The sequence below is a fragment of the Zingiber officinale genome, chromosome 1A (genome assembly GCF_018446385.1).
Source record: "Zingiber officinale cultivar Zhangliang chromosome 1A, Zo_v1.1, whole genome shotgun sequence".
Classification (NCBI taxonomy): Eukaryota; Viridiplantae; Streptophyta; class Magnoliopsida; order Zingiberales; family Zingiberaceae; genus Zingiber; species Zingiber officinale.
The window spans coordinates 183,138,038-183,209,004 of NC_055987.1; the positions used below are offsets into that span (position 1 = coordinate 183,138,038).

Sequence of the window (70,967 nt, forward strand, 5' to 3'; positions counted from 1 at the left end):
TGCTTTGTGCATGCTCTTATCAACATAGTGGTACTGAGGCTCTCCACAAAATTTCTTCGGTGGTTTCTGGGATATAGGGTCGCGAAGCGATGAGCCCAATCACTATAAAAAGTTTACCCTACCTTAGTTTTGTGAAACAGCTCTCAATCATGAGTGTCCGCTTTCTAGAAAGAGAAACTCTAACTTCTCTCTAGGATTTTCGATCATCTTCCACACAATGAGGTGAGTGATTTCTAGACTTTTTCTTTCTCCGACGACTTTGGGAGGACTCTTCTCGGGTTCTACTCTCCCCCTGGTGATGCTCATCCACTTGTGATTGACGTCATCTCTCTAGGGTTTTCAGGTGGAGTTGGAGGGTGCAGAGAGGATATCCTATTGGCTATATTGGAGTTTCTTCTTTGGCATAGAGGTTATCTTCATTAGTGTTACCGTACATTTTTTCAGTAAACCTGCTCCTATCCCCTCCTTCACTACTTTGGTTTTCTTTCGGTTTTCTTTGATTTTCTTCCTCTCCTCTATCCCGGTGCCCGATGGAAGGGTGTGATCAGTCTATTCATATTGCTTTCTACATCGCCGGAGGTTCGTCGGAGTTATCAAACACTCTGCAAATTCCGGACGCTTCATAGAAGGAATCTATTGGAAGAATTATTCAACATTAATGACCATTAATTGGAGTTCTCCCTATTTGGAAATTTCTGGTGGCAGCTGATTTTATTTTGGCATGGACTATTTGGTGTTCCTCTTGATTTGGAAGTCTTGGTTGACATTTGGCGCGAATTAATTGGAGTTTCTCTTGAATTGAAAGTCTTGGTTGGCATTTTGAAATTCCTCTTGATCTTGGCGTGGACAACTTGATGACTTACAACGTGCTTCAATTTAGGTGGTTGCATATTTTGAATTTGAATTGAATTTGACTTTGGCTTTGCTATTCCTATTTTGTAATTCCATGTGGATTTATTAAAATGGTAAAGAAGAAGAAAGGTAATATTCACCTTTGAGTCTAGCAAAGGGTCCACATCTTATGTCATTTGAAGAGGATAGAGTTGCTACTATGGAGGATGCACCACAATTGACAGATCATGTTGGGGTGGTGATTCAAGATGCTGAGGTGGTAATTAAGGTGGCATGTGACCCTCCAAGTCACCTTCCTCCTCTCCCAAAGGATGGAGTGTCTCTCCCTCAACCGGCCCCCTTACCTAATCTTGTCGGAGAAGCTCACTCCATTACTGCTAGAGGTGATGTAGCTGCTGCTGGAGAAGCCGATCAAGTACCACCTACTAATGAGAAGGTTAATCAAGCAACAGTTTCTTAGGGACAAAATAAGTATAGTTCATGGGCCAACCTCTTCAAGGATAATAGACGGACAAAGATGGCGACCCAATTACAACAATCTCAACCAACCGAGCAGCGTTTGAGTTTTGAGTATGAAGACATTGAGATTGTGGAAGATTTGATTGGATTTTATCTTGTTGGTTGTTTCATGGGGAGACATCCAAGAAAGAATGACGTCTCTTTCATTGCATCCAGATGGCGAGTACCATATAAATTTTACATGCACAAAAGTGGTTGGGGTGTATATCATTTTGATACAGTGCAAGATCGTGACAAAATTCTACTTGGGGGGTCGTATTTTGCATATGAGATTCCTTTGTTTCTAAAGATTATGCCGGGTTATTTTTTGTTTGATGAGGATGGAAGGTATATCCCCGCTTGGAATTGATTGCCGCCAGATTGTTGGTCTCCCAAAGTTCTCGGACTCATTGGCTCGGAGATAGGAAGAATGATGTATACTGACAAATTGACCCGTACAAGGGAAAGATTGACATATGCTAGGCTCTTGGTAGAGGTCTCGGTTCATGATGAGAAAATAAGAGAGGTTCCAATTACATTACCTACTGATGCTCAACTTGACCTTCAGATCGTTTATGAAGTCATGCTCGATTTTTACAATGATTGTCGAAGACTTGGACATTGTAAAGAGGATTGCAAGATTTCTGACCACCGCCATCCCAATCACTCACAACCTACAAGAGGAAGGCAACAATTTCAGTATAGAAAAAAAAACAACCAATTCCTCCTTAAGGGCCTTCACAAGTCGTTGATGACACTCCACCACAAATGAATTGTGTTCCGGAACAAGACCTTATATTGGCTGCAACGGTTGTTGAAGAATTGGTTCCAAAGGAGATAGGATCATCACCCCTTCCAAATGTACCCGAACCTCTTTCACAATCGGTTGTGGTATCACCCCTTCCATCCAAGAATAGTGTGACTTCATCATCAAATTCAACCAATACTCAGGCCGATATTAAGGAGGTTGTTGCGTATCAAGAACGAATTAATTCAAGTGAGGCTACTTCTGTCACTTTAGGTACGGAGGACACTATCATTTTGGACAATACCTTCATCCCTCATTTGATTCTGAGACCTATTGTGGATGCGACACTACCACCTTCACCAACTTTGATTTTAGCACATGTGGAGACTCATCAAAATGGGAGGAATTTACAGGTTAGAGTAGCCCGCCCATCGTGTGGACGATGAAGATTGCATCTTGGAACATTATGAGCTTCCATAAACCCCTAAAACATGGGGGGAGAGGGGGGCATTCAACTTCTCAAGCAAAAGTGAATCTAAGTTATATCACTTATTGAAACTAAGCTCAATGAAGACTCCTTAGATGCTATCATGCGAAGAAAATTCTCAGGTATGAGGATGACAAATAATTTCATTTATTCTAATAGAGGTCGTATTTTGCTTCTATGGGATATGCATAGGGTCACTTTGGATGTTCTCAATATACCTGATCAATATATGCATTATCATGTTCGTTGCTCAATTACGGCTCGATTTTCTTTGGTGACATTTATATACGGCTTTCATTCTGTCATGACGAGGAGATCCTTATGGACTTCTCTTACCCTTCTTGGAGAAACGATTGTGGAACCTTGGCTTATTATGGGTGATTATAATTCACCATTGGTAATCTAAGACAAAGAAGGTGGGAAACCGATTTCTAATTATGAGATACATGATTTGAAGTGTTTTATTGACAATTGTGGTTTGGGTGGTTTTCACTCTATTGGGTGCCATTTGACATGGATGAATGGAAGTGTTTCTTACAAACTAGATTGTGCTATGGTGAATTCACAATGACTTGTTGCGGACTATAAAAGTTATGTGGAATTTATGCCCCTCAGTTGTCTATCGGACCACTCTTGTTGTATAGTTTCAACTTTTGCAAGGAAGAGTAGATCCAATAGGCCATTCAAATTTTATAATATGTGAGCATTACATATGGTTTCAAAGACTTGGTAGCAAACACATGGGAGGCACCCGTCTATGACAATGCACAATTTACTCTCAAAACAAAACTTACACGATTGAAAGGTAAACTAAGGGAACTTGATAAGCTTCATTTTCAACATATCAAGGAGCAAACATCAAGAGCAAAATCAGAGTTAGAAGATGTTCAAAGAACTCTTCTTAATGGAGAAAAGCCCCCAAGTGACTATGGCACAATAAGAAAGAAGACAATAATACTAACGGAGGCGAAAAGACTTTTCTACCAATAACGTGCCAAGAGTATCTATCTCAAGAATACTGATAGATGCACCAAATTTTTTCATGACTTGGTGAAGAGAAACAACAAAAGAAATGTTATTATTACACTCATCAAATAATCCGGGGAACAAACAACTAGTTTGGATGAAGTTGCCGAAGAATTTGTGGAATATTTTCAAAGCCTCTTGGGTAAGGCCGGTCAAAGCTCTCCGTTTGATGTTTCTTCCTTGCATGAGACTAAATTATCTCAAGCCCAAGCATCATCCCTAGAAGCCACAATCACGGAGGAAGAAATCAAGAAGGCTCTATTTGATATAGGAGTCGATAAAGCCTCGAGTCCGAATGGTTACAATGCAAAATTCTTCATAGCAGCTTAGGACAACTAGGGACTGATTTAATAAGGTAATAAAGGAATTCTACATTAATGGTCGACTCCTCAAGTAATGGAATCACACCTTGATAGCTCTCATTCCTAAATCTAATCATGCTCCAAGAGTTTTGGATTTTAGGCCTATCTCATAGTGTACGATTTTCTACAAGGTCATCTCCAAAGTATTAGCGGCAAGATTATCAAAAGTTATAGATATATTGTTGGATCCGGCTCAAGTGGTTTTCATCAAAGGTCGATCCATAGGTGATAACATTCATTTAGTCCAAGAATTATTGAGAAAGTATGCTCGTAAGCAGATTTCTCCAAGGTGTATGATCAAAGTTGATTTGCCCAAGGCTTTTGACACAGTTGATTGGAGTTTCCTTATGTCCACACTTGTTGGTTTTAGATTTCCCCAACAATCTTATGGATGGATAAGGGAATGCATAACCACGGTCTTGTACTCCGTTAGTCTAAATGGTTGATTGCATGGTTTCTTTAGTGGAAGAAGATGTCTGAGGTAAGGTGACCCTCTCTCTCCTTTGTTATTTGGACTATGTTTAGAAGTTTTCTCATGTTCTATGAAAGTTATATCAAGGCTAAGTGTTTTTCATTATCATCCAAAATGTCAAGAAGTGGAGCTCACACATATAGCATATGTCGATGACCTCTTGTTATTTGTAAGGGCCGATGTTTCTACTCTTAGCCTCATTATGGATTGCCTATTGATTTTTGGTGATAAAGCGGGCCTTCGAGCAAATCTAATAAAATCCAACTTATATATGACCGGGGTTAATGACCAACTATGAGAGGAGCTATTACACATAACCGGTTTTCAACAAGGCGCATTTCCTTTCAAATATCTTGTTATTCCATTAGCAACGGAGAAATTGAGGATTGCGAATTATGGGGCACTTCTTGATTCCATAAGAAAGAAGGTTGTATCTATTGGTTGCTACTCGGAATATCGTACTGGTTCTCCTGTACAAAAATTTTGTACAAGTCCTGAACCATTTCTAGCAACCTATTGTGTTCTTTAGAAATTAAATTTGGAATCGTAAATAGAACTTAACATTATTGATTCCAAATTCAACTTATCTATTCTTAGAGGTTTAGACTTGGATCGCAAATGATGTTTAACATTATTAATCCAAATCCACCCATGTTACAAATTTGATTAAATATTTATTTCAGAGATCAGCTTCCAGGTTAAACATGGCGAGACACTAGGTCTTCTTGGGTATAAGATCATCCAACACTTCCTTGACAAAGTTTTTCAACGAAATTCAATATTTAATCTCCTTATAGTAATTCTAGGTTTAACCTTTAAGAACGATCGAATAGCAAGATCGATAAAATAAAAAAACACAAAATCGAATCGTAAATTCGAAACCTATAATCGTTAGCCTCTTGTGTTTGATATTTCAAAATTCATACAAAGAAAATCAGTATGATGCAAAATAAAATTACTAGTTATACCTTTCTTTGTAAGCAACAACCTCTTAATCTTCTATTGAATTCCTCTTCTTTTCTTGAATGTCGTGTGGAAGACGATCTACCAAGAAGAAAACCACCAAAGTCTTCCTAGCTTCTAAGTTTCGGCCACCACCACAATGCTCCAAGGGATGCTAGAAAACAATGTCTCCTTTCTCTACTTCTTCACCTCCAAGCTACCGGCCACCAAGAGCTCCACAAGAGATGATGCCGCTGGCCACAATGAAGAAGAGAAAGAGAAGAGGTAGGGTCGGCCACCAAGGATGGAGGAGAGGAACAATAGAATAGGTTGTGTGTCTCTTGAAGACACCCTCTCCCCCTCTTTTATATTACTTGGTGAATCCAAAAAAGGAAAGTTTTATAACAAAAATAAAACTTCCTTTTATTCCTCTCTATGGCCGGCCACACCTTGTTTAATCAAATAAGGAAAGATTTTAAACAAAAATTAAAATCTCTCTTTTATAAATCCCTTTTGTGGTTGGCTATAAAAGGAATACTTTATAAATTAAAATCTCTCTCTCTTAAATCCTTTTATGGATATCTATAAAAGATAAGATTTTAAAAAAAACTCCTTTTATATCATAGTTATAAAAACGGAAAGTTTTGTCAAAAAATTAAAATGTTCCTTTCACATTATAGATAACTACAAATAAGGAAAGATTTCTGATCTTTCTTTTAATCCTTTGTAGAAAATCTATAAAAGGGAATATTTTAAAATTTAAAACTCTCTTTCAAAACCATGTGGATAAAAACATAAAAGGAAAAATTTTATCAAAAATTTATTTTTAATAAAAACCCTCTTCCCTTTTCATACTTGGTCGGCCCCTTGCTTGGGCACCAAGCAAGGCTTGGCCGACCCTAGCCTTAGCTCCAAGCTTGGCTTGGGCGACCCCTTGCTTGGGCTCCAAGCAAGGATAGGGGCCGACCCCTAGCATGGGCTAAGAGGCTAGGCTTTGGGTGGATATAAGGCTTTATATAAGAGGCTACAATAGGGACCGAGATGAGGAATTGGTTATAGTCTTCCGATGAACTTGAGCTTCCCGTGTTCCCCCCGAACACCTAACTCAAGTTCATCAATAATAACTCATACCACTAAAGAGCTATTATTGAACTATCGCATCAATCCCAAATTACATCTTGGGCTCCTTCTTATTATGAGTGTGTTAGTCTCCCTGTGTTTAAGATATCAAATGTCCACTAATTAAATAAGTTACTGACAACTCACTTAATTAATATCCAGCTCCAAGAGTAGTACCACACAACTTTATCGTCATGTCAGACTAAGTCCACCTGTAGGGTTTACATGACAATCCTTATGAGCTCCTCAAGAGGACATCATCAACCTAGATTTCTAGAACACAATTTCATTCTATAATCAACAACACACCATATAAATAATATCATTTCCAACTTATTGAGCCTATTGATTTAACGAGCTAAATCACACCCTTTGATAAATTAAAGAAATAAGTATTAAGTATATGTGTTATTATATCATGATTAAGAGTACACACTTCTATAATAACAGAGGTATTGTTCTTTTATATAGTCAGTATAAAAAGAAACTACCTCAAATGGTCCTGCTCAATACACTCAGAGTGTACTAGTGTAATTTTATAGTTAAGATAAACTAATACCAAATTACACTACGACTATTCCAATGGTTTGTTCCTATTCATCTTAGTCATGAGTATGTTTATAATTTATAAAGAACTACCAACATGATCTTCTGTGTGTGACACCACACACTATGTTATCTACAATATAAATTAATTGAACAACTACACTTAGCATATAAATGTAGACTTTTGACCAATGTGATTCTTTATTTCAAAATAAATGTTTACAAAAGCTATGTTTTTAGTATACATTCTAACAGTATTTTGGTTGAAGCACACACTTTCCCATGCCGGAAGATTGGAACTTGTAAGATCGGTACTTCAAGGAGTGGAATGTTTTTGGTTATCTATCCTTCCAATACCAAGTGGAGTTATTGACAAGATATATGACATCTCTCATTCCTTTGTATGATCAATAAAACATCCACCAATCTCTTAGGCTTCTATATGTCTACCCAAAGAAAAAGGAGGATATGGTTTACGTGATTTGCAAACATGGAATATGATTGTAACACCCGTGAAATATTTTTAGCTACACATATGGGTATTCTCTTTTAGAATAAAAAGAAAACGAAAATAGATCCAAAAAGAAATAAAAAAGAGAGAGGTTAAGGCTTGAACCTTGAACACCTCATAATAGATAAAACTAAATTGGTGTATGATAACCAATAGAGTCATGAATGATATATGATTAGCAAGGAATGAAAATTGTAGTTAAAAGTAAGAGTATGATTAAGTAAGGAAACAAAAAAATGTCAAGTAGCTTTCCTCCTCTTTCTCTTGGTTAAGAGAAGAAACAAGCAAAAGATAAGTTATTTTCTTCTTTCTTCTTTCTATTTTCGTGAGAATGAATGAGGGTGAGGGAATAGAGGAATCAAGGGGATGAATTGGGACATTTTCTTCCCTCATTGAGAATAAATAGGAATGAGAGAAGAGAATGGAAAGAAAGTTTGGCTACTTCTTCCTTCTTCTTCTTTCTCCTCCTCCTTTCTCCTTTTTCCTCCTCCACCGAGACCTAAAACTCTCCCCTCTCCCATTTCCGAATCCAAGCTAAGGTTTTCTCCCTAAGAAAACTAATTCACAAGAAGAAGTCTTCAAAATCTACTCCTTACAAGCAAGAGAAGCAAAAGCGAAAACTAGAAGGAGATGCTTCCTTCTTCCTCTTCACAAGGGTACCTTCTTTTAAGAAAAACCAAGCAAGAGGATGTAAGTATCCCCTCACCTATGGTACAAGTAGTTCATGTGTTTTTCCACGAGTTTAGATTGCTTAAAAATCTAGGGTTGCTTCTTGAAACTTTCAGCCACCAAAAGTACAAAGAAAAAACTTAAGGAAGCTTAAGACCTAACTAAACATGCTCACTATGTTTCTTATGATATGTACCCTATGATAGGAGATTACTTTAGTGTTCTTATGCTTGTACGTTACTTAGAACTTAGATTCATGTTCTTTAAACTTTCGGCCAAGGCATGAAAAGAAGACCTAGGAAAGTTTAAGACCTAACTAAACATGCTCACGATGTCCCTTATGATATGTAACTTAGGATATGAGTTCTGTTTAGAATTCTAATGTTTTTTTTCCTTCTTTATGTTGCGGATAACCTAGATCTATGCCTAGTAGGTTTCGGCCATGATAGAAATGAAGGCCTAGAAGAGTGTAAAATTTAATCTATCATGTTCATGACTTTCCTTATGATATGGTATGAAGATTTTTCTTAGTGTTTTCATGCTTGCATGTTGCTTGGAACCCAGATGCATCCCACTTTAGAGTTTCGGCCATGATGAGATTAAGGGTCTAAGAAAGCTTAAAAAAATCAAATCTAACATGCTCATGGTTTTCCTTATGATATGATATGAAGTTAGCTTGATATTCTTATGCTTGTATGTTGCTTAGACTTAGTTTCAAGCTCCTTAAACATTCGGCCATAACATGATTAAAATACCTAGGAAGCATAGAACCTAAACTAAACATGCTCATAATGTTCCTTATGATATATGATATGAAATTGGTTTAGGGTTCACATGTTTTTATGTTGTTTGTAACCTAGATTCATGCTTGGCAAGTTTCGGCCATAACAAGATTAGAGGACCTAGGAAGCTTAGAACCTAAACTAAACATGTTCATGATATTCTTTATGATAAGTGTTATGAAGTTGGTTTAGGGTTCACATGCTTTCATGTTGTTTGTAACCTAGATTTATGTTTGGCAAGTTTCGGCCATAACAAGATTAAAGGACCTAGGAAGCTAGAACCTAAACTAAACATGTTCATGATGTTCTTTATGATAAGTGTTATGAAGTTGGTTTAGGGTTCACATGCTTTCATGTTGTTTGTAACCTAGATTTATGCTTGGCAAGTTTCGGCCATAACAAGATTAAAAGACCTAGGAAGCCTAGAACCTAAACTAAACATGCTCATGATGTTCCTCATGATAAGTGCTATGAAGTTGGTTTAGGGTTCAAATGCTTTTATGCTACTTGTAACCTAGGACAATACCTTGCATGTTTCGGTCACTCCATGGAATTAGGGTTAGAAACCTAATTATGATTTACTATGTGTCTCACATGCTATGATATGAATTAGGAGATGCTAGTTAATGTTTTTCCATGCATGATTATGTTTCCCTATGATATGTCATATGCTCATTTATGTATGCTTATGAATCATGCATGATAATGACTCTTATGATGGGTTATATGTTCAAGTATGCATGCTTTATGATATGACAAGTAAAGGCCTAAGAGATGCTTCCCTATTAGTTGGGACTAAGAGCACTCTTTATGATATGACAAGTAAAGGTCTAAGAGTTGCTTCCCTATTAGTTGGGACTAAGAACATTCTTCATGATATGATAAGTAAATATGACATGCTACTTTACTTTTTTTATGTGGCTTGTACCGGACCTTAGTGTCCAAGGGATGGGCTCCTTAGTTCGCCCCTAGGTCGACGGACGTAGTACAAACCTAGTTCCCTAGTAGGTTCGGGATTAGCTACCCCGTCCTAAGGATTGTGCGCATTTATGTTATGTGGTACATAGCCGGGCCCTCATGTTGAGATTATATTTAAGTATTATATGATATTTCTTTAAAAGACATCTTGCACATGACATGACGCATGTTTTTGAAAGACATCTTGCATATACTTTTATGATATGATATGATATGACATGATACTCATTATGATATGATATGATATGACATGATGCTCTTTCATGATATGATATGATATGACATGATGCTCTTTTATGATATGATATGACATGATGTTTTGTTTATATAATGATATGATATGATATGTTATGATGCTCTTTTACATGATATGATGTTTTAGAGGATTATGTCTCCATGCTATATGCTTATGTGATTATGCTATGATACATGATTTTTGTGAGTAGGAAAGGATCTTATTAAGCCTGTGTACTTATAGTTTACTTTCCTTACATCGTAGATAAAGGTAAAGGATGGATAAACTAAGGGAGCAGCAGGAGGGGCAAGAGATGTGTGTGATAGTGGATCGGCTAAGGAAAAAGATCTGCTTATGTTAATTTATGCTTGATATGAACTATGCCTATCTTATGTTAATGTTTTGCATGATTACATAATACTTATTCATGCTTATGTTGGAAATTGATATTATAACTTTTTTTAAATTTCAAATTATGCTTAATATGCTCATATGATTATAAATGTTTAGATAATTAGTTATTGGTGTTAAAAAAAAAGTAAATTAAAAACATAAAAGAATATATTAATAAATACTTCCGTTGCTTTAGAAATAGATTAATATGCATGTATGTTCCCGTAACCCCGTTATACCTGAAGGGCGGGCGTTACAATGACTCTCTTATGTCGAATTCTATGAAATATTCAAAATCAAAGGAAGTCTCTTTGGGTTTGATGGGTTCATCATCACTATCTTCAAAATATGGACTTTTGGCAATGGAGGAGTAAGCCTTCGGACTCCCCCCTTATTAAACGCTTACTTTATATTCGTGATGAGCTTGTACAACGAACTACCTCCATTGGCGTCACAAACATGAAGATGATAGAGTGGTTTGCGTGGAAAAATAATGGGTTGGCTTTGGCATATAAGTTTTTTCGTCCAAGAGCAACTAAAGTGGATTAGTTTTCGGTGATATGGAAGTCATATATTTTGCCCAAACATAGGTTTATCTCTTGGTTACTTGCTCATGGAAGACTAAGAACGACGGACACCATCTCATATGAGTCTAACAAATTATGTGCATTGTGTCACCAATAAGATGAATCAAATAATCATATTTTCTTTGATTGTGGTATTGTCAAACCCCTACTTGATAAAGTCAAGATATGGATGGGTATCACTTTTGACATCACCGATATGACCTCCTTTATTGATACATTTCGACAACATTACAAAGGTAAAGGACGGCAAATGAAAGCAAGACATCTTGCTCTATCTTCCATGATTTATCTTATATGGAATGCACGTAACATGAGCTGATTTGAGAATGTTGTACCTTGCATTGAGAAGATATTTCACAAAGTCCAAGTTCATGCTTGATGCTTTGTGGATATCAAGTAATTCTTTTATAATGTGTGGTAATGTTTTGTGATATGCTCGGATGTCATACAAAGTCCAAGTCATGTTTGGTACTTTGTAGACATTAGTAAGTTATTGATGTGTGATGTTATGTATGAAGTTTGCTTAATGACGTCTTACAAAGTCATAAAATTGTTATGCACTTTGTAGACATCATATGGTTACATTTTGTTCTGTTTAGGAGTACCCTCCCCCCCCCTCCCCAAAAAAAAAAAAAAAAAGAAAAAAGCTTGAGGATGATCAACTTGGCCCCAAAGTTTCCACAGACGTCTTGATCCTTAGATATCTAAAAAAACAAAAAAGACACTTCCCCCCGCACCATTACCCTAGTCTCAAATGCATCAACTACGAGCTTATTTCAAGTATCATCTTTCGTTCTTTCCTTGTATAATTCACTTTTTGTTATCAAAGATGTGTTATATCATACTTTTTTATTTTCAATAGACTTCAAACTATCAAATCATTTTTTTCCATCCCGAGGGGCAACGACATGATACTTTTTTAGTTTCTTAGCATCTAAAAATCGAATCTCAATTTTGATAAATTAACAGATAAATTTTACTTAATAAATAGTTGACTTAAGAAAGCCGAGTTGATGAGACGCCTATTACAAGCGCTTCTTAATTTACCCTAGTAGTGGTCGATAAGAAAGTTTCATAAGGTCGGGTCAATTACCTCAGGATTGGTTAGCATAAGTTAGATACCTGGTGTCAACTAAAAATCTTAAAAAAAAATAAAGTTCATGCAAGCCCCAGGGCAATGGTACAACGACATAGCATTTTCTCAAATTTTCAAATATCTAAGGATCGAGTCCTAACTTCAATAACTGAACGGATAAATTTCTTTTAAGACCTAAAAATGTTAGATTGATAGATCGCCCGTTATGAGCATTTGCTAGTTTATTATAATGATCGATAATTTTTTTTTTTATAAAATCGAATCGATCACTTTCGGGTTAACGGATAAATTGATGTAAACGAATATCTATGCCAACTTTTTTTTAAAAAAAAAAACTCATGCAAGCTTCATTTTTTTATTTTTATAATTCAAATATTCGAACCTTTACTGATCTGATTATTTTACAAAAGTGGGCTCTCTTCCCTGATTAGTCCATTAGGTAAATTTAAAATTGTTTATGTCAATTTTACGATGTAATCTATCTTTAGGATTTCGATGCGACCAAAGATGGATCCAAATAAAATTTAATATTTAAAAAAGAGAAGTCTAGTGACTAACAAGGATAAATCCTAACCGGATCATATGTTAAGCAGGTGAGAAGTCTATTAAGTGACTAGTCTTAATTGAATGTTAGGTAAGTGAAAGTCCTAGTGAGTGAAGTTAGATCCTAGTGAATGAAAGTAAGTGATGGAAAAGTCAGGCAACGAAAGTCCTAATGAGTAAAGTTAGATGGTAGAAGTCTTGGTGAGTGAAGCGATGCGGTGAAAGTCTTAGTACATAAAGATAGACCCTAGTGAGTGAAGTTAGATAGTGGGAAGTCCTAGTAGTGAAGCTAGGCAATGAAAAATCTTAGGAAGAGGTAACACTAGGTAATGAAAAGTCTACTCCAAGCATGTGTGATTGAATGATTTCTGGTCGACTACGTGCGATTAATCGAACCGATGAATCTTGAAAGTTTCTAACATTGTTTTACTTTATTTATTTTATATTTATTGTGCTAACTCAGTATTGTAGGTAAATCTTAATCGATCAAGTTGATCAGACATTAAGCAATACCAGAGAATGTCCAAATAGGTCTAAAAGATCAGATGTTTGACAAGTAAGGTTAGATAAACAATTAGAGGAGAATGATCCAATGAGGATGAGTTCTAATGGGACTGTAGGCGTTGATCCAACATAGATCTATTTTAAAAATCTAAATTGAGACCAAACTAGATCATGATAGTATCAAACATGATCTAATTCATAAATTTTATTATGCTAACTATGTTTTGTAAGTATTCTTTGGTATTTGGACTTATATGTTTTGTAAGAGTTAGAGCGATAAATAAATCTCGAATGAACAGTGCTAAAGATGCTTAAGCTGAGACACTGGAGGCGTCTTGGATGGATGGAGTCACCTCAGCTCACAGATAAGCTATAAGAACGAGTTTCATAGAGTTGTTGATGCGTGGCATGAAAGTGGATAAAGGCGATGGGAGTGAATCAGATAAGCCCTATTGGAGGTGCCTCAGATGCCTTATAAAAGGTTTTGTCGGCCTACAACTGATACATTGATTTCACGCGCTAATTTCCTACTTCTCTTCAACATTCTACTTTGGTTGTGTTACAATTCAACTCTACCATACTTCTGTTCTAGCGAACCACTACAATAAGTATAACAACACACAAGCTCAATTCATTCTTCATTTACACAGATTGGGTAATGATTTTCTTTTTATTTCAGTTATTGCATAAAGAAGTATAGAATTATTACATTTTCCTTATCTTATAATTGATTGCTCTTCTAGAAATTTATCAGTTGAGAATTTAGTAAATTGCCTAGTTGATACAGTCCAAAGGATCGTGAACCTTGAATTAGGAGTCGTTGAAGATTTCGAACCAAATAAAAATAAACAAATCTTTTACTTTCCACAGCATACTTAATTTTCCAATAAGTTTTTAAACTACAAAAAAAAATTAAAAGGAGATTCATCCCCCTCTCTCATTCATTTCGATCCAATAAATTTATCCAACAGCCAACCTCCTCAATCAAAAATCTACTCTTACCCAGCTGAATTTTAACTATCATACTCTAATAAATCACCAAACGCATTGCCCCTGCACCTGCTAGAGGGAGCCCCGTGCCAGCTTCATCCACACAAGTGACTCCTAAATCCAATTTAAACTATTTTATTTCATATATCTAAACTTCTTGAAGTTTACAAATAAAGACTCCCATTACATTTCTCAGACCCTTTGGAACATAATATATTTTATTTTTAAATTTACAGTAATTTAAATACGTATAATATCTCAAAATTCATAAGCATTCTTATGTTCTTCCTAAACTCTCCTAACCAATATATGTTTTCTTTTTTCAATATTAATGAATTTAAGCCTACATAGCAGTTTTGAAACTTCTTTTGCATAAAATTGAATCATGGGTGTTTTAGTAAAATGACCCAATATTGTCAATAATGCCTAGTTCAAATCACACTATCTTCATTAATCAATTAATTAATTGAATAATTTCAAAGGTTTTGCAAAGGTTATGCATGTGAATAATCATCTTGCATATTAAAAGCTTTTACAAAATGCATTAATTTAAGCTTATTTATTAAAAATTTCCCGTATGGCAGTGCAATGGCAGTCTTTCTGGCTAAAAGAATATAGACCTTCATCTGAATTAAATTCTAAAACACAAACTCTGAAGGGCAACAAAAAAGACATGCCAAATAACAAGAATTTAATTGGATGCATAACTCGAGTACTGAGACTTGATCACTATTTTTCATAGTTAAATAACCAAATTAATTCAAAGAACTAATTCGGTACCAACTAAAAAAAAAAAGCAAATACAAAAGCAAATAACAGTATCTTCATTGGTAGAAAAAACAGAGCATAAAATATTAATTTGCTAAAAGGGCATATTTTCTCTTTGGGAAGTACGTTACCCTTTTCTTCTCACGTTCAGTCTTCAAAGACTTCTGCGTTTGTTGCAAAACAGCATCAATAAATATGTAAGAGATCTCGTATAATCATCTTAAGATTCAATAACAGGGAAATCAAGTCTGGTTAACTTCAACAAGAAACCATGAGTTGCATATGCTTCACTCAAATTACAATTATATTTGTTAGCCTCCTGAAAATGATAGTGACAATGTTTACTACCTTCAAACTTTAGACATCTTGCCAATATCATTCTTCTTATCATACTTTCAAGCAAGTATTTTTCACAAACAATAGCAATGTTTGGCCTCTACATATTTCATGATAGCTTCAGATAGCAATCAAAGTTGCGATCCAACAAGCGAATACAAATAAAATATCAGCTACACTACAAAGAAAAGTTTAACTAACAACAGTCTGAAGTCATCACAAACCTGAATTCATCTGTGGAAGATTATACTTTCAACTAATTGATATACTTCTATGCTAATACTCCAATTGATGTGATTTTATATAATCATATTGAACATCAAAATATACCATGATGTTGGGTTTAGTTCAAGGGAAGGAAATAGAAAGTTGAAATGGTGGAAGTGAAATGAAAATAAATAATGAATCATCTACAATTCATTTCAGTCCATTGCAACTAAATTTGGATAGAAATAAAATAGAGACAGTGGATGAAAATAATTTCCTTCACATCTCTATCCCCTTCTGAGTAAACAACATAATTTCTTTCATTTTGGCATCCTCTTACACACAACATAAGAAAAAACATGCAGACCAGGATAGACTAAGCTCTTTATATCTCTTTCTCATTCCTTTACATTTCATAAGTGATCACTGCTTTTCTCTGACAATTGAAAACATAAAAAAGCTACGGGGGTGCTTGTTTGGGGGGTTTGGAATGGGAATGGAATGAAACTTGTGCTTGGTTTAGGGAAATGAAGGTGGGACCCACGGATTCATTCCTCTAAATAGAGGAATGGGCCATTCCCCACTAATATGAGGGGTATGGGTATTATTCCCATTTCATTAATATTTGCAATCATTCTCATATCCTTTCCCATTCCCTTACTCGAACCAAGCGCCTCCTAACATCTCTGTTTCAGGCAACATGTATAGACGATGTCATGTCGATCAAGGAAATGATATTCAATCCACTGATCCTGGAGAGAAAGTAGATCTTCAGCACTAAATAAATGTTCAATGCAAATAAAAATGCTGGTCCATTCTAGTCATGGTTATTATCCTCAAACATAGTGTTATTTACACCCATAACATAGAACAAATGAGATGAAAATCTTAACACAACAAAATCCTAGCAATAGCAACAAACAAATTATGCAGAGACAAGTTGTCTGAATACGTTGGATAAATATTCCAACATTAATTCCCTCATCTTCACTAGACAGAAATTAAATAAGACAATACAGTTACCTGATGCTTGGTGAGACGACGCCGGATGGCTCGTGTCTTCTTGGGGCGGAGATCCAACGGGAGGAGCTTCTTATTTTTGTGAGCCTCCCTCAACGCCGCTTTCTGCTTCTGGGGAATGACAGTAAGCACGCGAACGATCGACAGCCTAACCACCTTTCTGCCAACTCAATCACATATCCAAACTTTCAGAGCGTAATCACAATCAACCAACGCAAAAATGCAATTTTAAAAATAAATAAATAAATAAATCAGGCAACGAATGACTGACGTCTTCGAGAGCTTGTTGGGAGCGCCACCGGTGACCTAAGCGACACGGTGGATGAGAGCTCATTCTTGAGGCCCTACAATTGGTTCTGGAGTTCTGTATTGGACTTCCCTCCGAGCTCGTGAACCTTGATCCTCGCTATCACGAAGAAACAGTTGATATCGAACGAAAAACCCTAATCGAGCGACTCATAAGGCTGGAACCCTAACAAGCTATATATCGCAGGTATGAACCCTAACTCATCAGGTTCGATTTAGTTGGGGACGAAGCAGGATCTCCTGGATCACTTTTTATGGTTCAGGGGATGTACCACTCGTATTTACGGCTGGATCATGGCCACGATCCGGCCGCAAATAGTTGCGATCCCTTTCTGGATTCATCGTCCCCACCAGATATAGTTTTTGTTAGGAGCGGACGGCCGGAGGTCGCTCGGAGGATATCCTCGCTCGGCGCCCAGTATTCTGGTCACTTATTCACTACCGGAGGCCTCCGGCCATCCGCTCCGAACAAAAATTATAATCTGGTAGGGATGATAAATCTAGAAAGAGATCATAATCATTTGCGGCCGGATCGCGATCATGATCCGACCATAAATATGAGTGGCACATCCCCTGGACAACAAAAAAATGGTCCAAGAGATCTGTGCTCGTTAGGGACTGGCCGAGCGAACCATGTTTCTAACATTAATAAATTTTTAATGATATTTTTAATAAAACATATTATACTAGTAAATATACCTTCAATTGTATTATATATATATATATATGACAGATCATTCAATCTCCTTATTCATAGATAACATATGTGTTCAAGGGGAGGTACTTTAAGTTGATATTATAATGGTAAATCTTAGGTCAAATCCATATTGTCTTGAGATCTTTAATGTGGGGTAAGATGTTATTAAAAAGGTACGTACTAGAAAGTAGGAAATAGATATAGCATCTTAGCAAATTCAGATATGTAGAACTCTCTACCAATCTCATTGACTAAAATAGTCAGCTTTATCATAGACACAAGGATGTGGGATGAGCAGGTGGTGCGTACAAATTTTGCCATACATGAAGTTGAAATAATCCTTAATATACCGTTAAACCATAACGGAGGTGAGGACATTTGATTTTGTCAGAGAAGCCCCAAATGTCAATATGTAGTCAAATTTAAGTATCTCTTAGAGATAAAAATTATGAATCCCCATCCTTTTCAATCTTCTCACGGGCATCCAAAGATATTATTCTTATAGCAAGAAATTTTAAAGCTAAGCATATTCTGATTGAACGGTTTTGCCCTTTTATTTAAATCTCATGATGGGTTCACTAGTAATTACATTTTATTTTGTTCGGTGATTCGAAGTATATGGAAACACACTCAGTTCTGGAGCTATCTTAGCAAGAACAGCATGACTACTTTTGTGGATTGCGACATTTACCTAGCCATGATGATTTCAAAGGATGAGTTCAAGCTCTTTGTAATGATATGTTGGGCAATGTGGGGAGAGATATGTAACACATAATCATAATTCGGATAGTTTATTGACAAAGATCAAGGTAAATTGAGTATTTACGGTGGTAGAGACATTTTGAGAGTCTAACTTGACAAAAGAGGTATTATACCCTTTGATAAAGGTAAACTTAAAAAGGAATTGAAAACCTTCGGATCCTAATCAGGTTCTGCTAGATGTGGATGCGGACTATGATGAGGTCAAGAACCTTTTTAGTGTTAGAGCAATTGTTCAAGATTCGCATGGACAAGTTTTAGGTGCTAAGACAGAAGCCATTTAGGACCTGAGATCAATAAAGGATGCGGAGTTGACAGCAATTCACTATGGAATGGACTTATGTGTTCACTTGGGTATTCAAAATGTCTGTATCAATTTAAACTCCCTACAAGCAATTCAAGTAGTAACACAACCTGTAGGGGATCTAGGTCTCGATAGTGCTAGGTCTCGATAACTATGGAAATTAAATCTTTATTTACAATCCCAAATTTTATGAATTCAGATCCTCTAGTCCGCAATCTCTGATCTTTTCCTGGTCCCTTTCATAATTTGTACGTCGGATCGCGACTAAAATCTAGCCAAAATTAGATGTGATCTCTTCTTGATTCATCTTCCTACTTAGGTTATAGTTTTTGGTCAAGCCAAGCAGCCGGAAGCTGCTAACGGTGGGTGAGCTGTATGGTGCTGAGCTGGGGACGACCCGCCCACTGCTAGCGATCTCCGGCTGCCTAGCTCGACCCAAAACTATAATCTAGGTAGGAAGGTGAACCCAGGGGAGATTGCAACCAATTTTGACAAGATTGTAGCCGCGATTCAAGGTACAAATTGCGAAAGGGATTAGGGATTGTGAACCAAAGAATCTGATGTGAAATTTTATTTCCCTTGCACATATGAGAAGGTTAGCTAATAGTATTGCTCACTTATTGACTTGGAAAGTTTTCCTTTCTTCCTCACATTTGAATAGCGAGAAGATTCTTATCCTAATTGGTTATGTCAAGTTGTATCTAAATAAATGATGTTCTCTCTTTAATGAATGCATATAGTTTGACAACAAATAATTTTATTATATCATCATTAAAATATCGGTAAAATAGAGAAAAATTCCCAATTCCATTCTTAATTTTGCATGCAGTCCCCCTATCTAAAAAATTTTGTTTCCACTCCCTACATGCAAAGTTTCCTTTGCTTCAACTCCCCTCATGTAAATATCATGACCAAATTACCCTCAGATGTTTTAGGTATAAAAAGTTTTAAAACGAGTATAATTCTGATTAAATTCAGTACTTTATAACTAGAATTCAGTACTTTATACTAGAATTAGAATTGAGTATATTTTCTATCAAAATTAATCCTCATATTTTTCGGTACAAATACTCTAAAATAAGTATAATTCCTATTAAATTCAGCACATTAAACTAGAATTGAGTATATTTTCTATTAAATTGAGTACGACATTTTTCCTGCTTAATATAATTACTCAAAAATTCAGCATTATTTATCATTTAAAGAAAATCTAGTAAATTTTTCATCCAATTGAGTCATTTAAAGAAAATCTAGTATAGTTTTCATCTAATTGAAGTGAAAAAAGAATCGTACTCAATTTGATAGAAAATATACTAGATTCTAATTTTAATGTACTGAATTTAAGAGAAATGATACTGATATTTAGACTTGTTATACCCAAAAGTATCATGGGCAATTAGGTAAACATATTTGACTAGGGAGTGGAAACAAAGTTTTTCACCACTAGGGACTGCATGTAAAGTTTTGTTTACCAATGAGGAGTGCATGCAAAATTACCCTTAAAATATTAATAATATCTTTTAATAAAAATATTATATTAATAAAAGTTTAGATTAAAGTTTGACATTATGTTTGGGAGAAGATGATGGAAGGGTAAATAAATGGAAGAAAAATTTACCTTTTATTTGGGATGAAATGAGTTAAGGTGCAGAAGGAGAGAGAAGGGTAAAAGCCTTTCATGCTTATGAATTGACATAAGTTTTTACACACTTGGAGTATAAGGAAGGGGTAGGGGACTTAAAAATATTTTTGTTTGTATTTCTGTTTCAAAATATTAATTTTTAAATTAACTCATATATGTAGGTATCTCGTCTTTGAGCCGTCACTCCTCACATAATGTGCGTCGTCACTGTCCAATATCCAACCACTTCACTCCATGACGTGGATACCGACCCTCACAACATATCTCACCAAGAATAGGACTCAAGAGCATAAAGACATATAACCCTATTCTCTTTCTCCTCTTCCTCCTCTGCGGGAGAAAAGTGAAGATATTTTTATAATTTTATATATTTAAGATTCATTCCCATCTCTTTCCTCTCAAAAAACAGAATCTCTCTCCCTCTTAAATAAAGAGAATGTAAATACTTTAGTGAACATTTGGTTTAAACAATTTTTATTTATTCAGAAAACATGCGTTTTTTTTCTTAAAAATAATTTTTAGATATTCTCTATTTTTTAGAAAATAAGGGGATGTTGGACATGTTTGCATTTTTGTTTTCATTTTTAGAAAATTGTATTTTTCCTATCTTGAAAAATGACTTTTTTACATTTTTATTTTTATTTTCTTAGAAAACACTTTTTTTTTCTTAAAAAACGAACATGAAAAATACAATTTAAACATTTTTTTCATTTTATCATAAAATGAAAATAAAAAATAACATAGAAAATATAAATCAAACATTCTCTAATATTTCTTTTTTTAAAAAATCTAGAAAATATAAACTAAACACTATTTTCTAAAAAGCATAGATCTTTTAGAAAATAAAAATAAAAAATACGTAAACCAAACTCTCTTACTTTTCTTCTATTAATAAACCTTTCCTCAACTCGTTCAAACAAAGCCTAATAGAACCCAAATAGTGGCATGTATTATATTTTCGGACACTAGTCAGAACGTACTTTCCACAATTCATTTTACCTCCCCCAAAAAATCTCAACATTAATTTTTACTCAAAATATATTTTTTTATTCTTATTATAAAAAAACCTTGATTTTGTTGTTAATATGGGATTTTTTTAAGCATAATTGATGCCAAAGTGCTACAAAATTATTAAAGATATTTTATACATTAATATGCAACTATATTTTAAGTAAAAAAAACATTTTTATCAAAAGAAAATGGATATGTATATCTCAAATATATGAATAATTTTAATTAATATTTTTAAGCAATCTAATTTATAGCTTGCCGGCTTAGACTTTGAGATACATTTATGACTACAATTGTCCTAGTAACTTTATTTATAATTCACGAAAAGGATTTTTTATAGACTAAGAAATAATTACTATAGCTAGAAAGTGTTTTGAATAGGTGTATAATATCAAGTTAAATTAGAAGTATTTTTGAGAGAAAAATGGAAATAAATCTATTATCGGGTAAAACATTAATAGGCGCGTTTTGGTAAAATTGATAATCCAAGGAGCGTTTTGGTTAAATGCCTTCTTTAATTTTTCTCAATGGGCCGTTTGGGCCATGGTATTAAATCCTGAACCTGCTTCAGAGAACCCTACCACCCTCCGACGTTTCCCAGTAGCCTGCCTCCCAGTCCCCGCCCTCGTTCTCTTTCGGACGGCCTACGCCATGGCTCTCTTCTTTGATCTCAGCATACCTTATCTCGAGGACGGCGGCGGTTCCCCGTCAGAGAACAAGGCCCGTAAGGACGCGCGGCTGAAGGCAGTGGTGAGGGCCATGGAGCTCGGCTACGTCGCCGTCGCCTATGACCGCCCCTTCCGAGGCGTGCTTTCCGATGCTCTCCGATGCAACATCAGCCCTTTCTCTCTGGACTCTCTGCTCAAGGCCGCTCCCGTCCTCGCCTCCTCGGCTGCTTTCCACCGCGACCTCCTCGGCGCTCCTCGATCCTCCACCTTCCGCCAGTACACGCGCTTGACCATCTTGGTTGCAGGAGCTGCTGCCGTCGTATCCCTCAATGGAAACGCGCTTCTGAGGACCTACGACCTAGTCGCTGTCCGTCCTCTGGATCAGGAAGCTTTTGACAAGGCTTGCGAGTCATCTATGGTGAGCGCTAGTACCTCCCTATTTATTAGCTTACATGGATACAATTGCATTCTGTGGTTTCCATGAACATCCTTGTTTGATTGAAAAAAGTAGGAATGGGAATTTCAATTCCTTAGAAACTATAATTATAATTTCATAAAAATTCATTTCTGTCAGTAGTTAGAGTTCATTTTTATCCGACCAAACTGTAGGGTCACGGATGTGTTCTTCAAATTATTTATTTAAATAGATTAGTATAGTTTACGTGTTTAACATATTTGAATTTTTCTCAATGATGGCTTACAATTAGAGTTGATGAATAAGCTATCAATAGCAGAGTTTTGCTGGATCTCATCTTAATTAGTCCTTCATATTAAAATCTTTTTTTTTTTCCAACTATGCTGGGGATTACTCCTCCGCAGTATGAGAGGTCAACCACCTTATTTGTACTAACAAATTATCCTTCTATCTTGGTCGACATGAGCATAATCTTTTATTTGGCCTGCTGACCGTCACGTGAAACTCATGACTCACAAGAACCCTGCCTATGCCTTTCCTTTATGTGTGAAGACATAAGAAGACTTGAAGCCCTCCTGTTTCCATCGAGAAGCATGGGAAGTTGTGGAAGATGAATAGTTTGTCAGATTTTATCCCAGATTCAGTGTTTCATAATTGAGGAGAGAAGATCCCAGACAAATGTGGAGCTGTTTCTGTTGTTAAGCTGAGAAATCTGAACTTTCTGCAGGCTTAGGTTAGCCTCCCTGTGGCATTGATCAGAGAGCCATGTTGCAATCCTAAAAACACTGGAGTAGGAAATTTGGTTGCAGAAAAATTGAAGAACAAAGAGGATTTATTGACAATGCAAATAGAGTGGTGTATCCCTCTTAAAATGGATGTGTGGTCCAGATTATAGTTGAGCCAAAAAGCTAGGATTCAACAATGAAAGATAAGATTAAGAAAAGATCCTATTGAGTTAGGATAATGTTGGCAGGGCTTGAATAAGCACACCAAGTCTCCTTATCTGTGGCTTAGTCCTATATTTACAGATGTAAATGAACTAGTGTCTAGCAGTAAGCCATCATTACAACATTAGGATAAATTTGGATAAGTGAAAGCAGTTAGTGTATGCTCTATTCATTTAAATGAGGCAAGAAAATTGGAAAGTAAGGAAATAACGAAGCCTAATATAAAACAATCCTTTATTTGCACCTGTGGCTATGGTTGAACTAGATTCAGTGTGACACTACACATTTGTTATTTTGTTAAAGCCCAATAAAAGGCCCAAAATCACATGATCATGAACGCCAAAGGAATAAGAGAAATAGTGGGTTAAAATTAAAAGTTACAAAGGGAGACTAAAGATTAAATAGGCATTTTTTAAGGTTTCCTTCTCTCCAACAATTCCTGTAACACTCATGTTCTATAAAATAAAAATAAAAAAGAATTAAACTGGGTTTGCATCTTAGAATTGATATACTACGTGGTTACTTAGGTGTTTTTTAAAGTTAAAACCTTTTTATGCATAAGTTTTCATTGACAAGAGGAGAGTGAACCATATCTTAGACTTTGCTACCTTTTAATCTTACCTAGAGTGCACTCTAGATTTGAAACAGGGATGCAATTGGGATGATAAATGGTCGAGCTTAGTTACCTTGTTTTTTAGTGAGTTTTTGTAAGAGGATCTAGCTCCAAGCTGCAGTCTTGCATGGATATCTCCATATAGGAGAGCCACTATAAAACATGCATGTAAAGTTGCATCTTATTGATAATATCACATTGTCTTTTAGAAGAAAAAAAAAATCCTTTCCCTTATAGGAATGAGCTACAAAAGTTGTCCATGCATGTAAAGTAGCATCTTGTTGATAATGTCACATCGTCTTTTAGAAGAAAAAAATTATTCCTTTCCCTCATAGGAATGAGCTACAAAAGTTGTTTTCGGTGAGAAATCCATGCACAAAGTGCTTTTCATGTACTCTTAACGTTCTTTAGGTGATCACCCATTAAGGTGATTTGGTTGCCACCATTGGAATGCCCATTATGAATGAATCCACATAATGTACATTAGAGGACAAGCAATCACTTTATCTATAAAGGATACACCAGGTTGGTTCTCTCTTTGTATAATTCAAGGAACATCATGCACATAAGTTAGAGCGTTATTTATGATCAACAATAGCTTTTAACATGAAGAATTATTTGCTGCAACTTTAGATCTAAATAAATACCTTTTTTTTTCTTAACTTGACAAAGCCTTTTTTTCTTCTTTTAATCCAATTCATAATTTTTTGTGTGTTTGTGACTTTTTATATTTACCTTTTACATTGGAATCTAATAAATAATGCAGTGAAGTTGTTGTTGGTTACCTTTTTACCTGATTACTATAATAGGTTGATATAATCGCATTGGACTTCTCCCAAAAGCTACCTTTTCGTTTGAAGATTCCATCTATTAAGCTTGCTATTCAGGTGTTGTAAGTGCATCAGCATTACTTATCTGAACTTGAAATGATTCAAAGTTTTGGCCAGATTCAATTATGATAACTCTCATATTTTTTCATTTGCAGCGTGGACTATATTTTGAAATTACGTATTCTCATCTTATAGCTGATTCTCATGTCAGAAGAAAGATCCTTTCAGATGTAAAGGTGTAGTAAATCTTCTTTGCTTCCTTGTCGGATAACTTATATTTTATTACATGCTCACATGACATTTTCCCATGCGTGTGTGCACATTGTATTTTTCTTCTTTCATTCATCAGACAGTAGATATAACCTTTTTTCTGATGGATTGTTATTCTGATTGCATTCTACATTCTAAATAATCATTTAAATTTTATTTAATATACTCACGACTAATGTTAAATAAATTTCTTAATATAGGTTGTATATGTATGTTTTGTCACATATGGATTATGCAATGACTCAATCACATAACATCTGCATTTTTTTTATTACTTCAGTGATATGTTTATGTGCAGACAAGGCTAGAGTAAATCTAGTTTAAATTGCCTCCTGTATATTTTCTTTACCCCTTATTGTTCTTTGTATTTAATGCCAATAATCATGTATATCCATCTAAAAACATTTTAGATTGAAATAAAGACTCAAATTAACTAAAATAGGCTGAATATTTATATGTCTAATATTACTTTAGTAATAGTAAAAAATGGGACAATAGTTAATCACAGTGTAGTGTAAAGCAAGGATTAAAATCTCTTCCTGAGCTGGGATCTTTGTTCCATAGACATGTTGACCATGTCGGGTGTTGATGCTGACAACCAATCCTAGGTTGAGGAGGAAGCCTAACTCTTGTTGTGTTGCCTCATGGAAGCATGCCACCACATCACAATCATGGCAAACCCCATGAAAGCCTCATGGGAATCCTCAAGTGAAATCTTGCGTTGTGTGAAGGCTCACATCATTGCAATTGTGTTTCATCATTGATCCTGTCCGAAAATCGTGGAGACGGAAAGCTGGGGATGTGGCTACTGCATTGACTGGATGTAGACCATATGCTTCAAACACAAGAAACATTAGTGTCGAGTCAGGGAAGGGGTCATGGCGTTGGCTCTCCGACGCTCAAATCAGTCACTGGCACGAAGAAGAAGGTGGAACAACAGTAGAACAAGCGTAAAATAGTGAATAATGTGTACTTACGCCGGTGTACGAACCCCCTTTATATAATGCCCTGGTGGGTGATGTGCGCATTTTTTGAGGCATGGGCATGTTCTCTCATTGGTTGCGGACACGTTCCTCAATTGGTCCTGGACACGTGGCCATGGACACGTTCTCCAATTGGTCGTGGGCACGTCCTCCGATTTGCCCGTCATACGGTCCGCCTGTTGACCATGCATCGTGTTGGCGGCATCATCTCCCAAAAGTATATCCAAAGGTACGTCAGCGTTCTCGCTGATCGACCGAGCAGGATAGTCACTCGGCTAAGTACTCTTCTGATCGGCCAAGTACTCCTTCGCTCGGAAAGACTCGGCTGCTCTTCCATACGGCGACGAGTTTCGCTAGTACGTTCTTACCCGACCGGAATAACGTTTCAGGTCATCTCCAAGCTCCTTTGTTCCATGATGCACGGGCGCTTCGCTTGGCCCACCTCCTTGCCGGTCGAGCAACATATGCCGGTTGACCCTTGATGTAGGGCTCCGTTCGGTTGCCCTTTGGTGGGCCCGTCGATTCTCTAACGTTGACCTACTTGACTTTGACCTTCACGTGGATTGCTATCTTCCTCCTTTCACCCAGACTTAGTGGGTCTCCTTTATCACCGCATCAATCATCATGGAGAGTTTTGTGCGTGGGTCAGCAAATGGAATGAGATTTGTTGCGTGTGCTGACCAAATCGAAATAAAATTACAAACAATGGTGCAAATCTCAAAACTAAAAGTTTCAGACTTTATTGATCTATTATTCTACAATATGAGGTCAATGAAAACTTGGTTGACAAAATCTCTGATATTCATACTCTTCATTTAACCTGATATTTATTTCATACTCAGTTCTCTTAATTTATCCTGATATTCATACTCTTCATTATCCTCTATACGCATGTTGACCTAGCAATTTGAGTTAGACATTGCACCTCCATTGACTATTTGTAGAAACACATATAACCCTATTTGGTTATGGTATGATGTCGTGATATGAAATTTCTCAATATGTATGGAATCTCATGGATTGATATTTGTTTACTTCCAATCAAATTATTGGGTTGTATTTGTAATGACTTTAATGCATAACACTAAAGTTTACTAGACATTGGGGTTGATATATTTTTGGCTTTATACATTCGGAATTGTTTTCTGTTGTTGTTTTAATATTCAATATAATAATATGATACTGTAGAATATATGCTTGTATTTTTTTTTTAGAATGCTATGCAAATCTTCCGTATTTATTTGCTCGTATTTTATTACATTATTTGAACCATAATGTGTCCATCTTGGTTTTGTAGCTACTGTCTGACTGGAGTCGAGGGAAGAATCTCCTCATATCAAGTGCCGCTTCAACTGTGAATGATGTTAGAGGGCCACTTGATGTTGCAAACTTAGCAGTATTTTTGCTTGGTCTGTCAGCTGAGCACGCCAAATATACTATTTCTCAAAATTGCAGGTTTATCAATAGTGTTTCTGAACTATTGGAGTTCTCACTCATCTTATGTGCTTGTTCTGCGTTGTTTGTAATTTTATGTTTGTTTTATTGACAGGTCACTGCTAGCTAATGCCATTAGGAAGAAACAGTTCTATAAGGAAACTATCAGACTTGAAAGAGTCATACCTGATGGACAATTCAACCCAAAAAGTTTTTCGCTTGATAAATGGAATAAATGGGATCCCATCTCCAGTGATAAAGGTGATTTGTTATCATTGGATGACATTACAAAATTTCCTACTTTTATCAGAAAACAATCTTTTGGTTCAAATTCGATTGATTTCCCGTTATCAACTGAACCATCATTTTTGCTTGGTGACAAAACCAAAAAGTTGTCATCGCCTATGAATCCTGCATCACCTGTTACTCCCTGTGAACCTTGTGCTATTGCTGATGATGTCACACAAGATGATGATTCATTGAGGAATCATATGGCAACACCTGAATTTTGTGCTGTTGCTGCTGATGTCATACAAGATAATGGTTCATTGAAGAATCATATGGCAACACCTGAACTTTGTGCTGGTGCTGATGGTGTCACAGAAGATAATGGTTCATTGAAGAATCATATGGCAACACCTGAACCTTGTGTTGTTGCCAATGATGTCACACAAGATAATTCATCAACGAACCATATGGCAATATCTCTTGCAAGTTTAGGTATAGATAATGCTGCCTGTGAAGAAGTTCTCATCTCCCCAGATGCCATAGGCTGCATGAGAACTCTACTTGCTGATGTGAAGGATTGTCAGCCTGTAATGAAGGATATATCAACTATTTTTGTACTCGAGCTGAAAGAAAATGATCTGATAGATACGAGCCCAACATGTAGGAGTCCTGGAAGACCTTTACTGTGTAACCAAGTTGATGGCTCAATCTCATTTGTAGACAATTTTCTGCAAAAAGGTTCTTTTAATGAGACCAAAGAACATGATGATCTTTTATATGTTACAATTGATGATCCAGAAGTGAAAAGTAACATCATGGCCAAAGAAGAGACACAAAAGTCAAAAGATAAATCAGGTACTTAAAACCTACAACTATATCCAACCTGTTTTTTCTTGTACTGTACTCAATATGATTCTCTCATGTTTATGCTGCTAAATGTGTAAAAACCAAGATTTGGTTTTGTCAATGTGAACCACAGTAATCAAATTTTGTGTGTGATTATTTTATCTGGTTTTCTATTAGAGTAGATTTTAGATTTTAATGTTGTCAGAGAAAACAGAATATTCTCAAAAGTTGATTACATCATCGTGGAATTTGTGGAAGTTGCATTTATTGGATTAGGATTAAATGTGTTGTAGAATACCAAACACATGATTAACCAAAGCCAGCTTGGTTCTAGTAAAGGTTTTCAAAATTGTTTCCTCATTATTTTTTCAACTTAAATTATATTTTCTCTGTAGTCGGCCTAGCAAATTTAGTAGCATATCAGCCAATGATATTATTGAAATTATGTATCAAGCATGCTATTGTAATTTTGAATCAATGTGTAATGTATACGTTTATTATCAACTTGTAACACTTTGCTTTTCTAGTTTATTTTTTCATTATTAGCTTTGTATTTTATAAATTTTGTTTTGTGATTAAGAAAACTACAAATAGTAATAAGAATAATCCACGAAATTGTTTCCTTTAGGTTGGCAGAACAATATTTTACATCATGTTTTGTTTGCATGCTATTATAAATTTTACTGTTATGGTATTAATTGGTCTTGTAAATCTCTTGTACATTTATTTAGTTCAAAATCATCAAGATATTGCAACTTTGTTATTCATAATTCAATTTTTTTTGCAGGAAACAGGAAACGAAAACAGCGATCATTCTATCCAACTTATCATTTGCCTTTTAAGGGCTTATTTAAACCTATGTTTGTCAGGAATAACGGGTACAATCCCAAAAGAACTAGAAACATTTGTAAGGAAAGATGATTCCTTAATTATATCTAATGAGCCAATTTCTTATCTATTTCTAGCAACAAAAAAAAAAAAAAAACTAACTGTTCTGCATCATTTTTTTTTTTGTGTGGTCAGACTTTATAGCTGTCATCAATAAGCTTTCATGTGGAGGGGATTGTTATTATTCTCATGTAAGAGTGCAGGATTTAGCAGATTTTCTGGCTTAAGATACTGAACAGTCATGATATTTCTTCCACGCTGACCTGAAATTTCAATCAGCCTTTGTTACCCACAAAAATATCTCCTCAAATAATGTTAAATCATAAAATTAGGTCGATGAAAACTTTGGCGCACTTTCATTTCAAATCTTGATTTTATTCTATAACTGAACCTGTTTGTGGTTTAAATCATAAAATTAGGTCGATAACATTTTTTCAGATGGGCCAGCTTCTTCATCAGCTTGTTACAAGAACAACATGCAAATCCCCACGCATGTCAGTGATAAGAAACTTACCTTTCTATTGTTTTTTGCAAATCTAATACTACTGTTGTCGTTGGCCTATGCATATTACAAGTTGTCACAGTAGTGATACAGCTGCCATATTTCTTCCTGGCTCTGATGTGCTATAAAGTAAAACCTAGAGAGAACGGTGGTTTCTCTCCCGGCGTCACTAAATGATGCACATGTTATGCATTAATTCTGGAGCTTCAATATCACTCGGTGAGTTGCAATGATTCCAGATATCTGCAAGCAGCTGCGATTTCCCTGGGTGCGCATGGATTTTATCATGTTGGGTTGGCTACGACCACTGTTGTGGTCCTTGCGTATCATGCATGGAATATATGGCAATTGACCTGGATTCTAATGATTCTTAATAGATCGATGATTGCAGCAGCATTGCCATCTCTAGAGTGTTTAGGTTGTTTGATATATATGGTACCGTACGTAGGTAACATGATTAACCTCTCGTGTACTCATAAGCTAGCAGGGTTAGAGTTGTTGCTAATAATTAATCAGTGTCTTTTGTTACATTAGGCTCTTCTCTCTTCATATGAAATGTAAAATAGGTCCATATAAACTTAGTCAAATGCGACTTGAGTGCCTCTGACGTGCTATAAAGCCAGGGAGCAATATGCCTGGGGTGCGTTATATCTTAGTATACACACACTGCTTTAAATTAAGTGGCCCAGTACTGGTGTGACCGAATAATCTGCACTACATTGTCTTCATGTGGGTCTACGTCATCTCCTGTTATTTGTTGTAGAATAACAAGTATGAAGTTGTGATTACCAAGTGTGAAAAATGTAGGTGATCCTCTGTGTTCACGGGCCATTAGTTATGGTGTCGAATAGGGAAATGGAACAGCAGAACCCATGATCACTTTCTCGCAAAGTAGGAATCCCCCATCATTGGAGGCCACTAAACTGGACTATATATCTATTAGTGCTCTAGAGTCAAAAGGTGGCATGCATGTTCTCTGAGACTTCCAACTTTTTGTTCTTATGATCTTTGGTTTATAGCTAGCTACCTTGCCAGGAGTTGATTATGAGTCATTGTCTTCGTTTATCGAACACTTTCTAGTGGCTAATCAACAGTAGGGATGGTAAAGCCAACAGTGGGATATATATATACTTCACTGCACCTATCACAACAGTATTACCAGCCTTCCTCTCTTAAAAAAAAACACCTAATCTAGGAGCTGCTGAATAGTGTTGTCCATGTTCTAAATGACTTGGTTCGATTCTTAGTGGAGGATGCTAGTGCAATAGTGTGTTTGATCAAAAGTTGTTTATTATTGTAGTGCAGGGGAGGGCAACAGGTGAAGGATTGGCCCCCACTGTGGGGATGCTTCTCGATAGGTGAGGAAATCTGTGGGGTGAGTGAAGATCATGTGGGAATTTTTGCACCCTCGTTGAGTCGTCGGGTGAGTTGACTAAAGCAGTCTTGTCTTATCAAGACTGCGTTGGGGAGTTGACCTTTCTGAGAAGGGAGCAATTTTTGGTGTCGATCGGGCTATGTCCACTGTCGATGTGGGATCGTGCTTTTGTTCATTGGTTGAGGGGTTAGATCTTTCTGCAGTGTCTTTCGATAGTAACTTGCTTCTGTGAGGTTTAGTTGGGCACTGCTCAAGTCATTCACAGTTAGTCTATCAGATCATATAGCTAATTAATCCATGTTTCAACAAATGTAATGCTCTTGCAACAATAGATTATAATTGTTCATGATTCCAAATTCATGACAAGGCATCAAAGGACCGAAAACCCTTTCCCCTTTTGCAGAACTGTGAGTGAGTTAATAAAGAGCTTCCTCTCTTCTTCTGCCACAGCACACACTTCTTTTGTTTTGTTTTTTTCCTCCTCTTCTAAAGCCTACGCTTAGAACCTTCGTGTAGGCAAGATTCTTGAGATGGTTCATTAATTTTCGGATTCTGCCAAAGATTTGTTAGATTGCGTTTGGGAACAGTTCGTATGATTTGGCAAAAACAAACAACAAAATCTTTCAATATTTTCGTAATTTTGGGTGTCTGAAACTTCTCCCAACTTTCAGGAGACTTTGATTAACGAATTCTAGATCACATTTCTTGAAGTAGATTTATTAGTGATAATTTTCCAAATTAAATTTAGGATATATATCAGAGGAAAAAGTATATATTATGAATCAGAATAAATTCTCACGTATATACATTCCTAGTGCAGATGCATAATTAGTAATTGTTAGGTGACAACAACCCTTTCTTTTCCCCTACCTTGTGTGTTATCTTCACAGAATCTATTGCGGTGAAAGAGATTAATTGGAAAATGACTCAATATATTTTATGATCTAGGAATCAAATCTAACTACGACATTTGAGATATAGATCTTATCACGTAAGTATTTGATCCGCATCTTCAACTGATTATTTTTGAAAATTATTATTATTATATTTATTATTATAAATACAATAAATAATAATTTTTCTATATTCTAATTTAGATTTAGAGACGCAGAGTATATTAAAAAGTCAACTCCTGGTCAAAATTTTGGGTTGACTTTTGAATCTAATCGAGCTCAAGTGGGTGGATGCATGAGCAAGTAGTCTAGGTGTCTAAAACAGAGGCAGGGTGAGCACTCGCAGTAGGCCGACAGGGCCCCAGCCGACTCAACTGCTTGTGCGGGCCCACCCTGGTCAACTCACCATTCTCCTTTGACAAGGTCGAGTGGGCCCCTGACAACACCGCTCCCTTCGACCTCCATTAAAAGCCGAAGCCGAGCTCCTCCTCCCTCACCACCCACGGCTCAACTCCACGAGCGCCAGCACCGCCAAACTCCGCCATGTTCCTTTCCTTCTCCTCGTCCTCCTACGACCTCGACGGCAGCGCCCATCACCCCTTCAGCTCGCCGGGCGCGCCTCCAGAGCTCTACCACGAGGCCAATGGCGGCCTCCTCCCCTTCCCCTCCTCTTTCCCACCGGCTGAGTACTATGACCTCCACCGCAGCAGCAGCTCACAGTCGCTTCCCCTCCACCACTACGCTCCGGATCCACCCATCCACCACTACCCGCCGCCGCCGCCTTCCTACTCCTCCCCGCCGTCATCCTCCGGCGACTACCTCGACTTCCACGCCGCCCCCGTGAGGCGGGTGCTGAGCACCGGCGACATCCAGGTCAGAAAGTCCTCACCTTTCCTGCTAAAAATTCAATTTTGGATTGTTTCCTACGATCAAGTTCCGATATTGGTCCGTGAATTTCGATGGCAGAGGACGCACGGTTCGGTGGAGAACTACGGCCAAGAAGGCGGCGGCGCTCCGGGGAGAGTCGGAAGATACAGTGCCGAGGAGAGGAAGGAAAGGATCGAGCGGTATCGGAGCAAGCGCAACCAAAGGAATTTCCACAAGAAGATCACCGTACGTACTTAAAAATTCCTCTTCGATCGATCTCGTTCCCCTCTTTAATTCTAAATCGTATCCATTCGGCACGAATCCAGTACGCGTGCCGGAAGACGCTCGCCGACAGCCGGCCGCGCGTGCGGGGCCGCTTCGCCAGGAACGGCGAGACGGAGGCGGAGATGGAGGCGGAGATGGCGGCGGCGGGGGCCAACAGCTACATTAGCTCTGGCGTAAACCAGAGCTTCGAAGTTTGCGACGGCGGCGGCAATGCCGGCGGCGAGTGGTGGAGCCAGATGCGGGCGGCGCTGGCGACGGACGACGAGGAGGAGCTGTACTACGACGGCGACGTCTTCGTGAGTTTCGCCGACGACGACGTTTTCGCCATGAACATTCTCTCCTAATTAACGGGAAGCGATGAGATCATCGAACAGCGGAAGCAGTAGTTGGAATAGCAGTTGATTGTTTAGTAGATTTCCCGCTGAGATTAATCTTAAATTAAACGACAAGAGGACCATCAGTTGCTTTGTCCTCTGCTTAATTTCTCACTGTTCTTGAGCAGTGCAATCTTCACAGTTTTTTCTCCAACTAATAATGTTGGTTATTTATTTATTTATTTTTATAGTTAGTATTAAGTTTATCCTGATTAATTTTGAGAACGACCAATCGAGCCCATCACAATTGGACATCAGGATAAAATCTATTCTTTACCATGGTGATCAATTACTCATATTTAATTTTTACAAGTAATATTTGTATACTCAGGACCGATCATAGGTTGGTTAAGGTGGGACCGACGTACAGTGCTCTGCTTTGGGTAGAGCCCTACTTTTATCAATAAAAAAATATTAATATTTATTGAATAAAAAAATTAATTAAAAAGATCTAATTATAAAATCTAAAATAATTGTAGATTTTTTTTAAAAAAATATTAATAATAATAAAAAAAAAGAATTACACACTGGAGGAGCTCAATTATATCTTTTCTTTTTCTGTTATTTCCTATTTCTTCTTAAATCTTAAATTCAGTTTTAATCCTTGTCTCATATTCAAAATCTTTGCTTTCGTCCACTTTGATAGCCATCGACAGTCACCTTCTTAGTTCCTACACTGTGATTTTCAATATCGTCGTCGTTACATTGTTGCGCTACCACCGATGCCCAATGATATTACACACATATTTATACCCTTCGAGATTTCAATTTAGATAGAGTTTTCTTATTTCATCCATATTGATTTACTTTGATGCATATGATTAAATGAAAAATGATTTTAGATTACTTAATTAGTTTATTTAATTTTTATATTGTATTATGATAAAATCTTTATTTTGTTAATAAAATTATTTTTTAATATCAATTTTATTATTATTTTTATATAAATACAAAAGGGTCTATTTATTTTTTCACCGAACTTTCAAAATCTAGGACCGACCTTGTCTATACTTTTATGAATTTGGAACTATACAAAATTTAAAATCTATCTTTTATAAATTTGCAACTTAGTTGAGTATACTATCTTAACAAAAAAATCTACCTTCAACAATCATGTTGATTTATAATTTTTTGCTTTAAGTGATCACAATGATTCTCTTACCTTTATCAAAGCATACTAAGAAGAACAAAATATATATATACATAACTTTATGCTTAATGCCTCATTCTTGTCAATATATTCTTGAGACAACCATCCTTCTAAATTTTTATAAGAAATATCAAGAAAAATTATATATAATTAAAATAATTTATAGATATCATAATAAATTTTTCTTTCTATTATTATATATATTTTTAATTAACTATTATTAACTACGTTATTTAATTAAAGGGTTCTCAAGGTCTTAAGGTCTTAGATTCTTGTCATCACTCTCTTAGGTAGTGCCATGCTAATAAATTACTTAATCAATCTAGTTTTTTTAGTTGATATTAGATATCCAGTTTACGCTGATTAATCTGGAGGTGATTGGACATGTCTCATGGAAGTAAATTCATCCGTTAATTCGTCGAATCTAGTAATCTGTAAAAACTAAGAAGACGCCCTACCATTATACCATTGTTTGGGGACTCACCCAATCTAGTTGATACATAATAACTCTTAAAATTTTCACCATGACACTGAAAGTATTGGTGCATCAAAAGACTATTAATCTATTAAGAAGGGCAATGGAGAGTGTTTTTTTTCAAAGAAATAAGATGAAGAGGACAATTTATATATATATATATATATATATATATTTCAGTTTTGGAATAATTTCCCTGCCCAATAAAGGCTCACATAATGACATTATTTGATTTTATTTTGAAATATTTAATTCAGTTGAACATTTTTTTGTACCAAAATACTCCACCATCATGCAATTTGTAGACTTCTAATGCAAATAAATCTCAATTTTGTGATTACATTACACATTGCAAATTTCAATGGGAAAATATTTTGTAAAACATGTAAGTAAATGATTTGGGTATGATCTAACGTAAATATAATGTTATATGCTTTGTTTACTAAATAATAATTTATCCTTCATTTTTTAAAATAAAAAACTATATTATCATATAGGAGATAATTCTATCATGTAACTAATATAATATCAATATTTGAAATTTATATTACTTAATGTCAAAGATAATTGACAAAAGCATTAGTATTATTTGCTTAACTTAAAAAGTAATTATTTAATTGATCTTTGAGGGATTACACATTTCAAACAAATTACTTTATTTCTATTTATAATAAAGGACGATGTATAAATTAATCCAAGTGGCTGATTATTTTGAAGGTTGTCATTTAAAAATTTTTAATTGTATTTTTATTTAATAATAATAATAATAAAAGAATATGTAATCTTGAAGACAACCAGAAAATGAATTATAAGCAAAACTTGCCAAAGATGCTTTGATGATGTAAAATTAGAGAGTGATAAGAAAGGAAACGTAAAAGGTTCTTGTTGGTCAAAAGAGTAAGAGATTGCATTTTTTTTCTTTTGAAAAGATTGTTCACTAAAATTTCAAATAAATTAAAAATTGTACTATTTTTGATAAAGGGAAGAAGGAAAAAAGATGAATAATTGAAGTTCAAGAACAAAGTTAATTATGCCCAAGATCATACACACAAGCTACAAATGAATATTTACATGTTCATGAAATGCACAAAGAAAACAAAATTTTGTATTATAGTAAATGCTCTTACACAAATGACCCAAATAAAAAAATACATATTTAATACAAATTAGTTTAATAAAATTTAACATTGCATCAAAATTATTTTTAACTACTACTATTTCTCTCAATTAAAATTTATATCTTTAGATTGATTGATTGTTCTTGGACTAGATCTCTAAAAGAACCCTAGCATGTTCACTCATGACCTATTCTCAAGTAAATTTATGCCGACAATAAATAAAAATTTACAAGGAAATGAAAAAGTTAATATAGAAGAAGGAGAAGAAGAAGAAGAAGAAGAAGAAGATTACAATAATACCTCTCTAAGTTGGGAATATCATCTTTATACAAAGGCTACATGCCCTTAGACGAAGAGATGCCCTTAGATGAAGAGATGAAGTAATGTGATTCCTTGTCGGCCTTTAGGATAGGGTTACATTAGTTGATTAGAGTGTGTGAGTACACTTTGTATTCTAATAATTTTTTAGGGGGAAAGGGTAATTATTGGGCATATTAAGTAATGACATGATTGGCATGTTAAATGATTAGACTTTTGTGCACATCTTTGTTCCATGATATTTTACCAACACACGGTCAATGGAGCTTCATGTAGTCTCACACTATCATAGAAATGACAACTTTTTGATGCCTTTGTTGCTTTATTTTTCAATTTTAACCAAAGTTTAGGGCTACACAATGATGAAGAAGGCTATTTAGTCGAAAGAAAACCTAGTGAATGTGGAGTGGAGTTCAATCTATTACCTATGATATAGATAATTCATAAAATAAAAGTTGAAAAAATAAATGATCATGTGAAAAAAAAACACAACATTTTTACTCAATGCTATTTTAGTAAAACCATTTAATTCACTCAATTACCTCTCAAAACATCAATTCTTCTCATATATACAAAAGGGGACAATTTGGGTGGTTCAACTTCAATTAACACATTTACTTATCGACTAAAATATAACACCATCAACTCGTAGAGAAAGAGTGAAATCACAAATCATGCGAGGCAACTTTCATAACTTCTATGAGTGAAAAAACCACTTGCTAACACCAACTAAGAAAGCTACCCCTTGGATGCTCATATTGACTAGGAAGGAGCAAAAGATTCTTTGACCAACATGCCATCATTAGTTTTCCAACTAGTAATATAATTAAAAGCTATATAATCTATGTGTAGCCCTTTGATTATTTAACTAATTGTTCTTAATTTCCAACATTAATGAGCTTTGAGTTTTTCTTGAATGAGTTGGTATTTTGTAAAGAATAATTAATTAATTATCAATTAATTAGGAAAGCAAATGAGGGTTCTTGTGTTTGAAGGATGGAATCAAGTCTTAAAAAGTACACATGATAATGTTGTTGTCATGCAAAGCACTGTATTTTGATAGTACTTGATGTAAAGCATTCTTTGTGTATTTAGAATCTTTTTTTTTTTTTTTAGCTTTTTCCAAGAATTTTTCTTTTTCTTTTCCCAATCCAGTACATCTGGTTGTTCTTTCCTTTTAATTTAACAAAATTCCATGAATTTAAATTATATCATTCAATGGGGGTACAGATATTGTACATTAGAAGAGTATAAGTTTTTTTTTTTCTTTAATAAATCTACTAATGATGATTACAAATATGGTCTATTTATCATTAGAAGTATAATTGCCAAACTAGATAAGCTATAAAAAAAGGTCTTGTAGAGGAGATTGCACATTTTTCATTTATTTATTGATTTTAAATATAGATATGAAAGTTTTCATATCCATTTTTTATAATTAATTTAAAAAATGAATTATAGGGGTGTGATGTTTTAGCTTTTATGTTACTAAAACTTACGAATAATTCTTCTTTTTAGTAAATAAATTTTACGTACCAATCAATTTAATTTTATATAATTAAATTAAATTTTAAAATAAAAAATGTACTAATTTATAAATTAATCTTAGCTTTTGGTTATGTACTTGATGTACATAAAGGTTAATTAGAGTTGTGATTAGTTGATCATTAATTGGATCATCAGACTATTTGGGCTTTTGTGTGGCCAATTAATTACAGACAAATATTGAAAATATATTTTTTTTAAGAAAATAAAATATCTGGGAATTATTGAGAGTTTTAATTTCAGAAATAATAAGAGAATAAGAAAAGAAGATATGAGAGAATGTTATTCGACCATGAGACTTTTTACCTAATCAATTGACTGAGATCATTGATGCTAAAAATGTAAAATAAAAAAAATTATTTTAATATCTTTGAAAAATTGTTTAGATTTTTGAAATAATTTGAAAAACAGCAAAATTAAATGGATTCGAATTAACTAATTCAGAGTGTAGAATAGAAAGCAATAATTTTGAATCCGGATAAAATGGGCTCAAATTAAAAGTCCATTCTCACTTTTGGCCTTATCGGGTTTAGATCCAAACATACAATAGAACTGTACAATCCCTTGTTTAGTTGTTTTACCCTTTGCCGAAGCACCCATCGGTCAAGATTCTCAGTGAAAAAAAAAAGTAATTAACCATATTTGAATTTGGGACGGTCGATTCAGTTCCACAAAAGTTTTTCATCGACTACACATCACTTAGTTGTACGTCCCATTTCAAAGAAAAATTTGAGGAGATATATTCAATCAAAAGATTGCATGACTATCATTGGTTTTTTTTTTCTAATGATAGACTTTTGTGGAGTTGATAGATTTTTATTGATTTGTATAGAATTTCACGTAGTTGTGAAAAGAATTCTATAGAGTTCTATAGAATTTTTTACAAGACTTTTACAGACATTTATAATCATTTTTCATGGAAACTTGTGAAATTATGAGAAAGAAAAATTCTAAGTTTCGTTATTACCAATATGATAAACATCGCCCCATATTCGATTTGCTATTGTATCTCTCCATGCATTGATATTTGCTTGTTGTTGTTCTTGAGTATCAAATAATTGATCAAAACAATTGACACCATGAACTTGTTCTGGCAAGGATGATGAAGCTTCATTATCTGGTTCAACTAGAAATTCATCAGAACGACAGTCCTTGCGAAGAAAATTATGTAATCCAGCACAAGCCAAAATAAGCTCAACTTGTGTAGTATATGTAAATGGAGGAGCTGTTTTGAATATTTTAAATCGTGATTTAAATATTCCAAATACCCTCTCGATGACATTCCTCAAGGAGGCATGACGAAGATTGAACAATTCCTTTTCATTTTCTGGGTGACGACCTTGGCCAGTGAATTCCTGGAGATGATATCACACACCTCAAAATGGAGCCAAAAATTAATGCCAATTTAGATATCCACCATCCACTAAAAAATATTTACCTATAAAACCAGACTAAATATAAATAACATAAGCAATTTTAAAAAATTACAAAAAAAAAAATAACATAAGTAAGTAACATATAGAACAAAATATATATACCTTGTGGAACTTTAAGCCCGTTATTTCTTGATAAAGCATCTATTAAAACATTTGAATCATGAGCATATCTCTCCCATCCACTGAGCACATATATGAATTCTAAATCAAAGTTACAAGCTGCCAAAACATTTTGAGAAATTATTCCATGACGATTATGGTAGCTATTAGTATCATGTCCAGACACTATTGCTGGAAAATGATGCCATCAATAACTCCAATGCAATCCTGTAACAATGATAAAATAATAACAATAATAATAATAGCAATAGTAGTAATAAAAATAATAAAAGATTTTCATTACTTACTTTAAAGTAAGGAAAAAATCTTGTACTCTCCCTTATTCTCTCAAGCACTACAGATTCGGGTTTAACCATCATATCTACTGCAATGCTATTTAATGCTTTCAACATTTTGTTGAAGTTTTGGCTAGTATTGTAGTATGATCGATCAAATATTTTACGAATCAAAGAGTATCGAGTATTGTGACCAACAACGAGTAAAAACATGACAACTATTTCTTCAATACAAATGTATCTTGTAATGGTGTTTTTTCTCCAAGGATGTTACACAATTTTAAAAGTACACTAGTGTGCATTCTATAAATTTCTCGAACGTGTGTTGGATTCTCTTTTAATATTCTATGAATATAATCATATCCTTTAGAAGTGATTAGTCGTCTACTTAAGAGACGATGGACAAGTTCACTACACATATAAGCTATATGTTCAATCAACACACATAGGATCTTATAAAATTCCACCAACAAACGCTTAAGCATTTCATTTAATTGTTCTTCCAATACCTCTTTTTTCTATTTGTTCTTCTACTTTATGCATGTTGATACATGTTGATACTTAACATTTAAATGAACCATATGATATCAAATAAGAAATTAAAATTTTAAAATAAACTCTAATAATTTATAAAAAGCATTCCACTTGTAACCAAAACAAGATATAAATGATAATCAACTTGAAATTGTAAATTTATAAATAATCTGAATTAAGAAATTATTGCTAGTTCAATCATCAGAAAACAATTCAAAAAAAAAATGATAAAATTTTAACATAATAAAAATCATCACTAATCATGCCCAAAAAAATTCCCTCATCCATTCAATTTATAGTCTATCCATCCTGAACAATCTTCAATGGTCATTTTCAAGAAATCAATCTTCTTTGATTGGGTATTAAACAAATCAAGTACTTTGTATCGAGTACAATGATCCAAATTTGGGACATCCTTGATAGCATCCCAATAGCCTTCACCTGCATTCCCTATTGATTCTATTTTTGAAGCCACATTCTCAAGAGTTTCAGATATGCAATACATAACATCTGTATCAGTATTCTTGAATGTACTTGATTTTCCTTCAAGCTCGGTCCTATCTCATTTTCTAGTGGTTGGAGGAACTTCTAAACTTATGGGTTGAGATGGTAATGGTGGAGCAGACTCCTCGAAAAATGAAGACTCGTATAAAGATTCTTGTCTATCACTTTGCACGAATTCACCAGTATTGTGATCAAACACATAATCATCTAACAAAGTAGTACTTTGATTTCCTTACACCTCTAATGTTCTTGCATCAGTGTCATATCCTAGTCCCATCGAGTATTTTCCGATAGCAGTTCCATTTCCAACTGCAATTCTCAGATATTTATAATCCTCAAATATATCTGTTCGATAATGTTCATATTTCAGGTGAGACTGCAAAGAATGAAAAATAGCCAGTGTTAAACCTCGTTGTAATTCTAATAAAAATATAAATTTTATTATTTTAAATAGAAAATACTAACCTTAAAATCATCCTTCCATATTTATTCAGGAGCCGTGAATTTCTTCGTCTCATGATCTCATCTAAAACCAGAGTTATGACGCATAAGCTTATAATAGTTGTTGTACCTCTGTTTAAACCACTTTAAACGACTTTGATATTATGTGAAAGTCTTTTCAATTGCAAATTTTTTGTTTAGAGCTGGTAGTATTTGTTAGAGTCGAAATATGCTAGAGGGGGGGGGGGTGAATAGCTTGTCACGTTCGTCGTAGCTTGCTTCTTGGTGATGATAGGCAGCGGAAAATACAAGAAATAAAAATACAACGCTAACACGAAGGATTTACTTGGTATTCATCTCAAAAAGAGGTGATTAATCCAAGGATCCATACACGACACATACTCTCCATTATGAAAACACTCATTAACGGTAACTACTAAAGGCGGAGAAGCCTGTACAGAACTTACACACAAAGATACACAAGAAGAATAAAATACAAGCTGATACAATAGTAAACCTTACAAGATTTACACGGTAGAAACCCTAGCTTGCCTTTCTTCTTGGGTGTTGTTGCCTCTTGAACCTTGGAAGTGCATCAACACTTGTTTCCAAGAACCTCCAAGAAGTTGCTGTGAGCGATGGAGAAGATGCTGTGAAGATCTGAGATGAATCGCAGCGCTGTGGAATAATGTCGTGCGGAGAAGAACGCTCGCCAACCGATATAACCTGCGCCAATGGTCGGATCCCAATCGATTGAATTGCTCTCAATCGATTGGGGATGCTTTGGATCGATCGGTCGATCGATCCAGAGCGCCTCTGTGCTCTCTGGAATTCGTTTAATCGATTACCCGATCGATTCAACACTTCTCGCAATTTTCCAGTACTCCAATCGATCACCCGATCGATTGCAGGCTCCAATCGATCGGGTGATCGATTGGCAAGGCTTCTGTACGACAAACCCAACTTCCCAATCGATCCAGTGATCGATTGGGAGAAGAGTTTGTCGCGGGACACACCCAATCGATCAACCGATCGATTGAGCATGATTCAATCAATCGATTGATTCACTTTGATTTGCCCTAATCAAGTCCCAAGCCCCTAAAACCCAACATCTGATCAACCATGACCTGTTGGGACATCATGCCTAGCATCCCATCATCTTCAACCTGCTAGGACTTCCTCACCAAGTGTCCGGTCAATCCCTTTGACCCACTTAGATATTTCTCCTCGTGCCAAGTATCCGATCAACTCTTTTATCTACTTGGACTTCTCCATACCAGGTGTCCGATCAACCTTGACCCACCTGGATTTCCACGTGCCTGACTTCACTCACCAGGACCTTTCCTTCTGCCTAGCTTTACTCACTATGACTTCTCATCTGCCTGGTTTCACTAGGACTTTCCATCTGCCTGACTTCACTCACCAGGACTTTCATCTGCCTGGATTCACTTACCAAGACTTTCCATCTGCCTGGCTTCACTCACCAGGACTTCCACCTAGCTTCACTCATTAGGATTTTCCATACTGCCTAGCTTCACTCACTAGGTCTTTCACCTAGCTTCACTCACCAGGACTTCTCAGTCAAGTATCTAGTCAATCTTGACCTACTTGACTCTCCTTCACATCCAACTGGTCAACCTTGACCAAAAGAAAATTTTACCAACAATCTCCTCAAATGAATGATTGCACCTGCAATCTTCATGTATCATCAGTCTCCATGTATTGTCAAACATCGAAACCCAAACATCAAGACTCAAGCTTGAGCCTTATCAAGCTTAGTCAACTAGGTCAACCTTGACCTAGGGAATATTATACCAACAATCTCCCCCTTTTTTATGTCTGACAATACCTTTAAGTTAGGCTAATCCCATAGCCTCAACTTCCTTTCCTGCTAAAGCATGAATGAGGGTTTTCTTCATTCTCCCCCTTTCCTAGAGGATAAACTCTCTTTTTAGGTAATGAAAGCCTAACTTAACCCTGCACATTCTCCTCTTATTGGCACATATAAAAAAGAACTCTCCCCTGAAGAGTTAATCACCGTTGTTCACAACTTCACTCGTTGTTCACAACACCATAATGAAGGTCCCATACCCTTCATTATCTTCAACGCTTACCCTTGAGCGTTAATCAGTCCAACAATGAAGGTCTCATACCCTTCACTGTATTAAATGTTCACCCTGGAGCATTATTCCATGTTATTGTTGGTGCAATATCCCTCAGGTCAAGGTTGACCTGGTTGACCAAGCTTGAGTCTTGGTTTGAGTTTCAATGTTTGATAATACAAGACTTCGATGATATGGATAAGTGCAGGTGCAGTTGTTCATTTGGGGAGATTGTTTGGTGCAATTTCCCTATGATCAGGGTCTGATTAAGTTGATTGAAGAAGAGTCAAGCAGGTCAAGGTTGACCAGATACTTGACTGAGAAGTACCACCTGGTGAGTGAAGCAGGTGAAAGTCCTAGTGAGTGAAGCTAGGTGAAAGACCTGGTGAGTGAAGTCAGGCAGAAGTGAAAATCCTAGTGAGTGAAGCAAGGTGAAAGACTTGGTGAGTGAAGCCAGGAAGAAGAGAAGTCCTGGTGAGTGAAGCTAGGCAGAAGGGAAGTCCTGGTGAGTGAAGCCAGGCACGGGGAAATCTAGATGGGTCAAGGTTGACCATGTTGGTGCGGGTAGCACTAACGGTCTAACCCAGGTTTTGATGAATGACAAATAGGTTAAGTTAGTTGTGTTGTTGTCTGACACTTTGATCAAGTGTGCAGGAAAAGTCCAGCTAGGTCGACGGGCTGACCGGATAGCTGGCGAGAAGTCCAAGCGGGTCGACGGGCTGACCGGACGCTGGTCGACGGGCTGACCGGATAGCTGGCGAGAAGTCCAAGCGGGTCGACGGGCTGACCGGACGCTTGGCGAGAAGTCCAGCTAGGTCGACGGGCTGACCGGATAGCTGGCGAGAAGTCCAAGCGGGTCGACGGGCTGACCGGACGCTTGGCGAGAAGTCCAGACGGGTCGACGGGCTGACCGGACGTCTGGCAGGTAAGTGAGGTAAGTCACTGGAGGGGAGTGACTGTGAGGACGCGTTCCCGGGAAGGGGACATTAGGCGTCGATCCGGCTTAGATCCATTTCGGATATCTAAGTCGAGATCGTGACTAGATTCCGGTCTCGGAAAGACGGAATCTAAGTCATACTCTTGATGCTAATTTTTATTACTAGCGTATCTGTAAAAATGTGCTAACAAACTGTGCTGCAGGGTTTATTTGCCTCGGACTAACACTGTTTTGCAGGTAGGGAACAGTGAGGGTCCGGGCGCCCGGAATGGCTCCGGGCGCCCGGAACTCTGGGAGTCTGCTGGTTGGGAGTGTTACGTCACACTCCAGGCGCCCGGAAGGGATCCAGGCGCCCGGAGCAGCATATAAAAGAAGCCCCAGGCAGGAGCTTCAACATATCAGTCTTCTGAGAACTCTGAGTCCAATCACTCTGCTGCTCTGCGCTCCAACAACGTTCACAAAGCTCCGACGACTCACTCCGGCTCTCTTTTTAATTCATTGTTTGTCGGTTAGCTTTGTTTTCTTTCTTTTCATTAGCAATATTTGTACGTAAATTGTAATTATCCGAATTGCTAGTGAATTGCCCAACGAAAGTACTCAAGGAGTACGGGCCTTCGAGTAGGAGTCGTCACAGGCTCCGAACGAAGTAAAAATCAACAGTGTTCATCTCTTTACTTCTTTACTTTTCCGCTGCGTCTTAACTCGAGATTTTCGAATCGATATTCACCCCCCCCTCTATCGAATCTAACGGTCTTACAAGTGGTATCAGAGCAGGTACCGCTCTGATTTGGTGCAACCACCAATCAGGCAAAGGGGGGACTTTTTGAAAGAAAAATTAAATATCGTTTGTCTTTAAAATAAAACCTTACACCTTTCGTTTTTTCCCTCCAAAACTGTTTTTGAAAAATACATCGTCATCTTTTCACTATTATTTAGTATCGACAAAATATTACATTTTCAAAAATTTGAGATAATATTTTTTATTAATATTTTAATAATATTTTATTATTTTTTAAAAAAAAATTAGTGAAATATTATTTTTTCCAGCACTGCTAATCCAAGACCAAGTCTTGGGATTTTGTCTTTGTTTCATTGTGTGCAAGAACAATGTCTTTTCAAGAAGGATGGAACCCCAATGAACCACCACCGTACCCTGAAGACTGGACAAATGATGTGAAGAAAAAGGCATCAATTGAAAACAAAGCCATCAATACTCTACACTGCGGACTAACACGAGAAGAACTGAACCGGGTCGGACCGCATCAAAACGCTAAGGAACTTTGGGATAAACTAATCGAGCTGCACGAAGGAACAAGCGACGCGAAGGTAACAAAGAGAGATTTGCTGTTAAATAGAATTTTTAATATAAAAATGCAGGAAGGAGAAACGGCAAGTCAGCTCCACGCGAGGGTCAAAGATATCCTCAACGGTCTCCACGCGATAGGCCACCAAATGGAGAACCGAGACTTAATCAGGTACGCGTTAAATGCTTTTCCGCGAAACAATTTGTGGGCATCAATCGTAGATGCCTACAAAATTTCAAAAAATTTATCTAAATTAAAATTGGACGAACTCTTTTGTGAATTAGAACTTCATGAGCAAACTAACGCCGGTGACGAGAAAGGAGTAGCTTTATTTGCAGGTTCATCTAAAGAAAAGAAGAACAAGCCCGAATCAAGAAGATTCCGATCAAGACTCTGAAGACGAAGAACACCTGGTGAACCTGGTAAGGAAAATGTTCACCAGGAAAAAGAGAAGCTTCAGCAAACAGGATCTTCAGAAGATCAGTTCGCCAGCCGACTCAAGAAATGTCACATGTTTCGGATGTAACAAAAAGGGGCACTACAAGAACGAATGCCCAAGATTGAAACTTGACAAACCAAAGTCAACAAAGAAGAAAGCCCTCAAAGCAACATGGGACGATTCCTCCTCAGACGAATCAGAAGGAGAAAAGCACCAAAGTCACCTCGCGCTGATGGCTCGCGAAGCTGAAACGGAAGACGAATCAGAGGAATCGGAAGACGGGTCCGAACCCGAATCGAGCCACGAGTCCGTACTCGTTTCCGAAGGTTCCAAAGAGGTATACCTAAACTTAAATCGTAAATTCTTTCGAATTATCTCGTGTTTGAATAAAAAATTAGTTAAATTGGAAAATAAAAATAAATCGCTTCTTGAGGAAAATCAAAACCTCAAGAAACAATTAAAAAATTCGAATCCAACTCAAGATCGAACACTTGAGGAGGAGAATTTATCATTAAAAAATGAAATTAATAAGTTAAAAGAATTGTTGGAAAAATTCACAACAAGATCTAAAAATTTAGATTTAATTCTAAATAACCAAAAGACATGCTACAATAAAACCGGACTTGGATATAAGTCAAACTCAAACAAAACCTTTAAATCATTGTTAACCCAACACAAAGCAACTAAACAAGCTTGGGTCCCGAAAGCGTGCTTAACCACGCAAGTAGGACTTAATCAATTCTATATACCTAAAGATAAAATACATTATATAAACTTGAATAAATCAGATCAAAAACTAAAATATAAATCTAAATTAAAATCAAAATTCAAAACTCAACAAAATTTAGATTATCACCAAGTTGATTATAACTATAAAAAGAATCGACACAAACCCAAAATCTAAATTAATGGCCAATAATTCAGGGGGAGGCTCTAGAATAGCTGGCACCTCCAAAACTAACCTACCCGACAGGGTAACCCAAAACAAACTAACCCGGCAGGGTAATTAGGATTAGTTAAAGAGAGACCAAGTTTAACTTAACTCATGGTACTGGTGAAGTTTTTGGATGATAGTACGTTAGGGAAACTTGGGCATCGCATGTCTAGAAAGATATGGTTTCGATCTGGTGCATTTGGCCAAGTGGAACTGACCGAAGCTACCCTTAAACGAATCCTAACCAGTTAGACCAAGATTTAGTACTAAGTTCCGTGGATAGGACTATTCGGAAAACCTCGAAAGGTTGGTTACTTCTAATGATGTCCTTGTGACTCACCAAGCTTAGAAGTTTATCCGAAGAATGCCTATTTGTGAAAACCAAAGCTAAGTCTGAATCTAACACAAGTTAAAACAAAACTCTGTAATCAAACTAATTTCATCTCACAAAATCATAGGATTCCCTGATTGATAATATAGATCAGGTGAGATGAATAAGGGTTAAAATTAATTTTCAAAATTCTAATTATTTTCAAATTTTCATTAAAAAAAAACTTAAATCAAAATTTAATTTTAAACTTAAAAATTTTAATTTTAAAACTTAAATTAATTTCAAAATTTAATTTTAAACTTAAAAAAAAAATTAACTTCAAAATTTTAAACCTAAATTAATTTCAAAATTTTAAACTCAAATTATTTTCAAAATTCAAAAATTAACTTCAAAATTTTAAAACTTAAATTAATTTCAAAATTTTAAAATTAAGATTTTTTTACTTAAATAATGATTGATTAAAAATTGATAAACTAAGACTAACATAAAAATCCTACTTGTTGTAGGAAACCAAGTGGATTTTGGACAGTGGTTGCTCCAAACATATGACTGGAGATCACACCAAGTTCACTCAATTAACCTACAAAAGCCTAGGAACAGTTGCCTTTGGAAACAACGGTAAACTCAAGGTAATTGGTATAGGTAATATTGAATTAAAAATAGATTTCATAATTACAAATGTTCTACTTGTTGAATATTTTAAATACAATCTTCTGAGCATAAGTCAATTATGTGACACTAGGTATAAGGTAAAATTTCTATCCACAGAATGTTTGATCAAACATCTAGATAATCCAACTATAAGCCTAAAAGGCTTTAGAAAAGACAATATCTATGCCATTAACTTAACCACTTCTTCAGTCAAGTGTTATTTAACACAAAAAGAAGAAACCTGGCTATGGCATAGAAGAATGTCACACACACATTTCAGAAACATAAGTAAATTAAATGGTCTAGTTAGAGGCTTACCAAAATTACCTAACTTAGATTTAACAATATGTAATGCTTGTCAACAAGGCAAACAAACAAAATCTACCCACAAACCAATTAATGAATCCCAAACCAACTCAGTCCTAGAACTTTTACACTTAGACCTATTTGACTCCCATGGAGTTAAATCAATAAATGGAAGTCTATACTATTTAGTTATAATAGACGACTATTCTAGGTTCACTTGGGTCAAATTCTTAAAAAATAAAGATGAAACCTTTGAAATTTTTACAAATTTCTGCAAACAAATTGAAAATGAAAAGGCATAAAAATTAAAAGAATCAGAAGTGATAATGGAGGAGAATTTAAAAATCATAATTTTGATAAATTTTGCCTTGAAAATGGCTACCATCATGAATTTTCTTGCCCTAAAACTCCCCAACAAAATGGAATTGTAGAAAGGAAAAATAGAACTTTACTTGAAGCATCTAGAACTATGCTAAACGAATACAACTTACCTAAATATTTTTGGGCAGAAGCTGTTAGTACAGCCTGCTATGTACAAAACCGAACAACACTAAACAAAAAACACAATAAAACATTTTTTGAAATATTTTACAACAAACAACCTAATATAAAACACTTTAAGGTATTTGGTTGCCCAGCCTTTATCCTAAATACTAGAGAACACTTAGGCAAATTCACTTCCAAAATAGAAAATGGAATTTTTCTAGGGTACTCTCTGAATAGCAGAGGCTACAGAATTTATAATAAAGTTACCTTAAGAATTGAGGAAACCACCAATGTAAAATTCAAAGAATCCGATCAAAACCTAGAACAAGCCCAACCTCAACCAGTTGACCCTGAAGGAACAAACCAAACCCAAAATCATGAAGAAGAAGAACAACTACAAGAAAGTCAACCTTCTAGAACCATAAGAGTCAACCCAAACCATCCTACTGATCAAATAATTGGTGACCCAGACCTTAGGGTCCAAACTAGGTCATCTTTCAGAAACCTAAGTCAAATCTCGTTAATCTCAAATATTGAACCCAAAACTGTAGCTGAATCCCTACTTGACCCAGACTGGGTCATAGCTATGCAAGAAGAATTAGCTCAATTTGAGCGCAATGAAGTTTGGGACCTAGTACCTCCACCTAACGATAAGAAAATAATAGAAACCAAATGTGTATTTAGAAACAAGTTAAGTGAAACTGGAGAAATTACTAGGAACAAGGCCAGGTTAGTTGCCAAAGGGTTCAGTCAAGTTGAAGGACTTGACTACGATGAAACTTATGCCCCGGTAGCTAGACTAGAGTCCATTAGAATGTTACTAAGCTATGCAGCCCATAAAGGATTCAAACTATACCAAATGGATGTCAAGTCTGCCTTTCTTAATGGATTGATAAAAGAAGAAGTTTATGTAGGTCAGCCACCAGGTTTTGAAAGCCTAGAACACCCTGATTATGTCTACAAATTAAAAAGGCATTATATGGACTTAAACAGGCACCTAGGGCATGGTATGAAAGACTAACCTCTTACTTAACCTCTAAAGAGTTCAACCAAGGTCAAATTGACCCAACACTATTTGTGAAATCAATAAAAGAAGATATTTTTATAGCTCAAATTTATGTAGATGATATCATCTTTGGTTCAACAAACTCAGAGTTTTTAAACGAATTTACAAACCTAATGGAACACGAATTCGAAATGAGTCTGGTAGGAAAGTTAACTTATTTTCTAGGGTTACAAGTCAAACAAACAAATGAAGGAAATTATATTTATCAACAAAAATATACTAAGGAATTACTTAGAAAATTTGGAATGGAAAATACTAAAGAAATAAAAACACCTATGGCCGTAAACACAATCCTAGATGATGATCCTAATGGAAAATCAGTAGACTTAAAACATTATCGGAGCGCAATAGGTAGTCTACTTTACCTAACTGCAAGCCGACCTGACATTTTATTTGCAGTTAGTATGTGTGCTCGATACCAAACCTGTGCTAAAGAATCTCATTTGACTCAAGTCAAAAGAATCTTTAGATACCTCAAGGGAACCACAAATGTAGGAATTTGGTATCCTAGGACCAACAACTTTGAATTAATAGGATATTCTGACTCAGATTATGCCGGATGCAAATTAGACCGCAAAAGCACAAGTGGTGGATGCCAACTACTTGGTCCATCCCTTGTCAGCTGGTTTAGTAGAAAGCAACACTGTGTTGCACTATCTACAACTGAGTCAGAATACATAGCTATAGGCGAGTGTGTTGCACAAATATTATGGATGATGCATACTCTAAAAGATTTCAACTTAAATATCACAAATGTAAAAGTATTAATTGATAATATAAGTTCGATTAACTTAACCAAGAATCCTGTACATCATTCAAGAACCAAACATATTGAAGTTAGGCATCACTTCATCAGGGATCATGTTACTAAAGGTGATATTGAACTCAAGTACATTGAGTCTAAATCAAATTTAGCTGACATTTTTACAAAATCACTCCCTGAGAGTGAATTTAGCAACTTACGACGACAATTAGGGATGTGCTCAATAGACTAGGAAATTTCAAAATACTTTCAAAAATGGTTTTATCAATTATAGGTTAAATTTGTTTGTTTTCAAAACTTTCCATTTTTAGATTTTTCAAAAACAGTTTTGGCCTTAGACTAGTTTTGAATCCTTAGAAAGCATGTGCCCATAGGTCTAGTTCTTGAGCATCTCACCAACACCTTAGGTTTACCTTGCTTGTGTTTGATAAACATAGAAAGGGGTGAGATGCATAGGCCAACTGTCTGGACTTAAGATGCTAATTTCAGTGCATCAACATAAGTCTGGACGTTAAATACAATTCAGATATTAATCAGATTAAAGTTCATCAGTCAAGTCAAACACTGACTGGTTGTAATTAACTTAATCTGACTAACCAAGTGAAAGCTACTATCTTCTGATAGTTAGTTAGTACCTAATTGGTTAGACAGCTGGTTAAAGTTATGTCAGGTTCAGGGGGAGGAATTAATTAAAAACTTTTCCTTTATATAAAATATTTTAAATTTTGTTTGAAAAATGTTCTCTTAAAAATTTCTTAAACCCACTTTTGAATACTAACTCTTATAAAACTAAGCTGTTTTTAAGAATTAGGTTTTACATCTTATTGAAAATTGATTTTGAAAATTAGATTTAACTTAGTTTTGAAAATTTTGAAAATTAGATTTTCCAAAACTTAAGTTTACAAACTAAGCTTCTCAAAATCTTTTTCCTTAATTTTGAAAATCAAAGTTCAATAATCAATCTTCAAAATCAACTTGCTTAAAATTGTGAAATATTTTAAACTCAAAATTGTTTGTTTTAAATCACAAACGTTTTATCCTTTTTACTTAGTCTTTGAAAACTCAACTTTTCAAGTATTTTAAACCATGGTTTTGAAACTAGTACTTTTGAACTTTAAAATTTTGATTTTTGAAAATTAGATTTAATTATTTTACTTTATCAAAATTAGTTCTACCAAACTCCTTTGAAAACTAAAAGTAAAGTTCAAAATCAATATTTACAAACTGAAATTTGATTTGCAAAAACTCAAGTGTTAAAAATTATGAAAGTTAGATTTTTTCAAACTTAAATCACTGTCAAAACTTAAGTTTTAAATTAAATCATTTACAAACTTAGTGTTGAAAAATTTTTCAAACTTAGTTTTGGAATTCTGGTTTTTGAAAACGTGTGTTTGAAAATGAAAACTTAGCTAGCTTTCTAAAAGCTAAAAGCTAATGCTTTAAACAAATTTTCAAAAGCTTAAACTCCCCCAAGTCAACTTGACTATTTTTTACCTTGCTATTAAAAATTATACTTTTATCAGTATCTTTGAATTTTTTAACTAAACCTTTTATTACTCTACACTATGCTTGTTTACCCCTGCTTACTTTTTGATGAATGCCAAAGGGGGAGAAGGGTTAGGTGGTTAAGTTAGCTAAACCAATTTGAAAACACAAACTGACTTTAAAACCACACAAATGCATGTTGTTTCGTACATATGAAGGGTTAGGTGGTTAAGTTAGCTAAACCAATTTGAAAACACAAACTGACTTTAAAACCACACAAATACATGTTGTTTCGTACATATGTTTTCACTAACTTAACCAGGTTGTCATTCCATCAAAAAGGGGGAGATTGTTGGTGCGGGTAGCACTAACGGTCTAACCCAGGTTTTGATGAATGACAAATAGGTTAAGTTAGTTGTGTTGTTGTCTGACACTTTGATCAAGTGTGCAGGAAAAGTCCAGCTAGGTCGACGGGCTAACCGGATAGCTGGCGAGAAGTCCAAGCGGGTCGACGGGCTGAACGGACGCTTGGCGAGAAGTCCAGCTAGGTCGACGGGCTGACCGGATAGCTGGCGAGAAGTCCAAGCGGGTCGACGGGCTGACCGGACGCTTGGCGAGAAGTCCAGACGGGTCGACGGGCTGACCGGACGTCTGGCAGGTAAGTGAGGTAAGTCACTGGAGGGGAGTGACTGTGAGGACGCGTTCCCGGGAAGGGGACATTAGGCGTCGATCCGGCTTAGATCCATTTCGGATATCTAAGTCGAGATCGTGACTAGATTCCGGTCTCGGAAAGACGGAATCTAAGTCATACTCTTGATGCTAATTTTTATTACTAGTGTATCTGTAAAAATGTGCTAACAAACTGTGCTGCAGGGTTTATTTGCCTCGGACTAACACTGTTTTGCAGGTAGGGAACAGTGAGGGTCCAGGCGCCCGGAGGCAAATTTTATCCCCAGGATGACGTTGACACTTGGAGTATGCTGGTTGGGAGTGTTACGTCACACTCCAAGCGCCCGGAAGGGATCCAGGCGCCCGGAGCAGCATATAAAAGAAGCCCCAGGCAGGAGCTTCAATATATCAGTCTTCTGAGAACTCTGAGTCCAATCACTCTGCTGCTCTGCGCTCCAACAACGTTCACAAAGCTCCGACGACTCACTCCGGCTCTCTTTTTAATTCATTGTTTATCGGTTAGCTTTGTTTTCTTTCTTTTCATTAGCAATATTTGTACGTAAATTGTAATTATCTGAATTGCTAGTGAATTGCCCAACGAAAGTACTCAAGGAGTACGGGCCTTCGAGTAGGAGTCGTCACAGGCTCCGAACGAAGTAAAAATCAACAGTGTTCATCTCTTTACTTCTTTACTTTTCCGCTGCATCTTAACTCGAGATTTTCGAATCGATATTCACCCCCCCCTCTATCGAATCTAACGGTCTTACAGACCAGACATCTTGTGAAAGTCCAAGTAGGTCAAAGGGATTGACCAGATACTTGGCACGATGAGGAAAAGTCCAAGTAGGTCAAGGGATTGACCAGATACTTGGCACGATGGAGAAAAGTCCAAGTGGGTCAAAGGGATTGACCAGACACTTGGTGAGAGAGTCCTAGCTGGTCAAGGGTGACCGAATGCTAGGTTTTATGTACCAACAAGTCATGGTTAACTGGATGTTGGTTTAGGGGGCTTTGGACTTGCTTTTGGGCCAAATCCAAGATCTGGATTGATCAGCGGATTGATCCAGCAGATCTGGATTGATCAACGGATTGATCCAGCAGATCTGGATCGATCAGCCGATCGATCTAGCAGATCTGGATCGATCAACCGATCAATTGGATCATGTCCAATCGATCAGCTGATCGATCGGGTGAGTCCCCACGAACAAAACCCCTTTGGATCGATCCAGAGGTCCCAATCGATCAGTGGATCGATTGGGAGTTGCTGTTTGTGCGCGATAAGCCCTGGATCGATCAGCCGATCGATCCAGGCTATTCCAGAGAGCACAGAGGCACTCTGGATCGATCGGTTGATCGATCCAAAGCCTCCCCGATCGATTGGGAGCAATCCAATCGATCGAGATTCGACCGTTGGCATCGTATTTAGATGCAGGCGAGCGTTTCCTTCAGTACAACTTCACTGATTCATCTCAGATCACTTCAGCGCTTCCACAGCTTCTCTACAAAGATCAGATCGCCAGTTCTTGAAGGTTCTTGGAGGTTTTCCAAGTCAAGAGGCGGATCTACAGCTGAAGAAGAAAGCCAGGGTTAGGGTTTCTATACTCATTGTAAGCTTTTGCTTGTATTTGTGTATCCTTTCCCTTTCTTCTTGTAGTATGAACTTGTAGGGCTTCTCCGCCTTCGATAGTTATCGAAAAGGAGTGGTTATTAGTGGAGGTGTGTGTGTGTGTGTGCGTGGATCCTTGGACTAGTCACCTCTTGTGAGGTGGATACCAAGTAAAATCCCAAGTGTTAGCGTTGTATGTTTTTGTTTCTTGTATTTCCGCTGCATATCTCTAAAGAAACGAGCAACGCCGACGACGAGCACGCGAAGAGCTATTCACCCCCCTCTAGCTACTTTTCGGTCCCAACAAGTGGTATCAGAGTGAGGTCGCTCTTTACCGGAATCATCGCCGGAAGGGGCAAACAAAACAAGCAAAGCTAGAGGGTGAAGAAGTTGAAGAAATCCTACAAGTCGAAGACTTCATCAAAAGGCTCAACTTCAAGATGCAATTCCAAGATGGACTTGGATTTGACACGAGGGTGGCTCCACCGTACACATCTACAAGCTTCGATTCTTGGAGATCAAGAATCAAAAATTTCTTGATGATGGAGATAGAGCAATGGTTTGCTCTTATGGAAGGCTTCGAAGCTCCAACAAACTCCAAGGGCAAGCCTCTCAAGAAAAGCAAATGGAGTAAAGAGCATATTCAAAGGAGCAAGGCAAATGATAAAGTGACCAAGCTTTTGGTCAACTTATTGCCTAGCCACATTTTGGCTCAAGTTGGAGAATTCAAGGATGCCAAGGAGCTTTGGAGCAAGTTGGCATCAATTCATGAGATCCCCTCCACTATACCAAATCAAGAAGAATCCAAAGAGGGCGACTCATTGGAGGAAGAGGAAGAGGACTCTGAAGTTGAGAGATGCTCAACTTCCGAAGAAGAAGTCCAAGAAGAAGATTCATCCTCAAAGGAGAGCAATCAAAAGAGCAAGGAAGGAGTATATTCCTTGTTTCATGTACAAGAGGATGAAGATGAAGGTGAAGCCTCCACCTCTAGGATTGAGGGGGAGCAATCTTCATTGACACCGGATCAAGAGCAAGAAGAATCCTCCACATCCGGGTCAAGAGAAGAAGAGGATGAAGAAGCTTCCACCTTCATGAATCAAGTCAAATCTATTGGAGGAGTATCATCTTCGGATCAAGAGGATGCTTCTACCTCCGGATCAAAAGGAGAAGATGCCACCCCTACAAGTAAAGGTATAACAATTTCAATTACTAATAAAAATCATATTATATGCTTTGAATGTAGGGAAAAAAGGGCATTACAAAAGTAAATGCCCTAAATTGGCCAAGAAGAAGGGCCAAGTGGCACAAAAGGGTAAGGAGAAGCCCAAGGAGACCATCCCTGGAACAAAGAAGAGCAAGGAGCACATTGTGTGCTTTTTGTGCAATCAAAAGGGGCATTACCGAAGTCAATGCCCTAAAGCGAAGAAGAAGGTGGTCAAGGCTCTTGGAGGAAGCTCAATTTAAGGGGGAGCCTCCAAGGTAAAAAGAAAGGTAACTTTTATTGAGCCTACCTCTTTAAATTATGGTAAAGAGCATGCTAGTACTAATTTATATCATTTTAATGCTATTTACTATGAAAATAGGAGGCATGATAAAGTTAAAGAAAATCATGTAGCTTTTCATGCTAAAACCACTACACCTAGGGCTAGGAATGTAGATAAAAATTTAGGCAAGAACACTAAGGTCAATAACTATAAGCCTAGAAATAAAAATGTTCAAGGATTAAATAGAAAACCTAAATCTAGGGATTTATGGGAAGAAAATCAAGTCTTGAGGTCAAGACTTGATAAAATGGAAAAGACTCTAAAAAGGATGAAAAATATCCTAAAAGGGCAAAATGAGCAAAACCTAGGTTTAGGAGTACTACAAGGGTCATCCAAGGGCCATAGAAGTTTGGGATATAAACCTAAAATCAAAAAGCATGTACCTACTTACCATAGGGTTCCATATAGCTATGGAACCAACCCTAAGTCTAGAGGTCAAGTCAAGGATACAAGGGAAGTTATCCCTAGAAGTATCTTTGCAACGACAAACGTGACTAAGACCTCTAAGAAGGCTAAGAAAGTCACTAACAAGGTCACAAGGGAAGCAATCCCTAGGGTTGACCTAGAAAAAGTGACCAAGGTTTCTAAGAAGCCAAACAAGGTCACTAGGAAGGTATCTAGGAAAGTTATCCCTAGTGAATACCTAGAACATCCAAGGAGCACCAATAGGTTTTGGGTTCCTAGGAGCATCTTCTCTACCCCATAGATGGGTTAGAGAGTGTCAACTCTAAGAAGAAGGGTAGTTAACCCAACTTTGAAGAAATTGACACTCAAGGAGCATTTTCAAGGTTTTTATCAACCTTTGAAAAATGAAATGGATTTATGATTTACTTTTTGAAAGAGTAAAATGTGTCAAATTTGAGAAGTTGTGGTTTTATTTTAAAAGGGCACATATTGGAAAATCATAAGAACTACCAAGTTGGGATTTTGGTATATTCTTAGGAAATTAAAGGCAATTTGAGCCTTAATTTAAAGTGCTACTCTTGTGGAAAAATGAAATATGTCAACACTTGAGGAATATGCTTAATTTCAATTGGCATTAATTAATCAAGATAATTAGAAATGCTAATTTAGGTTTTGGCACTTTCTTGAAGCACTTTGGGCAATCTAGGGTTTAAGTTTTAGGATTAGCTAAGTTTAAGGATACTTAGATAGATAATCTAAGTATTTTATTTATGCTAAATTTTGCCATGATTGTTTGCTCATCATATGTCATGACATCATATTTAGTTTTGTATTTTGCATTCATGACTTCCTATGAAAAAAAAAAAATACCATGTCATTGCATACATACATCATGTAGTTATAGGAATTTTTCTTTTGAAAGCTATTTCATTTTGATGTATGTCATAACATTATCATGCATTATGTTTATTTCCTTAAAATTAAGGACAAATGACATTTATAAACAAGTGGAATCAACAAGTAACATCCTTGGTGGATGTTTACCACTCAAAATGTCTAGATAGATATGCATGATCCCTAGATTAGGGCAAAACTAAATTTTACATCTCACAAAGACCTATAAGATGACTTGTATGTGTTTTGTGCACAATAGATACAAGTGAGATGTTAGGATGATGAACAAAACTCAACATGTTGATTTAGTGCATTTCTTTGAGTTTTAAGTTCATCAAAACACATAGTTATGTGTTTTCCCATCATTGGGAAAGCTAATGTACAAGTCATGTGCATAAGCCCAAGGAACATGGTGGGATATTGGTTTTGAAAATATTTTTAAAATAATTTTGGAAAACCTTGGTGAAGGCTATCTTTTGATAGTAATCACCATTGAATAGTTAGGCACAAACTTGAAGATAACACTAAAGTTTTTGTAAGTTCTCAAGTTTGTGTCAATATTTGAAAATATGATGTATTTTCATAGAAAACTATTTTTCCATGATAAATTATACCCTAAATAATGTCTACACAAATTTTTACGATTTTTGAAATTTTGTAGAATTTTCTAGGGGTTTCTAAAATTGGCTGAAATTGAATTTCAGCAATTTCAGACCTTCAATCGATCAGTGGATCGATTGGAGTGCCTCAATCGATCAGCCGATCGACTGAGAAAGAATTTCTCGCGAGTAGAAGCTCGCTAGATCGATCAGCCGATCGATCCAAGAAGACTGAATCGATCAGTGGATCGATTCAGCAGGGTTCAATCGATTGGAACCCAACTCCAATTGATTGAAGATGCTGATTTTGACTGGGAAAGCTTATTTTCAACATTTTGAACCTATTTTAGTCTAGGTAACAATTCCTAACCCCTCAAAATACATGTGTATACATAAAAAGGGTGTTTTCATATTAAAAACAAGGATGGATTGGTTAAGGAAGACTAAATTGAAGTTTAGGTTGAGGTTGGTTTCAATATTGAATTTTTGAACCTCAAAACTTCTAAATTTGGATTTCCTAAAGGTTTAGGGATTCCAAGTCATTGTTGGTGCAATGACAGAAGTTACCACCATGTCTTTAGGGGGAGGGACTCTTTAAAGACATGAACACTATTTTTTCATGAACCTTGGAAGGTGGTTAACCTTCTTTTCAGAAAATGCTCAAGGTTGAGCGTTTGAACTTTAATGGGGAGTGGATATCCTCATTGTTCAAGTGGTTTAAGTTAGAAATGCTCTAGGATAGGCATTTGACTACATTAATGGGAGAATGTAGGGTTAAGGATAATGAAGGGTATGAGACTTTCATTGTCGTGTTGATCACAACGAGAGAAGTTGTGAACAACGATAAGCAACTCTTCAGGGGGAGAGTCTCAAAGGGGAGAGTTTTCAACAAGTGAATTTGTTGATGTGTGCCCAAGGATGAGGCATGTTGTTGATGTATGCCAATAGGGGGAGAATGAAGGGTTTAAGTTAGGACTTCATTATCTAGAGGGAGTTTGTCCTCTTAAGAGGAGAATGAAGGGTTTAACTTATGCCTTCATTACCTAGTGGCATGAAGGAGGTTTAGGCTATGGGATTAGTCTAACTTACATGTGGTATTGTCAAACATCAAAAAGGGAGAGATTGTTGGTGCAATATCCCTCAGGTCAAGGTTGACCTGGTTGACCAAGCTTGAGTCTTGGTTTGGGTTTCAATGTTTGACAATACAAGACTTCGATGATATGGACAAGTGCAGGTGCAGTTGTTCATTTGGGGAGATTATTTGGTGCAATTTCCCTCTGATCAGGGTCTGATCAGGTTGATTGAAGAAGAGTCAAGCAGGTCAATGTTGACCAGATACTTGACTGAAAAATCCTAACTGGGATGTTAGGCAGAAGGAAAATCATGGTGAGTGAAGCCAGGTGAAAGTCCTAGTGAGTGAAGCTAGGTGAAAGATCTGGTGAGTGAAGTTAGGCAGAAGTGAAAATCCTAGTGAGTGAAGCAAGGTGAAATACCTGGTGAGTGAAGCCAGGAAGAAGAGAAGTCCTGGTGAGTGAAGCTAGGCAGAAGGGAAGTCCTGGTGAGTGAAGCCAGGCACGGGGAAATCCAGATGGGTTAAGGTTGACCAGACATCTGGTGAAAGTCCAAGTAGGTCAAAGGGATTGACCGGATACTTGACACGATGAGGAAAAGTCCAAATAGGTCAAAGGGATTGACCGGATACTTGGCACGATGAGGAAAATTCCAAGTAGGTCAAGGGATTGACCAGATACTTGGCATGATGGAGAAAAGTCCAAGTGGGTCAAAGGGATTGACCAGACATTTGGTGAGAGAGTCCTAGCTGGTCAAGGGTGACTGAATGCTAGGTTTTATGTACCAACAAGTCATGATTGACTGGATGTTGGTTTAGGGGGCTTTGGACTTGCTTTTGGGCAAAAACCAAGATCTTGATTGATTAGCGGATTGATCCAGCAGATCTGGATTGATCAGCGGATTGATCCAGCAGATCTGGATCGATCAGCCGATCGATTGGATCATGCCCAATCGATCAGCTGATCGATCGGGTGAGTCCCCACGAACAGAACCCCTTTGGATCGATCCGTGGATCGATCCAGAGGTCCCAATCGATCAGTGGATCGATTGGGAGTTGCGATTTGTGCGCGATAAGCCCTGGATCGATCAGCCGATCGATCCAGGCTATTCCAGAGAGCACAGAGGCACTCTGGATCGATCAGTTGATCGATCCAAAGCCTCCCCGATCGATTGGGAGCAATCTAATCAATCGAGATTCGACCGTTGGCATCGTATTTAGCTGCAGGCGAGTGTTTCCTTCAGTACAACTTCACCGATTCATCTCAGATCACTTCAGCGCTTCCACAGCTTCTCCACAAAGATCAGATCGCCAGTTCTTGAAGGTTCTTGGAGGTTTTCCAAGTCAAGAGGTGGATCTACAGCTGAAGAAGAAAGCTAGGGTTAGAGTTTCTATACTCATTGTAAGTTTTTGCTTGTATTTGTGTATCCTTTCCCTTTCTTCTTGTAGTGTGAACTTGTAGGGCTTCTCCGCCTTCGGTAGTTATCGAAAAGGAGTGGTTATTAGTGGAGGTGTGTGTGTGTGCGTGGATCCTTGGACTAGTCACCTCTTGTGAGGTGGATACCAAGTAAAATCCCAAGTGTTAGCGTTGTATGTTTTTATTTCTTGTATTTCCGCTGCATATCTCTGAAGAAACAAGAAACGTCGACGAGGAGCACGCGAAGAGCTATTCACCCCCCTCTCTAGCTACTTTTCAGTCCCAACAATGATGCTCATCCTAGAGCATCCATAACCCCACAATGAAGATATTCACTCTTCATTGTATTTCAATGTTCAACCTTGAGTATTATTTGTCTAAACGAAGGTTTAACCATCTTCAATGGTTTCGAAAAAGTAAATTTCATGTCCTTAAAGAGTAACTCCCCCTGAAAACATACTCGTAACTTCTGTCATTGCACCAACAATGACTTGGAGTTCTTAAATCTTTAGGAAACTCAAATTTAGAAGTTTTGAGGTTCAAAAATTCAATAATGAAACCAAACTTCAACCTAAACTTCTACTTAGTCTCCCTTAACCAATCCAATCTTGTTTTTATCATGAAAACTCCCCCTAAATGTAAACAAATATATTTTGAGGGGTTAGGAATAGTTATATAGACGGAAAATGGTTTAAATCACTGAAATTAAGTTGTCCAGCTGAAATCAACACTTCGATCGATCAATGGATCGATTGAAGCAGTATAGATCGATCGGTGGATCGATCCACTGAGTTTCTGTTCACGTAAAACACCTTCTCAATCGATCGCCCGATCGATTGAGACACTTCAATCGATCGGGTGATCGATTGAAAGCCTGATTTTTTGAAGTTTGATTTCAGTGAACTTCAGAAACTCCCCAAAAATTCTACAAAATTCCAAAAATCGTGAAATTTCATGTAGACATTACTTAGGGTACATACTATCAAGGAAAAATAGTTTTCTATAAAAATACTTTCTATTTTCAAAGATTGACACAAACTTGAAAACTTGTAAAAACTTTAGTGTTTTCTTCAAGTTTGTATCTAACTTTTCAATGATGATTACTATCAAGAGATAGTCTTCACCAAGGTTTTTCAAAGTGTATTTAAAATCATTTTCAAAATCAATATCCAATTATGTTGTTTGGGCTCAATGCACATGACTTGTACATTGGTTTCCCAATAATCGAAAACCACATAATTATATGTTTTGATGAACCTAAAACTCAAAAGAATGCACTAAATCAACATCTTGAGTTTTGTTTATCATCCTAATATCTCACTTGTATCTAATGCACACTAAAATACATACAAGTCACCTTATAGGTCTTTGTGAGATGTAAAATTTGATTTTGCCCTAAACTAGAGATCATGCATATCTATCTAAGCATTTTGGGATTATAAACATCCACCTAGGATGTTACTTGTTAGTAAATATCATTATCCTTAATTGAAAGGAATTAAAAATAGTGCATGATGTGCTATGGCATACATCAAAATAAATAATTTTCAAAAGAAAATTCGCTAGAACTACATGATATATGAATGACATGATATGATATTTTTATTTATTTTTCATAATACGCATGAATGAAAAAATGATGTCATGTCATGTGATGGGCAAACAAAGCATGGCAATTAGGATAAAATAATATACCTAGATTATCTATCCAAGTGTCCTTAAATCCTTAGCTAAACCTAAAAATAATCCTAGATTACCCATATTCTCTTAAGAAAATGCCCAAACCCAACTTGACATTTCTTATCCTTTTCTAAATGTGTCAATTTAAATTATATACAATTCCTCAAATTTTGACACATTTTACTCTTCCAAAGAGTAAACAAATTTAAAATAAGGCTTCAATTTGTCCTTAATTCCTTAAGAAAATGCCAAAATCCCTTGGCATTTCTTATGCTCTTCTTATTTGTGCCAATCAAAATTTAATTTAATTCCTCAAAGCTTGACACATTTTACTCTTCTAAAGAGTAAACAAGTAATCTATTTCATTTTCAAAGGTTAATAAAAACCTTGAAAATGCTATCCGAGTGTCAACTTCATCAAGGTTGGATTAACTATCATTTCAATTAGAGTTGACACTCTCTAACCCATCTAAGGGGTAGAGAAAATGCTCCTAGGAACCCAAAACCTATTGCTGCTCCTTGGATGCTCTAGGTACTCACTAGGGATAACTTCCCTAGATACATTCCTAATGACCTTGTTAGGTTTCTTAAAAGCCTTAGTCACCTTTTCTAGGTCAACTCTAGGGATTGCTTCCCTTGTAACCTTCTTAGTGACTTTCTTAGATTTCTTAGAAGTCTTAGTCACATTTGTTGCTGCAAAGATATTCCTAAGGATAACTTTCCTTGTATCCTTGAATTGACCCTTATACTTAGAGTTGGTTCCATAGCTATATGGAACCCTATGGTAAGAAATTACATCCTTCTTAGTCTTAGATTTGCATCCCAAACCTTTATGGCCATTGGATGACTTTTGTACTCCTAGACCTAGGTTTTGCTCATTTTGCCCTTTTAGGATGTTTTTCATACTTTCTAGGGTCTTTTCCATTTTATCAAGTTTTGACCTCAAGACTTGATTTTCTTCCTATAAATCCCTAGATTTTGATTTTTCATTGTGTCCTTGAGCATTTTTATTTTTAGGCTTATAACTAAAATCCTTAGAGTTCTTGCCTAAATTCTTATCTACCTTCCTAACCTTAGGTGTGGTAGTTTTAGCATGAAGAGCTACATATTTTTCCTTAATACTATCATGCTTTCTATTTTTATGGTAACTGACATTAAAATAATAAAAATTGGAACTAACATGCTTTTTACCATTTTTCAAATGAATAGGTGTTAGGACCAAAAGTAGCTAGAGGGGGGGGGGGGGGGGGTGAATAGCTCGTCGCGTGCTCGTTGCTCGGTGTTGCTTGTTTCTTCAAGATGTGCAGCGGAAAATACAGAAACAAACACAAACACGCTAACACTAGGATTTTACTTGGTATCCACCTCACAAGAGGTGACTAATCCAAGGATCCACACCAACGCACACACCCTCCACTATGAATAACACTCCTTTATGGTAACTACCAAAGGCGGAGAAGCCCTACAATACTCTCAATACAAGAAGAAGAAAGGGAAATACAAGTTAAGCAAAAGCTTACAAGATATGCCGTAAAAACCCTAACCCTAACTTCTTCCTCTTGCAATAGATCCGCCTCTTGACTTGGAAAGCCTCCAAGAACCTTCAAGAACTGGCGATCACGTGCTTGTAGAGAGCTGTGGAGGAGCTGGAATGAATCTGAGAAGAGCTCGTATGAGATACCGAAGACCACGCTCGCTGCGGCTTTAAACCCGACGCAACGGTTGGATCCCGATCGATTCGAATGTTCGAATCGATCGGGAGGCTGGATCGATCCACGGATCGATCCGGAGCGCCTGCTCAGGATGTGCGGATCGATCCACGGATCGATCCGGCTATTCCAAGCAAGATCGTCCCGATCGATCGGCCGATCGATCGGGACCTCGGATCGATCCACGGATCGATCCGAGCTTCGCTGGGAAGAATCTAGATCGATCCACCGACGATCCACTGGATCGATCCACGGATCGATCCAAGACTTGGTTTTGCCCAAAACCAAGTTCCAAACCTCCTAACCAACATCCGGTCAACCTTGACTGTTGGTACATCATGCCTCGCATCTGGTCCCTCCATTGACCTGCCAGACTCCCCACCAAGTGTCCGGTCAATCCTTTGACCCACTTGACTTTTACTCGTCGTGCCAAGTATCCGGTCACTCCATTGACCTACTTGGACTTCCACCGATGTCCGGTCAACCTCGACCCATCTGGACTTCCTTCCTTGCCAAGTATCCAACAATCCTTTGACCTACTTGGACTTCCCAACACCGGATGTCCGATCATCCTTGATCCATCTGATTTTTCCTGCCCGGCTTCACTCACCGGGCTTTCACCCAGCTTCACTCACTAGGGTTTTCCATCTGCCTAGCTTCACTCACTAGGACTTTCACCTGGCTTCACTCACCAGGGTTTCCATCTGCCTAGCTTCACTCACTAGGACTTTCACCTGGCTTCACTCACCAGGGCTTTCACCTAGCTTCACTCACTAGGACTTTCACCTGGCTTCACTCACCAGGGTTTCCATCTGCCTAGCTTCACTCACTAGGACTTTCACCTGGCTTCACTCACCAGGGCTTTCACCTAGCTTCACTCACTAGGGTTTTCCATCTGCCTAGCTTCACTCACTAGGACTTTCATTTTGCCTAACATCCCAGTTAGGACTTCCCAGTCAAGTATCCAGTCAACCTTGACCTACTTGACTCTTCTTCAATCAATATCTTATTGTCAAACATCTAAACCCAAACCAAGACTCAGCTTGGTTACCCAGGTCAACCTTGACCTGAGGGATATTGCACCAACAATAGGTTCAATAAATGATACCATGGGTTTTACCTTGGAAGCTCCCTCTTGACTTGTGCTTCCTCCTTTGACTTTGACTTCTTTCTTCCCCTTTGGACATTGACTCCAATAATGTCCTTTTTGATGACACGAGAAGCACACAATGTGCTCCTTGCTCTTCTTTGTTGTGGAGACGGTCTCTTTGGGCTTCTCCTTGCCCTTAGGTGTCACTTGACCCTTCTTCTTGGCCAATTTAGGGCACTTACTCTCGTAGTGCCCATGTTCCCTACACTCAAAACATATAATATGATTTTTATTTTTAATTGAAATATTTTTATCTTCGCATGTAGGGATGACACTTGATCCTCCATTTGATGTCTCTTGATTTTTGGAGGATGCATCATCTTCTTCTCCATTCGACCTGAATGTAGAAGCTTCTCCTTCTTCTTGATCCAGTGTCAACGAAGATCGCTCCCCATCAATCCTAGAGGTGGAGGCTTCTTCATCTTCATCTTGTATATGGGACAAGAAGTATGTTCCCTCCTTGCCCTTTTCATTGCATTCCTTTGAAGATGAGGCTTCTTGGACTTCTTCTTCGAAAGTTGAGCATCTCTCAACTTCGGAGTCCTCTTGCTCTTGATCTTGATCCACTAAGTCACCATCTTTGGATTCTTCTTGATTTGGTACAGTGGAGGGGATCTCATGAATCTTTACCAATTTGCTCCAAAGCTCCTTGGCATCCTTGAATTCTCCAACTTGAGCCAAAATTTTGCTTGGCAACAAATTGACCAATAGCTTGATCACTTTGTCATTTGTCTCACTCTTTGAATTTGCTCTTGGCTCCATTTGCTCGTCTTGAGAATTTTACCCTTTGAATTTGTTGGAGTTTCAAAGGCTTCCATTAGAGTAAACCATTGCTTTATCTCTATCATAAGAAAATTTTCGATCCTTGATCTCGAAAGATCAAAGCTTGTGGATACAAATGGTGGAGGCACCCTCATGTTGAATCCGAATCCATCTCCGAATTCCATTTGAAGTTGAGTTTGATGAAATCTTTGACTTGATGGATTTTGCTCCAACTTCTAGTTTTGTTGCCCCTCCCGGCAATGATTCCGTTGAAGAGCGACCTCGCTCTGATACCACTTGTTAAGGTCAAAATATACTAGAGGGGGGGGGGGGGGGGATAGCTCGTCGCGCTCGTCGTAGCTTGCTTCTTGGTGATGATAGGCAGTGAAAAATACAAGAAATAAAAATACAATGCTAACACGAAGGATTTACTTGGTATCCACCTCAAGAAGAGGTGACTAATATAATCCAAGGATCCACACACGACACATACTCTCCACTATGAAAACACTCCTTTACAGTAACTACGAAAGACGGAGAAGCCTATACAGAATTCACATACAAAGATACACAAGAAGAACAAAATAGAAGTTGATACAATAGTAAACCTTACAAGATTTACACGGTAGAAACCCTAGCTTGCATTTCTTCTTGGGTGTTGTTGCCTCTTGAATCTTGGAAGTGCACCAGCACTAGTTTCCAAGAACCTCCAAGAACTGGCTGTGAGCTGTGGAGAAGATACTGTGAAGATCTGAGATGAATCGCAGCGCTGTGGAATAATGTTGTGCGGAGAAGAATGCTCGCTAACGGATATAACTTGCGCCAACGGTCGGATCTTAATCGATTGAATTGCTCTCAATCGATTGGGGAGATTTTGGATCGATCGGTCGATCGATCCAGAGCACATCTGTGCTCTCTGGAATTCGCTTGAATCGATTACCCGATCGGTTCAACACGTCTCGCGATTTTCCAGTGCTCCAATCGATCACCCGATCGATTGGAGGCTCCCAATCGATCGGGTGATAGATTGGGAAGGCTTCTGTGCGACAAACCCAACTTCCTAATTGATCCAGTGATTGATTGGGAGAAGAGTTTATCACGGGACACATCCAATCGATCAATCGATCGATTGGGCATAATTCAATCGATCGATTGATTCACTTTGATTTGCCCTAATCAAGTCCCAAGTCCCTAAAACCCAACATTTGGTCAACCATGACCTGTTGGGACATCATGCCTAGCATCCGGTCACCTTCGACCTGCTAGGACTTCCTCACCAAGTGTCCGGTCAATCCCTTTGACCCACTTGGACTTTTCTCCTCGTGCCAAGTATCTGATCAACCCTTTTATCTACTTGGACTTTTCCATACCAGGTGTCCGATCAATCTTGACCCACCTGAATTTCCACATGTCTGGCTTCACTCACCAGGACCTTCCCTTCTGCCTAGCTTCACTTAGTAGGACTTCTCATCTGCCTAGCTTCACTAGGACTTTCCATCTGCCTGGCTTCACTCACCAAGACTTTCATATGTCTGGATTCACTTACCAGGACTTTCCATCTGCCTGGCTTTACTCACCAGGACTTTCACCTAACTTCACTCACTAGGATTTTCCATACTACATAGCTTCACTCACTAGGTCTTTCACCTGGCTTCACTCACCAGGATTTCTCAGTCAAGTATCCAGTCAATCTTGATCTACTTGACTCTTCTTCACATTCAACTGGTCAACCTTGACCAAAAGAGAATTTTACCAACAATCTCCCCAAATGGACGATTGCACCTGCAATTTTCATGTATCATCAGTTTCCATGTATTATGAAACATCGAAACCCAAACATCAAAACTCAAACTTGAGTCTTCTCAAGTTTAGTCAACCAGGTCAACCTTAACCTAGGGAATATTACACCAATAATATTTTTATTTCTATGTTTTTTTTTTGCTAAAGACTCCACTTTATATCGTCATCCTTGCGTGGCAATCTCAACCATGAGTTATAACAATTCGTTGCTCTCTTCATCTCATTTGCCCATACATTATATTTAACTTGTGAATCTCCCATTAATAATATCACTTAAATATACATAGAAAATAAATACATAAGTACCATATTTTGTCATTAAAAAAATGGTAAACTAAAAAAACCCCGTAAACTTTAAAAAAATGCAAAGAAAAAAAATAAAAACTAAAAAAAAACTTAAACTAAAAAAATGTACAGTAAAAAACCATAAACTAAAAAAAACGTAAAGTAAAACTTTAAAAAAATCTAAACAAAAAAAACATAAATTTCAAAAAAAAAAAAAAAACAGAGAAAAGCATCAAATTCAAAAAAAATTAAAAATAAAGTTAAAAAAATATGTGTAATTAAATTTTTAACATAGGATAATACAAAAATATTAAATTAAATTATACATTAAAATCTTTAAATAAATAAGTTTTCGTTATATTATATTGTTTGAATAAATAATATTAGGCTATATTTTATTCCTCATAATTTTAGTTATGTGATTATCTGATAATTACATAACTAAAATTATACATAATAATTTGAATCAAACGTACCCTAAAGTAATCTCTATCGTAGATCGTCAACATGATCAAAATGATGAAGGAATAACACCGAGAACGATGTTATATTTGACATATCACTCAATATTTTATACAATTAATATTATTGCAAGCAATTAAAACGCAGGGCTACAAAAGCATAAAACGGTTGACAATTGCAGAAAAAAAAACAAAAAAAAAAAACGAAAAAAGACAAGAATGAAAAAAAAAATTATTAAAAACATACCTTTAAAATTGAACTAGGAGAAACCTCAATTATATAGTTTTATGAAGAGAAAAGAACATCACATCTTGTGAGAGAAGAAAAGAAAAAGATCTGTAGGACTAAGTAGATATATTCAATCTTAGAAAAAGATAGATAGAAAAGGATAGATGATCATAATCACGATATTTATCTTAGAATAAAATCTAAAATATCTAATTAAATTATTTTTTAATAAAATAATAAATAATATACTTGTCCATAATTTTTTTTTTAAACTTTTTTCATTTTTGATTTGGTTGGGCTAAAAACAAGGATAACATTTTATTTTATAATTTTTAAAAAAACTTTAATAAAGGGATTTTTCAGATCCCAAATCAATAACTTTGATAATCATTTTTCATATCCAAAAGTTGATTTTTCATATCCCAGAGCTATTATAATAATTTTAAATAATTTTTATTTATAAATTTGATCTGAAATTATTATAAAATATTAGTTAATCTTCTAATTTGATCAAACTTATTAAAGTGTTGAATTGAAAGAGTAAACAAATTCATAATTTGAGAAAAAGTAAAATATATTATATTTTTCAGATCCCAAAGTTGTCTCAAATGCATTAGTAATCTCTACTGCACAAAATTAGCTAGCATAATTAGCATTTGTATAGGGCACACTATTGTGCAAGCATTTGTAATTTCTACCTCACAAAATTAGCATTTACATAATAGTGTGCATGCCGAAACTTTTGACCTTTCATGTTTCTTGCACAATAGTGTGCCTTGTACGGCTACCATCGTGATTGTAGTTTTTTGGTTACTTTTCTGCCATGCCATGCCATGCCATGCTTTCTCAAGAAAATATTTGATATCATCATGTGCACTTTTTTTTTTTTTTACTCATTCCAAAATTCAAGTGAGATAATCAGAAAGAAAAATACTAGAGAAACTCAAAATAAAATATCTGAGCTTATGAATTATCAGGTCGATTGGTACAGGTTGTGTGTTGATCAATAATCTGGCGTAGTGAATGTAACTCTACCTGAAAGCACTCCTTTCTTGGATTATCCATTCTAGAGTGTTGTGTTAGGAGGTTCCTATTAGAAGGGAAGAGAGCAAAGGTCAAAGAAAAGAGAGAGTATGTGTAAGGGGTAGCTATCTACAATTAACTTCGATAAGGAGACAGGTAGGCTATACTATCTATCAGAAGGAAGAGCCCACCAGAGAGTTGACGACGTCTAATAAGAGAGGGAAGTCTACGGCTCAGAGCTGTGAGTCAGAGTGCTAGGTTCTTTTAATCTAAAGAGGATGACAAGAAGATTCTTTGTTGAATATACGTCAGGCTCATTTGGACTATGTACTATTGGTATGCTCTGGAAAAAGATTCAAAGAAATAATCAAAATAGAGGAGCGGAAAGAAAAAGAATTTATTCATAAAAAATTAAAATGATTTGAAGTCTATAGAAATCTCAAGAGTGAGGAGAAGACTTTTTATTTTATATTTAAAGTTGTACCAAGTATTTTGGAGAGTTCTCATTGGTTAAAATTTATATCCAAGGAATTCTAAAAGAATTTATGAAAATCTATTAAAATTTTGGAATACCATATGACTTTTTACAACTCTATAAAAATCTAATTTGCATACCATTGGATTTCTATAAAGTTTATAATAGTCTAGATTGAATACACCTACACTTTTAAAATTCACAAAAGTCTTTCAAAATAATTAAAAGTCCAACATTGAATACACCCCCTAAATGACAATTGAACACTCTTCTCATTGTTATCTACCCATAAATAAAATATTTTAACTTTCTTGTTCATCAACTCACATAGCTCACAACCTTCAGTGTTTTAGGAGGGCTATTAATGTAGCGATTCCATATTTTTTAGAATTTCTTTACTATAACTATGTATTATTGACACGTTCTATGATGAAGTTTATTTTATTATTAGTGTCTTCAAGATAATTATCAGTATTATTGGATCAAAGAGATTGACACTGTAACCTGATGAGATATGGTCATTATTGGAATTTATTACTAGGATGGTAAATGAATTAAGTATTTATGATCAAGTATTTGTTATGGTAAGAGTATATTTATATTCATTTAATATATACAAGATGAATTAAATAAACAAACTTCAATAATTAGTTAAACTAAATA

The 70,967-nt window shown here is 36.4% G+C and overlaps 2 protein-coding genes and 1 pseudogene across 2 annotated transcripts; 2 read left to right on the plus strand and 1 right to left on the minus strand.

The window, feature by feature from the left end:
- Positions 1-15,194: 15,194 nt before the first annotated feature.
- LOC122007783 lies at positions 15,195-17,319 on the minus strand (annotated as a pseudogene).
- A 4,652-nt stretch (positions 17,320-21,971) lies between these two features.
- Positions 21,972-30,248, plus strand: LOC122038595. The gene is made up of 8 exons (XM_042598398.1): positions 21,972-22,476; positions 24,843-24,920; positions 25,019-25,099; positions 27,414-27,571; positions 27,666-28,633; positions 29,412-29,531; positions 29,648-29,703; positions 29,951-30,248. The coding sequence occupies exons 1-8, from the start codon at positions 22,042-22,044 to the stop codon at positions 30,050-30,052; spliced, it is 1,998 nt and encodes a 665-aa protein (XP_042454332.1). The 5' UTR covers positions 21,972-22,041; the 3' UTR covers positions 30,053-30,248.
- Positions 30,249-32,783: 2,535 nt separating this feature from the next.
- On the plus strand, positions 32,784-33,922 carry LOC122013121 (two-component response regulator-like PRR1). Its single transcript, XM_042569581.1, has 3 exons — positions 32,784-33,155; positions 33,249-33,395; positions 33,476-33,922. Exons 1-3 carry the CDS (start codon positions 32,826-32,828, stop codon positions 33,776-33,778), a joined length of 780 nt encoding a protein of 259 aa, XP_042425515.1. The 5' UTR covers positions 32,784-32,825; the 3' UTR covers positions 33,779-33,922.
- The last annotated feature ends 37,045 nt before the right edge of the window (positions 33,923-70,967 follow it).

What these genes read in the sequence shown, in the direction of transcription:
- LOC122013121 (XM_042569581.1), top strand. Translation starts at nt 32,826, where the DNA reads ATGTTCCTTTCCTTCTCCTCGTCCTCCTACGACCTCGACGGCAGCGCC. An exon ending in TGAGCACCGGCGACATCCAG is followed by an intron (nt 33,156 to 33,248) that starts GTCAGAAAGTCC and finishes TTTCGATGGCAG; the next exon opens with AGGACGCACGGTTCGGTGGA. An exon ending in ATTTCCACAAGAAGATCACC is followed by an intron (nt 33,396 to 33,475) that starts GTACGTACTTAA and finishes GCACGAATCCAG; the next exon opens with TACGCGTGCCGGAAGACGCT.
- LOC122038595 (XM_042598398.1), top strand. Translation starts at nt 22,042, where the DNA reads ATGGCTCTCTTCTTTGATCTCAGCATACCTTATCTCGAGGACGGCGGC. An exon ending in ACTATTTCTCAAAATTGCAG is followed by an intron (nt 27,572 to 27,665) that starts GTTTATCAATAG and finishes TTTTATTGACAG; the next exon opens with GTCACTGCTAGCTAATGCCA. An exon ending in CAAAAGAACTAGAAACATTT is followed by an intron (nt 29,532 to 29,647) that starts GTAAGGAAAGAT and finishes TTGTGTGGTCAG; the next exon opens with ACTTTATAGCTGTCATCAAT.